This window comes from Solanum dulcamara, chromosome 6, assembly GCF_947179165.1.
Source record: "Solanum dulcamara chromosome 6, daSolDulc1.2, whole genome shotgun sequence".
Taxonomy (NCBI): Eukaryota; Viridiplantae; Streptophyta; class Magnoliopsida; order Solanales; family Solanaceae; genus Solanum; species Solanum dulcamara.
The window spans coordinates 468-56724 of NC_077242.1; the positions used below are offsets into that span (position 1 = coordinate 468).

The following is a 56257-nucleotide window of genomic DNA, read 5'->3' on the forward strand; positions in this document are numbered from 1 at the left end:
TAATAATAATAATAATAATAATAATAATAATAATAATAATAATAATAATAATAATAATAATAATAATAATAATAATAATAATAATAATAATAATAATAATAATAATAATAATAATAATAATAATAATAATAATAATAATAATAATAATAATAATAATAATAATAATAATAATAATAATAATAATAATAATAATAATAATAATAATAATAATAATAATAATAATAATAATAATAATAATAATAATAATAATAATAATAATAATAATAATAATAATAATAATAATAATAATAATAATAATAATAATAATAATAATAATAATAATAATAATAATAATAATAATAATAATAATAATAATAATAATAATAATAATAATAATAATAATAATAATAATAATAATAATAATAATAATAATAATAATAATAATAATAATAATAATAATAATAATAATAATAATAATAATAATAATAATAATAATAATAATAATAATAATAACCAACATTATGTCATATATCATATCTTTTCAACTGCGCTTGGGTCACACTTCTTTTTAACCATTATGTCATTTAATTGGTAAAATTATTATCGAGTGATTATGAGGTTATAAGTTTGAATAGTAAAAATTAGATTTGCGTATTTGATCGGTCAGATTTATAGACATGTTAATTTATTATAAAATTATTAAAATATCAATTCATCTGTTAAGTTATCGATTTAACCGTTAAGATTTTATACACAAGAAAATCATTAAAAATCACTTAGAAACAAGGTGACAAACCAAATGAATCATGCACAAGATTAGTTGACAGTTTGTATCTTGCTCAAAAATAAACAATTCAATGACACCTTGTAGGATAATCGAAAGTTTGAGACAGTCAGAAATGAAATTATGAAACTAAACATTAAGTGAAGGACTTTATATATCGAATAATATAAATATAATTTATGAATTTACTATAAGGTTATCGGTTGATCCATTGAGAAAAATCTCACACCATTAACAACAGATCATCCGATACAAAAAAAAAATCAAAACAACTACCGATATCACTAAATCATTATCGATGCATCAATAAAAAATTTTCAACTCGAGTTATTGATTTCGATTCGATTTTGAACTACACTAGTAAAATACAGTCTCTTGCAAAAATGCTTTAACTTTATGGAAAGATAAAGGTATAATGCATAAATATGACCCTTAACTAACTTAGATTTAACTGACAACTATGACATTTAACTTTATTAGTGAACAAGTTGGCACTTTAGCTATCTAAAATGTGAACAAATAGACACATTCAGTCCTACATGACATTTTATGACAATTTTGTGTCCTAAGTGGCATCGTACGTGTATTATGCCACTTAGGACATATATGTCTACTTGTTTAATTTTATACAAATTTAAGTATTTACTTGTGTATAACCAAAATTAAATGGCATAGAGGACAACCGAAATCAAGTTAAAGATAATATATTTATGTATTATGCCAAAAGATAAAATATTTATTTGGCAAAAACATATCATCCACGTGTTGGTCCAATTGATTGTCTTTGCTCCACCTTTCCTAATATGAATATGAATATCAGTTCCATCAACACTGACTATTCAGCTATAACTGTTATACCCTCTCCCATTTCATGACCGGAGCCGTGCGAGAAGAATAAAAAAGCACCATGTCTATGTTGTTACGCAAGGTATGGGAATCGATGTTAACTCGCAACTCGAATTCGAGTTCAAGTCCTAACTCGGTCTATCGGTTCGACCAGATGATGATGTATATACAGACGGCGTCGACCGGAGAATTTGATCGGATACCGTTGGATATTTTCATTCAAATTTTGAAGATTTTAGGGCCAAAAGAGTCGGCGAAGTTGAGTTCTGTGTGTAAATCGTGGAAATTCATTGTTTCTGATAATCGGTTGTGGATTTATTTTCTTCAGAATCAGCATGAACCTTGGGATTCTACTTTTTTCGCTGAAACTCATTTGAGATCTGGTCCTCTTCGGTAAATTCCTTTTTACAATTGTTACTTAATCGAAAATTGTACTCCCTACTTCCCAAATTAGTTGTGCTTCTGAAAGTCAAACTAGGTGAACTTTGATCAATCACTTTGAAATGTATTTTTTTTCATCAAATTGACATGAGGAAAGTTGCAATTGATTTAATCTAATTTAGCTTCGAAAGTTAAACTATGGAGAACTGAAATATGACAACTAATTTGGGACGTATGACATAAAAGAGTGAATTATAGATAAGGAAATCAGTGATAAGGAAGTTAGTGAGGGTTCTGTTTGTAGCTGGTTTGATAAGCTGTATGATTGTAGGACATTTCCAAATTCAGTACCGGAATTGTCATTCATGAGTATTTATGGTCAACGTGCTCAAGTACCCGGTGCTATTATCATCGACGGTGCGTGCCTTTCTATGTGTTACAGTACAGTCAATCTTCTAGTTGGCACAATGCTCTAGTTGTTTTTAGATAAATTCTAATTTAACAGTGTATTATGTGGAACATGACAAAGAGAAATGATTTCTTGGAGCTTATTTGTCTTTTTTATTTTTCTCATTAAAAGGTGGGTCAGGCTATTGCAAATTTGGTTGGAGTAAATATAGTGCTCCATCAGGGAGATCAGCGACATTCTTGGTTAGCTTTCTTACGAGTTAACAGTTGGTTGTTAATTTGTGAAAATCATTCTCACATTCGATTTGAGGCCTTGTTTTTCAAACTATTTGTTGTGTTCCATGTGCTCGACAAATTCTCGACTTAATTCTTCCTGAAAACTTGTCTCGTTGACAGGAGTTTGGTAACATTGAATCTCCAATGTATTCTAGATTGAGACACTTCTTTTCAACAATATATACCAGGTTTGTGTTCCATTCATTTTTGTTGTCATTTTACATTGGTCCCATCTGGCAATGTACCTTTTGTCTTTAAGGTGCTTGACCGTCTAAACCAACATCCATGGTTGAGCAATCTAAATAGGTTTTTGGTTCTCAAACATAATTTGCTCTTCATAAAATGCTTTTTAACACCATAATAACAGACACTCTATGATATTTTTTTACATTATTAATTGATTGTAATATGGACATCTGGTTGCCAAAGAAGAATCTGTGTCAAAATTTTATCTATGAAAGGACTCTCTTTATCATTATGTTGCCAAAGTGGCACATATCCTGATTGAATATCATATAATTCACTAACAAGGTTTCCTGTATTTATATTATAAATCACCAGTTTTACCCACTAAGAGAGCAAAAGGTATAAGAGGCTGGATTCACGATGACTTCCAGAATTTGACTAAACCACCTTGATTGTAATATGGACATCTGGTTGCCAAAGAAGAATCTGTGTCAAAACTTTATCTATGAAAGGACTCTCTTTATCATTATGTTGCCAAAGTGGCACATATCCTGATTGAATATCATATAATTCACTAACAAGGTTTCCTCTATTTATATTATAAATCACCAGTTTTACCCACTAAGAGAGCAAAAGGTATAAGAGGCTGGATTAACGATGACCTCCAGAATTTGACTAAACCACCTTGCATCTTTTTTAGAGTATTACATAGAGGTCCCTACAAGCCGGAATTAGAAGATAAGATATGAGCTTGTTACTGAGACCCAAGGTTGCTGGAATCCTTTTCTAAATTTTTTTCTTTTGCTGTTATGGATTCTAAGCAGGATGCAGGTGAAAACTTCAACACAACCAATCATTGTGTCCATTCCAATTTGCCATTATGATGGTCAGTTGCTATTTCGGCGTTCCTGAAAAATCCAGTCAAATTTCTATTCTAACCTATCAATGACTCAATTTTCTGTTTAGAGGACGAATACCATTTCACAATATATGCATATATGTCCATTTATACTTGATGAATCAGCTCATGCAGCTCTATTGCTGAACATTCTTTCATTTGACTTTTGAGGGAGAGAGTAAGGTGCTATATAGGTTTGAATTGTATATCTCACTCAATTGAATCTTTAACTACTAAAAAGTGATGCTTAGAGCATAGTAAGAAATTTTCAGTGGCTCTTGGTGCACGTACCAGGGTGTAGTTGGGTTCTCAAAGTTCATCGCTATGTTTGATCTATTATTTTTCTTTCTAACTTTTCTTTACCTATACAGATACTGAATCTGATAAAGCAGCTAGAACGCAGTTAAAAGACGCGATCCATTCTGCATTATTTGACATGAATGTTCCTGCTGTTTGTGCTGTCAACCAGGTAGAACTTACTCATTTCCTTCAACTTCTGTTGGATTTCCGGAGGCGATTAAAGTTGTTATTTTTTTATAATCTTGGTTGTACTTTTAAAAGTTTTAAACTCTTAGCAAAATTTTGTTAGATCGAGGAAGTAAGAAGAAAACATTTATGTCGTTGTTGAGCAACATTTATCAACAAGATTTATATAAAGCAGAATCTGTTCCTTTCATAAGCAAGTGTACGATGCTGTAATATCTGCAGATAAGCTTCTTTTTTTCACAGTTACCGTGTGCCCCTTTCCTTAGCCGGGCATTCGCCTGCTTGCTGTTGTGGCATGTCCTGGTCCTTAAAGAAAAGATGCAGCCCTTATTTTTCTAAAGAGAATTGTCCCCCCCCCCCCCAAAAAAAAAAGCATTTTTAATTTCACTAATGGTTTTGTCTATACGAAGGGGAGCCTTGGAGTAATTGGTAAAATTGCCTCCATGTGACCAGGAGGTCACGGGTTCAAGCCTTGAAAACAGCCTCTGGCAGAAATGCAAGGTATGGCTGCGTAAAATAGACCCTTGTGGTCAGGCCCGTCCCCGGACCCTGCCCATAGCGGGAGCCTTAGTGCACCGGGCTGCCCTTTTTTTTTTAATGGTTTTTTCTATACCCAGAGGACAGTTATTGTTTTATCTTTTCACTTGGAAGAGGGAATAAAAGAACTAGACAAATTTATTGGATTTAATCTTTCGTGCTAAGGCATTGGGCTACTGGGCACTACTACCACCAATTTAGTACATACCCATGTAGTCTCATTCAAATATACTTAATTACTTTTGCTAATTACAGTAGTTTTCCATCCCTGAAAATTTTAATTAACATAAAATAACAGTACATATTTCTCTTATTTTTGCTGTTATGGACTTTGTTCAGTCAAATAGCCCCACTTCTTGCTTTTCACTTATCATATCTGATACATATTTGACTAACTAATGAAGTACTTGATGCTTTCTATTCAGTGGCGGACCCAGGAATTTTATGAAGGGTTCAAAAAAAATTAAATACGCTAATCAGAAAAAAAATGTGCTTATTCGGATTCGAACCCACAAGTTGAGACAAGCTAAGGCGAAATATTGAACCTCATTTGCCACTGAGCTAGTCCTTTGGCTTATGCTCAGGGGGTTCAATCTTAAATATATACACATAAATTAAAAATTTTATCTTATATATACTGTGTAATTTTTTAACGAAGGGGGTTCGGATGAACCCCCTCAACTACACGTGGGTCCGCCCCTGTTTCTATTGTTAACGGAAAAAACTAAATAGAATTAACATGGGGCGAGAAAATGATCAGAATGTCAGGAGAAACTTGGCAAACTTCTCCTGTTCTCTTTCTTAGATTGTATTACACACTACCAAAGATTTCTTCCGAATTTTTGGTGATAATCTGGTTTTGGATTTTTAATAGTATCATAATGTCTTTCTTTCAAAAATTATAGGCTGTTTTAGCTTTATTTGCTGCAAGGAAAGTTTCAGGAATAGTAGTCAACATTGGGTTTAATCAGACATCTATTGTTCCAAGTAAGATTTTTATTCATGTACCGGACTTATTTGGTTGTTCTTTGACTTTATTATAAACTCGTCTTTGTAGAACTCGTATTCATTTATAATTCTTTGAACTGTGATATACTTTTTTTGTTTTCTAAGTCGTTAGTAGGATATTTTAGAAAGTAAGTTTGTATTCGCCAGCTTTCTGAGTTAATCAGCGGCGACCAGACAACTGCTGAGATGAATCACAGATGGGTTCCAATGTTTCTTGTCTATTAATTTCATCTCACATTTGCTTTACTCCTTTTGAATTAACTTATCAAAAAGAAAGTTTGTGTTCTCTAATTGTTTATTCTCTCTGATGATTTAATTTAATCTTAAATTCCTTCATGAACAACTTACATGGATTGCATGTTTTTATTTCTCTCTATGTCTGCAATTTGATTGCATTGTTTCAATAATTTATGTGTAGCCACTTTGTTGGTCTTTTACAGTTCTTCACGGTAAAGTCATGCACCAAATGGGTGTAGAAGTTGTGGGAATTGGAGCGTTGAAGCTTACAGGATTCCTTAAGGAGCAGATGCAACAAAAGAATATTTATTTTGGGTCACTTTACACTGTGCGGACACTGAAAGAGGTATCGACTTTCTGGCCATAGAACATTTAGGGTGGAAGGGAGGTTGTTTCCCCTAGACATGATTCATTGCACTGTTTCTACCTCGCAAGTTAACAGTTATCAATTTAAAAAAGATGTCTTGGTAACATTTTTGTTACTGGAAACCATTTTGTTGTGCATAAACTTTTGAACTGTCATGTCCCTCTAAATACCACATCCTTGTGAAGTGCTTCGGGTAGTCATAGATTTTCACCTGTTAAATGGTAGCTGCAGCACTATTTCATATGGACTAGCTGCTGATAACCTCAATAAACCATGTTAAATGCAAATCTTAGTTGAGTGAGTTCTTTGTGACTTTCTTCTTTACTACATATGGTCCAATTACAATAATCAATGTAAGGATTTCAAAGTAATCCAAGTTTAAGTTTTCCAAAACCATGTTAAATGCAAATCTTAGTTGTGTATGCTACACTTTTTCACTTTTTCTTCACCGTATTTTGTTCATTCAAAAATAAAGAAGCTACTAGTGTACAAGTTACTCTGTTCTTTTTAGCTTAATAACACAAATCATGATAGATTCAATTATTATTGACCCTGTGATCAAACATAGACTTGACAAGCCTAGCTGCATGAGAGTTATGGTTATTTTTTATTTCATAGTGAGGTTTTCAAGTATATTTTCTGAGGTCCATTTGGTTGGAATTGCAGAACCTTTGTTATGTTGCACTCGATTATGAAGCTGAGCTATCCAAAGATACCAACGCATCTTTTCAGATCGCGTCTGAAGGTTGCTTTACACTTTCAGAAGAGCGCTTTAAAACAGGAGAGATTCTGTTCCAGCCTCGCATTGCAGGAATGTACGTCCATATTACCTTATTCTGGGAACTTTAGTAAGAATTATTGAACAACTCCCATTTTCAACTACTTCTCTAGGGTATAAAGGTCTTGAAAAGACTGGAGTCGATCCTGCACATGACAAAGTGGATTTAGTCTATTTAGTCAAGTGGAACCCTGTTGCATCAGGTCTTTCCTGAAACTTATTTTCTTAATTGAGAATGGAGAGAGGGATTTGTACTCTAGATGGGTGGGGGCAGTTCTAGACATAGTATTATCATTTTGAGGTTTCACTCTACTGTGGTTGACTGATAACGCCAATTTCTTGGCTCCTATTGTTTAGACGAAGTGGTGCTTTTGTGGATATAAATGGTGAAACAAAATTGATCCCCACCACCATCCAATTGCCCCCCCAAAAGAACAAGGATCTGTCGTATGGAAAATTAGTAGATCTGTGGTCTTGTTTCAGGCGTGCTATGGGTTTGCAAAATGCTGTGGCGCTGTGCATGGAGCACTGCCAGGACGCTGAATTAATGGCTGATGATAGCTGGTACAAAACAGTAGTTTTGGCTGGGGGAAGTGCATGTTTGCCTGGATTAGCAGGTGAATTGCAACTTATGCTCCTTTTCCCTATACAATGTATCTGATGGAATCATATGTTTGTCTGTGTTCTTCTAATTTAGGGAAGTGTTAACAGACGAAATAAAGATGAAATTCAATCTTCAAGGAAACTACTATTTTTTCTTATTATGAACTTTATTGCAGAAAGATTAGAGAAGGAGTTGTGTGGACTTCTTCCCCCATGCATGAGTAATGGAATGAGAGTACTTCCTCCCCCATATGGCGTAGATTCTGCTTGGTATGGGGCTAAGCTGATTGGCAATGTAAGATACCCTTTCTGAACATAATTTGATGATATAGTTTTGCTCATGCTTATTGACAAACTTAACTTTGACATGATGCCTTGAATTGAGAAATTAATTAATGTTTTACTTCCGGTAGAAATCGTATTCAATTTGCATTATAAAATGTAGAAGTCACTCTACCTGCTTAGGTGAAGAATGTTTCGCTTGCCTCTTGGTTGGTTGTTCTTTTTGTTTTAAAAAAAATTCCCTACTTCTGATTTGCCTATGATCTCTTCTTTTGAGGGGAGTTGGTGTAGGAAAAAATGTGCAATTATCATCAAACTGACAATTAACCTGTACTTGATTATGAATATTTTGTTCTTGCCGTCATTGAACTAATTTTTATCATATACCTGATTATGATACAAATTCTTTTGTCTGTGTACTACAGCTGAGCACCTTCCCCACTTCCTGGTGTGTGATGAGAAAGCAATTTCGTCATAGGTCAAGACGCAAGTTTATGTGGTGATTAATATGTCAGCGGTACTACAGATGGTATTGCCAAAGATTAAGAGTTTTGTTGTGCCTCATGGCTGAAGATCAACTATTGTATCAATGATTAGATCATTGTTAAAGATACAAATATAAGGCTATCTATACATCATGTGTAATGTCATTCAGTCGTGCAGATTTGCTAAGCATATAATGTATGAAATCTTAGATTGTTGAGGTAGTTCCAAATAGATTGAATAATTGTAAGTTAGACATATAGACAATAATAAAGGAGCACCTTTTTCAGGTTATGTGTTGATATAATTGCTTGTCATTGGTTAGACACTTGTAGAACTGACTGGGTTTTCGTTGCTTCATATCCTGTTGGATCTGAAGTTGAATGATGTCGTGTAAACATCAATGAGGAATTCTTATTGGTATCACCAAATCGCTTCGACTATATGAATATGAGATTGCTCTTACATTAGGTTGTGCTTCTTTTGAGGTACTTAACTACTTATCCAGTCTATTTTAGGGTGCAGATCCATCCAACTGTGATTATGTTCTTAAGCCACGTGTTGTAATCATGTGGTCCTTTTAATATTTCCTGCAGGTACTTTGATTACATTCTGCTGCACTGCGCACACTCTAACTGCAGTTACTGTGATTACATTCTGCTGCACCATGCGCACACTCTGTTCTATTCTGCTTAAAGGATGCCCTTTCTCCTTCAATGTCGAACTCTCATCTCTGTGGGGGGTTAGCAGCTGTGGAAGAGTGTAATTTTACTACATTGGGGTCACTTGTCAGGGTCAATCAGCAGCAGCTATCTTTTCGCTCAGCTACGTTTTTTCACAGTCAACGTATCAAGCAAGCTGGTAATATTTGCATTTGCACTAGCTTTTGCGCATTTTGTTGTGCTTAAATTTAATCTGGTAGATTATTGTATCTTCAAAGGATGTATAGTCTTCTCCAGCAACAGATTTTTACTTTTTATTGAACTTTAAAATCTTAACAGAAGCCTCCACACATCAAATGAGTTCACCAGCTTTGTTGATCTGCTATCCTCCTAATGTCTCATAGACATCTTGAGCTCTGTTGTTCGCGATATCACTGACCATGAACTCATGATCAACCCCATCAACCTGGATATTGCTCAAGCCACATCTAGTTTCGAAAATTTTATCCTTGAGCAACTTTCTGATCTCATAATCTTCTCCATTATTAGCAAACAGAGACACTGCTAGTTTATATCGATCAGGTGAGGGTTCCAAACTGATTAGCCGCTTGAATAGGGGCCTCCCCCTTTCAACATCGTTATGGATTCTACAAGCATTAAACAATGCACCCAATATGACCGAGTTAGGTTCTTCTGGCATCGATAAAATGAGCTGTTCTGCTTCTGCAAGCCTCCCAGCTCGGCCAAGAAGATCCACCATGCATCCAAAATGCTCAATGGATGGTCTAATTCCGAACTGATGTACCATTTGATCGAAATAGTGACATCCCAGTTCGACGAGCCCAGCATGAGAACAGGCAGAGAGTATAGCTACAAATACAACTCCATTTGGCTCAACTCTGGACTCGATCATCTCATCAAACAATTGGAAACATACCTTGGCTTGTCCATGTGTTGCAAAACTCGAAATGATCACTCCCCAAGTTACAACATCTCTCTGAGGCATTTGCTCGAACAGCTGGTAACTAAACTCAATGCACCCACACTTAGCATACATGTCAACTAAAGCAGTACCAAGATTAACACTCATTACAATTTCCCTCTTGTTTATGATATATTTGTGTATCCACCTTCCTTGATCCAAAGCTCCCAACTCTCCACAGGCTGATAGAGTGCACACAAGTGAAGATTCATTCAATGGAACATTACAACTCATCATTTTCTGAAAGGTTACAAGCACGTCTTCGTGCATACCATTCTTAACATACCCTGATAACATCGCGCTCCAAGTTACTGTATCCTTATTTCCCATTGTATCGAAGATCTCAATTGCCTCTTCTACCAGACCTTCGTTCATATAACCAGTTATCATGGAGTTAAAGGGGCAAATGCCATTTTTGTGCTCTGAGAATTCATCAAGAATTTGTTTTGCAGATACCATATTACCAGCATAGGAGTACATAGAGATTAAAGAGCTACAGATGTGGGTGTTTGGTTCCATTCCATTCTTGATTATCTGTGCATGTACTGCTTTACCTTCAAGAACAGCTTTCAACTGGGAACAAGCTTTGAGAACAAAAGTATACGTATGACTATCCGGTAATAGGCCATCTGTTACTAATCGTTCATACAAAAACAGCGACTCCATAGGGCGTTTGCTAAGAATCAACCCTCTGATCATAACATTATAAGCAAATGTATCAGGTGATTGAATTGATGACTTGAAGACTAACAATGCATCATCAGTTTCAGACACTCCAACATAGGATTCTACAAGCTTTGCTGCGTTTGGAAAACGATGAATTAATCCATTGAGAATAAGTTGGCCATGCAATTGCTTGACTTCCTTGTTTTCGCGACACATCTGGAGTAACAGAACACTGCTTGGGATTTTATTCCTCTTTCCGCGTTGCAATTCTGGAAAGTTTTGCACTGGTACACGAGCGCTTGTTGAAGCAGCAGCCATTTATTGTAACTTGTTAGAACTTTCCGCTTGTGTTTTATCCTTTTTCATTTCCAGAGGAATAGAATTATACTTGGCTGATGAAAGTGAATTTTGTCCAATGCTCCTTGAACTGGCTTATATGTTCTATCGTGTATCCTCAACCACAAAAGTCTTATCCAAACAAACAAACATGATAGCAAATATGAAATACATGATGTATACAAGATATACTATTTTAACTAAATATAATAGACCAAGATAGGAGTAAGGCATGCGTAAACACTATCCGGTTAGAAAGCAGGACTGTGATGCAGATACTCATTTGTCAAAGCTCATCATGCTGGACAAACTATTATCTGGAAGCAGAAATGTCAATAATCAACACTACAACATATCCTAATCGTCCCCGGTTCACAGGGGTTTGAACAAGAAATGGGAAAAGGAAGAACAAGAAAAGCATTTACGATGGCTCATACTGAAAATACAACAAAATTAAATAATATTGAACAAATGATATTTAACAAATCCCTGGGTTACCAAGGAGAGTCATTTTCAATACACAAATATCAGCAGTAACTGCTGTTGTAATATAACAAGAATTACAAGAGGAGGCTCAAAGGAGTTGCTTGTTCATCGTTAATCAGTGGTAACGTGGTAGAAGAAAATCCGGAGTCCAAACAATATTTGACAATAAAGAATACAGAGAAACTACGCCAAAAAACTTTAAAGAGATCTTCAGAGAAGCAACAATAACAAGCCCGTAAAGGCTGTTGCAATCATCAGGATCGGTGATAGTTTACAGCTCATCCGACTATTATTAGCATTGGCAGATTCTGATGGTCCTAAGTCAGGACAGGGTAGACCACTTTTGTCACCTTTGCACTCGCTGGCGAAAAGACCGGGTGGGTACTTCCCGTGAAGATTAATGTAGCTGAACATGGTAGAGGCGCAATCAGTTGTCAAATCATTCACATAGTCTGAATACGGACAGGCAAACTGTGTAAGGGCCTCACAACATTGTTTGGCTGGGTATTGCGGTCCTCTGCATTGGCTAGTGATGACAGTGTAGTTTTGAAACTCGAAGCTGATAGGACAAGCTGCATAATATTGAAGCAAAACATTCTTCAGCAAGCATTTCAAGCTCATGAGGTAAAAGTTTTAAGCAAACAGAAATCTTCCGAGTCACTGTAAAGTAATCATCAGCAAGTCACAAACATGCAAAAACTATGTGCGTCGTACGAGCAAATAAACAAGTTATCAAGCAACTCAGGGTGTCAAATTACACTGGTTAACAAAATTGTTGAACTTCCCTGTTTCAGGTACATCAATATTTTTAAGTTGCTTGATGGAGGAAAACAAGATTAAATTGCTTCTAAGTCACCAACAAGATAGCGATTTCTAAATATCCTAGCTGGAAGGACGACTTAGTTGAACACCACATGTGGAAACATATATTTTGTGAGAGATCAGCAAAACTTTACGAACTACCATCATTCATGTTTTCCTTGATTTGACTCATCTCAAGTTAATTTTTGGTTTTCCTTCTTGCCCTCTAGCCATCAAATTTATATTTTGATTGACAGATGCTATGAATTATAGTTCCCACCACCAAGGTATTATCTACCATGACACGTTTGCTGTCATTCTTAAAAGTTATTATACCTTTTAACAGTTTGCCATTTTTGACCTAAGAAATATCCAGTACCACCATAAACATTATCCTTATCAACGAGCTCTCTTTACATACTTCAACTCAAATAATAAGCAGTCCTAGATGCCATTTCCATCACATGGTAGTTGGATACACACCTAAGCTGCAATACCAGATAATATACTTCACATTTATACCATCTGGCATGTCGTTCCCTTTCCATTTTCCATCACCGTGGATGAACGAAGCATACAAGAAGATCCACATCCCACAAAACAGAGTGTCATTGAACACAAGCACGACCTATAGGTTCGTACGTAGCTTAGTATCATCAAACAGACACTCCTGGCACAGTATCAAAAAAAAAATGGAAAAAATATCTCTATTGAACCCATGTGGTGCTATGCAGAACTTCAGAGAGCAAGAATACGCAAGAGATTGCAGCACATCCTACTGTTTATTGAACTTTGCACAGAGCAATAAAAATGACATAGCGAACTATTACATGATATCAACTACAAAATCATATGGAAATGTCACACGTTGCTCAAATTGAGCATTCACAATCCTAAAAAGTTTGGTTTTGTCCTTATATTTGCAATAACCTACTTAACATAATTACAGGATAACGCAATCGTCGCATGTTGCTAAAATTTTCTTCCTTACTAGGAAGGCATTCAAGCATGTTAAAACAAAACCTGACTGTAAGAACATAACAGAGACAAAACAACAACAAACGGTCTGGGGAGGGTAGAGTGTACGCAGACCTTACCCCTACCCCTACCCCTACTTTGAGAAGGTAGAGAGGCTGTTTTCGGATAGACCTCGGCTCAAAGAACTATCAAAAAGAGGCACCAGAAACAACAAGAAGATAGTAACATAACCGAGGCTAAAAGAACAACATGTAGAAATAGAAATCGAAAAATAATTAAAAACAAGAATAATACTAATGCATAGAGATGGACCAAAAAGAACATTATCCATCTTCAACTACAAAAGGGTTCCTCTCACCCCACCTCAAACATAAGGGAAAATGACACATCTGGATCTCAAAAAACATAAACAGAAGAAAATAAGCTGAAATACAAGAACACCCAACAGCTATTTCACAAATTTAGTTTCAATTTCAGCAATAATTATACCTGAAGAACAAACCCCACTTAACAGATCTTTAGTCAAACTAATTAGATGATACAAAATTTAACAAAATACCCATAAATCTAGCTCCTAAGACTACAAAATAAAAGCAATAATGCTGATCAAGAGCTTACGTTTCTTGGCCTGAAGTAGATTCCTCCCAGTTAAACCTTGATTAACAAAAATCCCATCTGTATAATAAAATATGTAAGAACATTCATAGCAGAAACCAAATTGGAAAAAAAAACAGTAACAAAAAACACAAACCTGATAAAGAAGCTGAAGCTGAAGCTGAAATGAAGTAAGAAAAAAGTAGAAAAATACAAGAAAAACAATGCCTCCACTCCATTATTATAAAATGAGCTAAACCCTCAAAATATAAAAGTGAAAAGATGAGTTCTTGGAAGAAAATCTCAATAAAAACCCAGAAAAAAGTGATCTTTGAGAGAAACTTAGAAATAGAAATAGAAAGAGATCTCTCTGTTCTCTTTCCTTTTTAACAAAAGTTATCTATGTTCTTGCCAGCTAATTGTTCACAGTAAGTTTGAGTTCATTGTGGAATTATTTATATTCATATATTATTTTAAAAAAAAAATTGGGTTTAATAACGACATAAAATTAAGAAGAAAAAAAGTTAGGAGTGGGTACAGCACCTACAGCTAGCGCAGTTCTACGCGTAAATTGGTTTTCTTATGACCGCGTCTTCTTAAATTTGGATGAAAATATTTAGAGTCGATAATAAATTATTTGAGATTGAGACTTATTTTTATTTTTTATTATTTGAGTTATTCTTTCACCTGTCAATGGTGAAAAGAGGAAAATAGAAAAGGTAAAGGTTAAAGATTTAAACTTGTATGCAATGATAGAATTGAAAGGTTTAGTTAGAATTTTGAGTAAATATCTTTTTACTATTTATAGAGAGATAGTTGTTGAATTAGTTATTCATTAAGAAGTGTGTGATCAAGGGAGTTCTTATATGCTATCTCAAATTCTCAATTACTGCATACTATTTATTGGTTGTCATTTTGTTTAATACTAATTCCATAATTAGCTTGAAATTATTATAGAGAAAGATTCAAGACTTAAAAATAGCATCGAATTTTGACATTGTTCTTTTTCTAGATTTCCAATTCTCAAAAGAAAATAAAAAAGTAAAGAAGAGGGAAAGTTTTAACAATTACAATATATATATATAACTTGCCAATAATAAGTACGTCCATAAGGCCCAAGGGTGCTTTAAAAACTCATTAGAATAAATATAGTAATTACTGTTAATCATAATCTTTCGAAAATCCGTGAGTTATCGTTTACCTTGTACCCATTATATTTGTTTCGTATAGTTTTTCGTGTTCTTTCAAAGTGGACTTGCTATTCAAAAAATAAGATAGAAAAATCTATTTCGTATAAGGGATTAAATTATGTTTGATTATTTTAAGTTATGTACTTAGATACACAATGGATAATGAAAATCGTGATTTGACCAACAACGTGTTGGCCACTTGCCTTGACTAATTAATTAATTAATTAGCAGGAAATTAATTTTTTATGAGCTGTGCAAATTGAATTACACAACTAAAACCAACAGACATCCACTTGAAGTTTCCTTAACGACGACTGATGTTTTTTTAGAAAGGCTTGTCTTTTAACCCTTTGTCCATGTCTGCAATAACACTTTTTCCGAACCATCCGATAACTCGATATCAATAAACCAATAACATTCTATTCAATTTATCGGTTAATAGAAACTTAAACCTATGATAAGGGAAAAGTAACAACCAAATGGGATGGAGGAATAGAAATAAGATGGTATACATATTGCTTCTAAACCCTCAAAAAGGCTTTCTTTTAAGCTTTTCCTTTAAGATGTTTAACAGTACAGTATAATCAACATCATCTTGCAGTACCATAACTGCAAGTTCTGAATGGCATTGTACAAAAAAAGAAAAAAGAAAAAAAGGAAAACTTTGTCACCACTGCTGGAGGTGCATAAGCTAACATCTCCTTTTGCAGCATAGTTAGCAGTTATAACTTCTCAACTTCTCATCGCATTGTCAGGTACTCGAATCTCCAGCCTTTCAATATTCAACAGCACAACCTCCGCCTCTGCAACAAAACATCACCAGATCTCAGATTTTTGTCCGCGAAGGATTAATTGAAACAATATACTTCCAGAAAGAAAGATAATATAAGTTGCAAGAGTAAAGAAAATAAGATATGTCATATGTAGCCATATTTATACGAGTCATATTAGAAATACCCACCATTTAGCTTTCATATTTTTGTTATGACTTAAAAATGTGTCCTACCAGTGTCCCTTCAGAAGAAATGTGATTGTACAAAATAAAAGATTCAGGATTTATACTGAATATCTTGCAAATAGCTCAAGAGGATCTCACACATATCAAACCAATATACTGGTAAATGAGGCCATGCTTCCTGGCCTTGTAATAAACTCATCTTTCAATCATCATCTCGGTAGTGGATCAATAGAGATTATCAGATGAACTCCATGAAATGCCATTTTATCAGAACTTCACCGCCTCATCTCACCCGCTCCTTTCCTCTTTTCCCGTTTCCACCATGATGGCAATGTTACCAGCAACAGACGCTCTGGGAGTCTAACTCCCATCTACTTCCCAGGCCTTTGCAGGAAGGATGCTAAAGCATGATAATAGACAATCATAACAGCAAGAAGCCAACATAATGAGTTGCCTTCATTTTAGTTTTCCATTAATAAAAATTTTAAAAAATAGCATACAGATAGACATACTATATCAAGATAGATGCAAACATTATCACATGACAGGACAATAAATCAGCTAAGCACATATATAGTGATTGACTGTAGAGCTGACAAGATAATGATGACCAACAAAATGTTCATATTGTTATGTGATGCTTACATGAAAGCTCGACTCTTTAAGGTTTTCCAATAACTCTGCAATTTCAAGTTGCTTCAACACCGTCGCATGCAATACCTGTTGAACATGTAAAACATAATAAGGGAACACTGCCAAGCTCAAAGTTTTACAAACCTTTCTTTATAAGGAATATTTTATGTGAAAAAAGTCTTACAAGACTCACTGATGAGCCCTTACCCTTTTTGTTTTTTCTAGGTCAACCTCTACTGACTTGATCCTGTTAAGTGATTGATGAAGCATTCGGTCCTTCTCTGCTGGGATCTCAGCAGGCTTTTTGTTTATTTCTTCCAATAAATTTTCCAATTTATGAAGACGCTGCATGCATGGATTGATCTCCCTTACTCTTTGAACTGCTTCATCATTAATGGATGAACTGCTCCCATGCCGTTCTTCCAATGCATTAGTTGGGAAAACATTTGTCTGTTTCCTCCAGTACTCAAAGGGCAGACTACGAATAAATGCAAAGAGTTTAAGTATGAAAGGAATCAGTTTCCTTTCCAAACAACTGAAACAGCTGCTCAGAATCTTCTCTTGGATTCTTTCACACCAATTAATTGTCCAGGTACCTAAACAGAACATGAATAATGGACATGAATCCCACGATGTATAAATTTACCAATCTAGCATGAGTCTTAGCTTGGAAGAACTCAGAACTCAATTGACTTGACTACAAAGATATACATGGCTAAGCACGTCATTGCAGAGTGTGTACACAAATGATGAAAATGAGTAGCAAAAGATGGATAGAGTATAGGTTGTGGAGTTTTCAATAAGGAAAAAACACTAGGTGGACATGCAATGGCCGAAAACAAACCAGGTGAGCACATCCACTAATCAAAGGAGACTTTTAGCGAGGAAAATAAGACTTGAAACAAGAAGTTTCTCATTTCCCAATTCCTTTCACATGCCAAAAGGAAAAAGGGTTTTGAGGCAAGAGAAATCCCACTTCTGAAATTCATCCACATAAGAGTCATTCTTTCCTTTAGCTTTTCTTTTCCTTGGAAGGTGGAGAAGTGTGGCGAGGCAGTATAACTTCCTCTCAAGGTTATTATAACTTCAGACACAACCCATTCGCACTATGGAATTCCACTATCTTTCTTGCTATTATTATCAAGAATTCTTCTTTTCTTTTGGGACAGAACTGAGGCTAATAGTGTTCTCTAATTAGTCCGCTATGATTTCTACTGTTGTTTAACATTTTGTACTGGAGTGGAGTTACAATCCAGAGGAAAACTTGTATGTGCCTACAATCATACATTATTTTATCAGTTGATTTGAAAAATGTAAAACTAAGAATGTAGACTATCAAAATTTAGAAGGAATGTTCACATGAATTTAATAAGAGAAGTTAATATCCTAGAAATAAGTTCAGTGACTTGGTTCATAAATTTTAGATAAAGCGACTCTGGTCCACTAATTGGAAGTCTAGCCCAAATGTTTACAACTAACTAGAAAGAAATTCCACGTTTAATGTTTGAAAGGGAAAGATAATGTAATTGTCAAGGCATACAAAATACTCCATTTGTCTTCTTATTTTAACAAGTTGATAAAGCCAAGGACCATGGTAAGCTCAAACCCTTTAATGAAGGACCTTCGTGTAATTTCAATAAGTGAAGCTCTAAAGTTATAAGAAACATTGAAGGGGTAAGTGAAATTATCTCAAAGGATTAGAAGTTGAAAATTTTGAAACACAAATTTTACATAAATTTCACAGCATGACTGACGATCACCTATAAAAGGTAAAAGGGAAGTATCAGATAGCAACTTTTAGCATTAAAACAAGAGGAAAGTAAGATCTGAGAAAAATCTGGATAACATGGTCAGAGGAGATATGCTGATTTTGAATGATGAAGTATGATTAGCCCTAGGTGATCATGAAAACAGATGATCATATATGAAAACAGAGGATCATATCATGGAATTGAGAATTGATTTTATAATTCTCGTGGTGTCTTTATAAACCAAGCCACGTCTTACAGCACACTAGTGAGTAGTGAAGGTAGCTATCGTTTAAAGGTTCTTTTAATAACAAATACCTCCAGAATTAGGCAATGTATTAGTGGACCAACTCATTGGATTGCTCACAGGAGACTGCTCTTGCCAACGCAACGATCCATGCTCATTAGTGACACTTCGATCACCTAGGCTGAATTCATCATCACAGCTACAATAGGCTGTTGAATCTGATGACCTAGCCTACGAAACCAATGATTATAAGTCAAAAAAAGGAGTGATATATAAAGAAGCGCAAGTGCACATGTGTGCACTGCAACTACATATTAGCAGAGGAGCATTACGGGAGTTGGATGAAACAAACAAAAGTACACTATGTTTTGCAAAACTCACTTCTTCATCAACCGGGGTCAGCCTCAAAATTGAGCTACTACTTCCTCTAATTGGTGAAAACGAGTCATCAGCATCCGATACTGAATCACTTGTGGATGTGTCGCTACTCCTTCCCTGAACACAATTAAATTGTGTCATACAGAGGAAGAGACAAATAAAAAAGAAAAAAGGATCATGCCAAAGTAAAAATTTACCTTTGAAGGGCGCATCTGTATATAGGATTCAATCTTCGTTTGGTCGCCAATTTTTCTAGAGATTTCCTTCACAGTTGTTGCCTCTACGTTATACAAAAGCTAAAGAAGAGAAAATAACAGGTTATTACAAACTAATTCTCACCTCCAGGATTAGTTAAAGCTTACCAAGATGAAGAATATGTCATTGAAGAAAAATAGAATCGAACTAGCATAGCACACCTTCATTACTTCAGGATCACTCCATGGACCCTTGTTAGACCTGAGGCAGCCACCCTCATCAGAACAGGTACAAGAGCCACCTAAAAAGTCGGGCAATTGACTTTTGAGAGAGAGAGAGAGAGAAAGAGAGAACCAATCAGATAAACGGTTGAATGATTTTATTCTTCAAAGGGAAAACATTGAACAAAACAAACAATGAACCTCGGGTCAATAACTTCAAGTAGTTTACCCAAAGATTTGGAATCGAGCACCTACAAAAGTAAAGATTGGAACACAGAAATTCAGTCGATTGTAGTTAGAGAGAGTGCAAAAAAAAACATGATTTCCTCTACTACCTGTATCTTGGCAATAGTCTTTGCATCCAGAAATTTTTGAGCTGCTGGCCAGAGCATCTTCTTGAAGCCAGGGCCAGCATTGACAATGAACATCCGATGCAGTGTCTACAAAGAAATGTTGGATATTATTAAAGGTATGCCATGACAATAGAGTCTGGATAAATTGCTTGGACAGTCTCATTTATAGATGTTCACAGTTAACAGCTATACCTCAGGATAATAGCTATTATCAATTTTTGCCATGGCCGCCAAAAGACTAGCAGCTGTCCTTGTGAAATTCTTTATCCCCTGCATCGATAGCATACCATATTAAAAGTTGAACTTGAATAATAACCAATCGTAGTAATAAAACAGGAGGTACAAAACTCTAAAAAACTTGACACAGAAAAATTTCTCGATTGACAGTGATTGGTAATGGAAACGGCGAACACAAAATTGTATTAATGCAAAAAAAATACTCATAATATCTTCACTGCTGTATAAGGGCACCACTAACACAAGTTGGAAGAAAAAGAGATCTGATTTCTTTTGTCTATGATCAAGTTGGAAAAATGATGAAAATAATTGATCCAGACCCAAGTAAAACCACCCATGGGCAAGCTAGCTATTTGTAATACCACTCGGATGCTTCATGCATGTCAATACGACCTTGTAATTTTAAAAATAGGTCCCTAGTCAATGCAGTTAAGTCCGTAAGTGTTCAAAATGGTTCAGACCATGTAGATTAGAAAGCCATACAAGTTAGAAACAACATCAATTTAGTAAATTAGCCAATGATAGAATTAACATACTAAGCCTTGCACATCCAAAATTGTAGTTGTTGAGCAGATTCTTTTCTTTGCGGCAATAGAACACGCAGGGAACTTCTCATGTAGTGCCCTTTCAAATTCTCGGACATGATATTTCAAGTAGCGATCAATTGTGGTTATCCGCATTAGTTTGTTCGGATTAGCGTGTCCAAGCCTTTCGATATAAACAGGCCTTCCCTCCCTATCAACTCCATGATATCCTTGTGGGTAAAACTGCAATACTTTCTCCAACTCTTCAAAGTCAAAATCCTGAGTGGTCACAAGTTTCAATTAGAATCTACAAATGCACAGAACAATAGTGAAATTAGTGTTGTGGTAATGGTATTAACTATTAAATACCTGCAATATTGTGTCTGCTCCAAACTCTTTCCTCCAGTTAAGCATTTCTTCCCACATCGGAATACTTTTCTCAACATTGAGATCTCTTGCCTTTAAGAATCTACACAAAATTAATGTTGATAAAATTAGGTTAAAATTCTGGCCGCAAGATATAAGGAATATGCAGGTGCAGAAAACAAACAGCAATGTAACTGTAAGCAAACTCTCAAGAGAGTTAGTAGGGAAAATCAAAAGATGTTTAAGAATGCATCTTCATCAAATAATACTGCTTCTTCATCCATATTTCTAATGAAACAACTGCCATTGCTAGCTAGGTATTCACACGCATGGAAAATTAGCTGAATAAATTTTCAGAAAAAAATGTACCTCAACAACGTATGGTAGTCATCATGTCTGGGTGGCAACAAATTCAGCTCAAGGAGCCTTTGACGCAATTCACAGACAGCATTCTCCTCTTTTGCATCACGTACATCCTCTATCGAAACTGAAGGGAACCTGTAGTCCACTTTCCTTTTTCCTCTTTTCTTCAGAGAGTGAGTAAACTTGTTTGAAGCATTTAATGCCTTTTTCTTGAAAACACCAATTCTTGAACGTCGCCTTTCGTCCTCTGAAACCTCAAAGTCTGATCTTCTTTCTCTTGCGTCATCATAAGCATCCAACCATTCTAGAATACAAGATATTAAGCAGAATGTGTGTACGTGAGTATAAAGATAAAATGTACAAACCAGATTATCCATAACAGTTTTTACAGTCAATTATTAAATGGGAAGCACAAACCTGACATCCTTGCGACAAACAGGATGTAAGAATGATGAAGGAAATGTGGCTCTTAATGTTTAAGGCAATCTAAGCTGTTTGCAGGAAAACCATCCGAGCTCAAGTTGCACTACTACATATGGAACAAGAAGAGTAACTCCAATCAAAATCTCAACTTTGCACGGAGCAGAAAGAAATGAAAAATGACACATTAACTAATGTCTGGAAGATTAGAAGAATATTAATTGATGAAAGTGGCATGTATCTTCCTATAAATTTGAAACACATTCTTCCTACATTTACTAGAGGTCCTTATATTTCAATGGAAGTGCCCGTACAACATCGCGCAATGACTAGAACAGCATATACATTATAATGAAGTAGTGATGTCATGAGGACGAGAACCAATAGAAGTTGGGAAAATGAAAATTCATTTCCTGTCAGTTTTCTCCCTATAAATTAAATTGCCTTCACAGATCTGAAGTCCAAAATGCATAACGGCATAGTTGATTTCTCAGATGGTCACTAAAACAGCATATACATTTTCTTTGTTCGAGAAAATTGGAATGAAAAAAGATGACTTTCTGAGATGATAACTTTTACTCGAGTGACAATCTAAGAAATCAACCCCACAACCACACAATGTGTGCATTGTCAAACACTCCACACCTACATATCCAATTAATCAATCAACTATGCCTCAAATCACAAACTAGCTGAGATTTACTACATCACATAACCCAAATTGCATTGAGCACCATGAACATTTCTTAAACTGATTACTACATTCACTGAAATGCTAAGTTTTCATCCATCAAAACTAATTTAGGTCCCAAAAAAGGGGCAAAAAATCACTAATTTTGAGAATACAAATTCAGCAAATTGATGATCACAAGGAAAAAAAGAAACTCAACCAACTGTTTCAAACCAGTAAATTTAGTTCAGATCTCACAACCCCACATCAAGATTAATCCCAATTAATAATAAAAATCATCTAAGCCATCAAAACACACAATAAAAAAACAGAACTTTTTAGTTTTTAACTCATATAAACAAAAACCCACAAAAAAAAACTCACCTGAACCCTAACATAACCCAAGCTAAATCGGCAATTAAACGAAGCTTTTGCATTGATTTTTTTTCATGAAATCAAGCAATTGAACGAAACCTCAATAAAACTCCAGAAGCTTTAACTGCTGAACATCATAAATTTCTTGAAAAATTTGTGCTCTTCAGCTGAGAGAATGAATGAATAATATGGAAGAACGAAAAAGAGATTTTCTTTCACTGTAATCTAAATAGAATATATATACATACACACAATTACACATGGCTTTTTCTCTCTCTTCACTTTCTCTCTCTATATATATAGATTCTCTCTCTATATGTATAGATGCGGAGAGAGTATCTTTTTCTCTCTCTCACTCAACCAATTTGCTGAAGTTTCCAGCGCCACTTTTTTATATTCTGATTTGCTTTTTCTTTATTTTTTTTAATCTTTACGTGTTGCTTTTTAAGCATAAAAATCAAAATAAGAGAAAAAGTAAACAGCGTGCTTAAAAAACTTTTATTTAAATATTACTTTCATCTTCTATTTATTTTTTATTTTGTTTCCCATATAAGGTATATTAAAACTCGACTAATTCATATTATATAGAGTCCACTCGAAATAGGTACACTCTATATAGTGGTGGAATTAAAATTTTAATTAAGAAGTGTCAATATATAAAAAAGTAAAATTGTTAGAAGCAAAGAAGTGTCAATATATAATATATATATATATACAAAATTATTTTTACTTAGCTATACACTGTAATTTTCTGACGAAACGATGCCCCTCAAGTTATATGGCTACCCCACTGTCTCTATCAAAGATTTTTCGAACTCGAAATTGAATTTTCTAATTAGAAAGTAGCAACCTCATCCGATGCATATTATATATCTTATCGTATCTTGTTAGTTACTTTCTCCAAAAATTACATTAAAATGCTAATTATAATTTTTTTTTTGAAATAATACTTTATGTTTCAATTAATGTGATTATTTTACAAGCTTAAACAAGTTATTCATTATAGTTTTTTTTTTCAAAATATAAAGCAATATCATTCTTTAAAAAAAATGTGTCACATTATTGAAACAGAGGAAGAGAAGACTAATCAAGTAAAACATTGCTTATATATTTGAATTTTAAAAATATTAATTCATCTGAAAATAGACTTCTTTATAAAAACGTTATAGAAGAGGCAGAGTCCAAAATCATTCAGTGATGAAATATTTATATAATAGAAGGTCATTTAATTTTCTATGTCAATATTTAATTGAGCATTAATTTTTAAAAAAAATTATAACCTTAAATATGACATGTTAGTATAAATATATATTAATATTCTCAAGGACAATTTGATGTAAGCGATAAACATAAATAGTTCTATGATAAAAAAATAATGTAGAGATAAAACTTTAATGTCTTGTTTGGTTGATAAATTTGGGATAATTTATCCCGTTATTTATATTATAGTAATGAAATAAATAACTTGTTTCCAATCAAACAAACGACACCGAATGTTTACTTTTTGTAGGTCAAAGTCAAAAGGGTATAATTTTTTGTATCTAAAGTAAAACAAATTTTACTTTTTTTATTTCTATTATTATTTTTATTTTTAAAAAATGAAGTAAAAGGGAGAACAGTTCTTTTCTGTTGAGCTACTGTTGCCGCTATTTTCTGAATCTCCTCGTTTGACTCGCTTTAATTTGTTTTACTCTATTTAAGCCTAAAAAAAACGATACTGGAAAAGAAAATTAAATTTTTCTAATTTTTTTAACTTATAAATTAAATGTTTTACTAATTTTTTCATTCGGAAATTAAAAATATAAGATAATGTTTTCCTTGTTATGATAATTAAGTCTAGATTACGTTATCCGAAAACTTTGCCAGATTGGAAATGAAAATAAAAAATTGTTATTTGAGGCTCTTAAATATATTCACATTATTTCCTTTCAATTCAATAATTGTTGGTATTTTTTTTTTATCTTTGATTAAGCAAGTTTTAATATACAACTCACATATTTGATCATTTTAATTTGATGTATTTTGGAGTCACTTCTATAAATTTATTTATACTACTTTTAGAATAAACGGAAATGAAATTAAAAAACTGTTACATTTGGATATGATGTATAAGAGGGAAGTCATTAATGAAAGAGGCTCTTAAATATATTCACATTATTTGAGCTGTGAATTTATTATATCCAATTTAATATACATGTATTTTGGTTAAGATTTTAATTTTTATGTATTATAATTATTATATAAAGAGTTTTTATTTAAGTCGATTTAGTTAAACGCTTATATCAAAAGTGCATGAGTAAGTAAATTATCATAATCAAATTAGTACTTCTTCTAGTTTCATTTTACTTCGATTCAAGATTTTTTTAAAAAAAATCAAATATCAAATCAACATGTATCGAGTAAAATAAAACGAAAAGTGTATTAGATTATGTATAATTATTGAAAACTATTAGGATTATGGCAACTAATTTGTTACGTTACCTAATAAACTCATTTGACCTTTGACTTATGACTGTTTTTTTTTTTTTTTTTTTTTTTGTGAAAAGTCTATTATAGTATTATTGTAGATCCAGGGATGAAAGGGAGGAGAAGATAAAAGTATACATAAAAATAACGGAGAAAACAATAGGTCAAACATATATCGTAAATTTTTTTATAATAATGTTGTTTATTCAGATATTTTTGAAATACAAATAAGAAAAATAGTAGAAAAAACGATAGGTCAAACATATACCGTCAAAATTTGTTGAAGCACTGTTATTTGTCCAAATATTTTTGGGTTATTATAGGAAATGTTATTATAGAAAATATATAATATAATATAATATAATATAAAAAATTAATTTTAAATAAACTTGATCGTTATAGTGAAATGTTCATTAGCTTTGAGTTCATTATTGTTCTTTTAATTTTCTTTTAATTTAGTAAAAAGATATATTCAACGTGCTCGTCCTCATTTAATAGATTAATTTTTTTGTTACGGTTATTGTTATAAAGAGGTCCGATTGCACCTATTTACATTTCATTTGAATTAAAAAGTCTAAATTTACTAAAATATTTTAGGTCTTTAGGAAATATATTAGTTTTATCCTCTATTAAATCTTAGGGGTATCATATAGTTATTGTTAGCAAATCATCTCATATTAACGGAGAATAAATTAAAATACTATCATATAATAAAATATATTAACCCTTTTAATCATGCAATTTATGTTGTTCTACTTCATTCTTATGTGTGATTATACTCGAATGAAGCGCACAAAATAGCCATTATTATTTGTATTTGTACTATGTAAACGTGTTAACTTTGTTAACTGTTATAACATACAAAACATAAAAATAGATTGATTTAATGATGTTGGTGGGCTGAAACCCATCTAGTTGAATTTATTTTGGTGAAATTAGTTGGTTGTTACACCTTATTATAGACAAAAAGATTTTGTATAATTTTAGGAATCATATAGTGTAGGGAAGCAAATTATATTTTATTCCTATCCTTTATTAATTTATAAAAAAAAATTCAAATTTATTCCATTCAGATACATAACAGTCACCCAAATACATAAATGTTGATACATTATAGAACTTGTCTGTTGAGCTTCAATAGAAAATAAAAGGTAAAATTAAATGTCAATTCCACAAATCATTCAAAACAAATTGTTATCAATCTCTCTCAAAACTTTAAAAACTTCAAACAATTCAAATTTCAAATTTTCTTCTTCTTTTTCTTCCTCATCATCCATTTTTTTCTTTCTAGTCATCTTTCTTTTAAAAAAAAAAAATCGGAACAGGACGTCTTATAAATGCATAGATCAAAAAACACAATGATCACTCAGCAAATCTTATGGCTATGATGTACTCTATCATTTTTTTAATTTTTTTTTAGCTTTCTCATCTACAAATTTCTGATATATATGGATGATACTCTATCTTTTAGTAGTGTGATTATCCAATTAATTAGAGAAGGATGCATCTTCAACTTTTAAAATCGACTGCGAAAAATTATACAAAAAGAAAGAAAAAAGGTCGAGTGGTCGGTGGTTTAGGTAAGGACTTTGAGTCAAGATCCATGAATGACCATTGTTGAAAGTGTAAAAAAATTACAGGCGTTGGTACAGAGCAAAGAAGAAAGTGTAGAAGAATTTTGTCATCACGTTGTTTTGCTTTCAACAAATCAAATTGTTAAAAAATAAAATAAAATTTGTTGTTCATCTTTTTGTGATATATATAGGTTCAGATTTTTTATGTGTCTAGTTGTCTTTCTTTCTTAGATTAATGTATCATGCCTTTATTTCAATATTATAATACATTACATTTTTATCATGCACAATGTATTGTGTTCAAATATTAAATTTGATACATAACCTTAATTTATTAAAACACAAATTAGTATATATCATGTTCATAGTTATATATTTGATACATAACTATTACAATTTTTTTTTATTTTTTACTATCAGATACATACACCTTAACTTATTCAACTAGAAGGTTATGTATCTGTAGACATTATCAAATATAATTGTAGATATATAAACACTAATATTTTTATAACAATATCAGTTTGTATCGTATTCATTGTTATGTATATGACACAACATTGATAGAACAACTGGTTGATTTTTTATTATTAATCTTTTTATGATACATATGAGTTCTGGACATGATGCATAAATTTAAATTTATAATAAATGTGTTTAATTTTTTATATTTTTTGAAACGATAGAGAAAATAAAAAAATTTGGTAAAAAAAAAGTGTGTAGGTAAATATTTTTTCCAAAGATTTTATGACAACCTCCTCAAGGAAAATGTTAATTCTTTATAATATTTAATTTTGATATTCAAAATTTAGAATCCACTTGAGGAGAACACTCTTTATAAAAGGTTATTTCTATTTTTTGGGTTTGAATAAAAAATCTGTAATTAAAAGTAAAGAAATTCAATTAATTTAATTGCATCTTATGTTAATAAATATAAGATATATTATCATTTAACATTTAAAATAATTATTTTTTCGGGATTAAAAATTCATCGATCCGATATTATCTGTAGAATCATGCTGATCTAGAATTTATTTGAGGAAAAACACTCTTTATAAAAAGTTATTTCTATATTCTTAATTTGAACTCGATATCTATAATTAAAAATAAAAGAAATTTCGTCCATCTATCCAACCGCATCTCATTATCATATAACCTTCAAAAAAATATTATTTAATATTTTTATTTAATCATTCAATATTCAAAATTTATTTATCCTCATAATATAAGGGAACATTCGTTAATTATTATAAAATTTTCTCATTTTCAGAGTTTGAACTCAACTGAGGAATTAGATCTCCATCCATTCGTTTATCAATATGTCAATTAATATCATAGATCCATCTTTGCGATAAAATAAATCCTTTTTTTTTGTGGATAAAAGAAAAACAATAATATTTTAAGGATATTGGGATGACATGTAATCACAAAAAATGTGATTTATTAGTGGCACAAATCATCAGTAGCCAAGTGGTTGAATAAAAGAGCACAATGAAAAAAGGCAAAATTTCATTAGGGGATCAAATCTTTTGAAATAATGTCATAACCATATCTATCCATAAAGAAAAGTCACCACTAATTCTTCTTTATATTTATGAAAAGAGAAAGAAGAAAGAAACAAAACTCCAATAACTTTTAAAGTTCAAAAAAAAAACATTTAAATTGTTTGGAGGAAAAGAAAGAGATGCAATAATGTACTTACAATTTCACAAAAGTAATTGAGACATCATAGAAGACAACAACATGTGAGAATCTGAAACCTTTTCTGAAGTATAATATCCCTAGAAGATTTCGTTACCCCATTTTCCCTCTAAATCTAAACACCATTTTTACCTTCATAAAATCTAACCTAATCTAAAATGGCAGTCTTTTATACATAAAATATCTCGTATTAACAGAATGTTCGAAAGGATACAATACAAAAAAAAATTAAAGAATCATTCATTCTAATATTATTTTCACCTGAGCGACTGTATACTTAACTTCGAAATTCTGATGAAATTCGATGTTTTGTTTAGCTAATAAATTAACAAGGAAGTAAAAATCTACCATACTACTTGGAAAGTTGGAAGTATTATTTAGTAGTATAATTTTCTTAGCTTGTACTATGTTGTCAAGAATTTTTATTTTTTTGTTTGTTTTTTTTATTCATGTCTGACATTTGTTTTAGCTCCTCATTAATTTGAATTCACGCTACTAAGGGTTTCTTTTTTAACTTCCAACTCTTTACAATAACTTTTCAAATTATTTTGTATCTTGTTATTTTGCTGTTATTCTTTTCTTATAACCTTCTTTCGTAAATTTCTCTTTTGAGCCGAGCGTTTATCAAAAATAATTTTTCTATGCATCCCACAAAAGTCATGCAACTCTGTGTATATCGTATCCTTCTTAGAGCCCATTTGGATTAGCTTATAAGTTGTTTTTAGTTTTTTTGAGTGTTTAACTGACCAGCTTAAAGTCAATTTGTGCTTAAAATAAGCCAAAAAAATAAGTTGGCTTATCCCACCTTTTTTTTAAGCTTATAATAAACATTTTTTTAGCTTATAAACAATTTAAAAAATATTTATCCAAACAGACTCTTAGACTAATTTATTTATAAAATTATACTAAATATATTATTATTATTATTATTGCCGAAGAATAGTAGTTTCAAGTACCTTGGGTCTATCATGCAAGGCAGCGGGGAGATTGACTATGATGTCACACATCGTATTGGGGCAGGGTGGATGAAATGAAGGCTCGTTTCCGGTGTGCTAGAAGGTGCCACCACAACTTAAGGGCAAGTTCTACAAAGTGGTGATTAGACCGGCTATGTTATATAGGGCGGAGTGTTGGCCAGTTAAGGTCTCTCACGTTCAAAAGATGAAAGTAGCCGAGATGAGAATGTTGAGATGGATGTGTGGGCATACCAGGAGCGATAGGATTAGAAATGAGGTTATTCGGAACAAGGTAGGAGTGGCCTCGACGGAAGACAAGATGCGAAAAATGCGACTAAGATGGTTTGGACATGTGAAGAGGAGAGACACAGATGCCCTAGTGCGGAGGTGTGAGAGGTTGGCCATGAATGGTTTCAGAAGAGGTAGGGGTAGGCCGAAGAAATATTGAGGAGAGGTGATTAAACAGGACATGACGTAGTTACAGCTTACCGATGACGTGACCTTAGATAGGAGGGTGTGGAGGACCCATATTAGGGTAGAAGACTAGTACATAGTCTTGTTATTCCTCCATATTAGTAGGAGCATTAACGCAATATAATTTCTTGTGCTCTGACTTCTATTATTATCTTTGTATTACTTTCTGTACTTTGATTACTCTATTTTATCTGTGTCGCTTTCGTTATTTGCGTTATTCATTATTTTCTTTCTCATATCGCTTTGAACTTCTTAGTATTATCTGACCAGGGGCGGAACTACAGGGGTGCGAGGGGTGGCCACCGAACCCCCTTCGTCGAAAAATTGCACTATATATATATACTGTGAATTTTTTTATTCATGTACAAATATTATTTTTGCATCCCCTTAACAAATGGAGATTGTGGATTAGTGGATAAGGTGCATGTGATTAAGCCTGCGGTCGTGGGTTTGATTCTCAACAATGACACATTTTTTTACTTTTTTCATCCAGTCCCTTATTTTTTAATTTTCTTGAACCCCCTTATCAAATATTCTGATTCCACCCCTGTATCTGACCTCTTTTTATGCTTTTTTTGAGTCAAAAATCTCTCGAAAACAGTCATCATACCATGATAGAAATAAAGTCTGTATTGACTCACGTTGTGAAATTTTACTCGATTGTTATTGTTGTATTGCCAAAGAAATTAAAGAGTATCTAATGAGTGCAGTAGTGTAGTGATATATGAGGCGCAATAACCAAGACAAAGAGGTTAAAAAGGAAAGAAAGTCAGAGAATTGAGAGAAAATGGAAAGAGATAGACAAGTCACAATCAAAACATTACAGTAAAAGACAAAGACCACTGTAAAAGAACAACCCTATCTGTCTTCTTTTACAGTTTTACAACTAGTCTCCATCAAAATTTCTGCACAATTCCCCTTTTTTTACTTGGATATTCTTTTTAATTTAATGTCAAACATAAATTAGTTTATTTGCTACACCTACCCTAAAGATTACTTTTGCACTTGAATACATGATCGCAATTTCACCTTATTGAGAATCTAAATATACAAATTATAAGGTAGAAAATTAATAGGTAATTTGTAGTCTAATTTTGAATATTGTTTTATTTATCCTTCTATAATAGTGAGTGTAGTTACTCTTGATTCTCATAAAATTTATATATACTCTATTATTTTTAAATTTCACTTACAAACAACAACAATAATATATTTAATGAAATCTTATTAAATAGGATCTGAAAAGAATAAAGTGTACACAAATTTTATCACTATCTTACAAAAAAAAACAACTATTTTTAAATAAATTTCACTTACGAAATTATATGAAATATGTTGCTATATATAGTAGGACAGGGTTTAGATGGACACCCCCACATGTTAGCAATAAATAAAATAAGAGGACAAAACACAGATCTTTTGAGCTATCTTTTTCACAAGGGGTACGGTACGGTTTTGTTTACAGCTTATTACAATAATTTAATGTTGTGTCACTATTATATAACATTTGCAATTCTTTTAGCATATAGTTTCTCTTCTGACACAATATTAATTAAAGGTACCTTGGTAAACTTTTTTCGAAAAAATTCTCTATTGATTGACTCTGCTTTAATCACTTTCCTTTTTCTGTTTTTCTTTTTAAAGGGTGTTGGTTATTATAAGGTTGGTGAACTTATTTTTGGTATTAAATATTTTTTTGTCCTCTAATATTCGCTAGTCGAAATCTCGATTAATTTGAATTTATCGTGTAAAATTTGTTAATGGAACACATTTTATATGATGATTTTATTTTATTTTTAGAAATTGAATCTGAAATATATAATTAAGAATGAGAGACTCTATTCATCATACTAAAATCTCACGTGATAACGAAAAATAACAAATATCTAGTAGAAAAATTGAGGTTCTAGCTGCGTAAGACCCATTAAAAGAACAAACACTCCACATCAACATATTTCTCATTCTTAGAACTCAAATCTAAGACATTTAGTTAAGTTTGAAGAAATCTTATCAGTCCCACTACACTATTGTATTTAGGGGTGTTCATCGGTCGCTTCAGTTCGGTTTTATGTATTATCGGTTCGGTTTTATTGGTTCGGTTTATTAGTTTTCCATTTTTAAATATGCCAAACCAATAAGATATTTTTTATCAGTTTTTGATTTATCGATTTTTGATTTACCCAATAAGAAAATGCTCATAAAATAAATATATGTATTCACACTTCTCTAATAGTTTTTCGGTAAGCCTATAAATGCTTTGATATACTAAAATAAAAAAGATAATGAGAAATTGCATCAATAAAAGCATATATAGTACAAAGGCTACAATTATATGTTACAACCAAAACATAATATGAAATTTTTGATGTTAACCAAATTATATACGTTTACGAACTTGCAAAAGCTACAATTACAAAGTAAAACTAAAACTAAAACCAAGCAGTCAAACAAGACAATCTTGAATAATCTTAATTCTTATTTTAATCTTTAAGTTTTGTGTAAATACTAAAGCGGCCTAGTGTGAAGTAGAAATACTGTGAAGACTAGCATACTGTTATGTTAAATTATTACTCATATTTAATATTTATGAAGAGTAAAGTAGTATAATACTACTGTCTTAATGAGTTATCCATTTACCTAATAATTCAATACTAAAAATCGATAATGAACCGATAATTCGATAAATTTTTTATAAAACCAATAAGAACCCATTAACCCAATAACATTTTTTTTGGTTCGATTTATTGGTAGGTTCGATTTTTGTACACCCTTAGTTGTATTGGCCGAATATAACAAATATATATCTAATAAAACAATCGAGTTCGCACCTTTTAAAACCCATTGAAGGAACAAACATTCCCAATCAAAATTTTGTTTTCATATATACAACTCCTATCCCTGACATCTAGTTTAAGTTCAAAGAATTTTTTTTATCTTACTATAATCTTTATATCAACCAAAAAAATAAATTGAGGTTCACGTAAGCTGGCATGAATAAGATTTTCTTATAACAGTTTTTTTTTTTGAAAGGGTAATTAATTTTTGTAGTCCATATTGATGTACCTTTTCAACTGGGGCAAGCCAACATGCCATTTCTTCCTACATCTGACCACCCATCACAGGTCTTGTTTCTTTGTGACTATTTTTTTTTTAAAATCATATTCTTCATACTTTTACTCCCAAAGTCACTTTCTAAAATTTCCTGCAAGGTTTACGACAAGTTATATCTTTAATTCATCAACAATGATATATGGAAGATTATTCTACTAATTAATTAAACCTTTCACTAACATATTGTCACTTAACTTTGGTTTCGTGTAATATTAAAATTCAAATGCAAAGAAAATATCATGCCGACAAGGCAAAGACACGTGTCTTCATATCTTTCACTAAGCGCTGAACATTTTTTTGTTTGATCATTCGATGCTCAAAATTCACTGATCTTACTAATTTATAATCGTGCAATAAAAAAATTACTATGGATAGCTTTAGTACTTTTATTTTTAAAATTCAAACTCAAACCTCGAGTTAAAGGTAATTTTTTTTTTACCATATTTGAAAATTGAAATAGCATTTTCAATAGTACAATAACAACATACTCAATATAAATTGATAAATAAAGTTTGAGGAGAGAAATATATACACATCTTACGTGTATTTTTGTGGGATAAAAAGACTATTTCTAATACAACCTGTCTCAATTCAAAAGAATAGTTGTAGAAATTTGGAAGTACATGAAAAGACATTTTGAAAAGAAAAAAAACAAATGTATGAAGTGAATTTGATTAGTTTTTTAATGATTTTACTCCAATAGAGACTTCTACTTTACTTCTGTCCTCCCATATGCCAATTTTATGCCGACATCTTTGTAATCTTGTTAGTTTTTTTTACTCATATATAGCTGGCTAAACTTAAAAATATGTCAACACTCTGATACAGTAGAGAAGATGGAGAGGACCACTTTACCTATTTGTATACATCTAAATAGTATATTTACATATTCTTTTTGCTTTGTGCTAACCAGAGAAAGAAGCTTAAAGATTTTCAAATTCTTTCTCCATACTTAGTACATAAGAACAAGAAATTTGAAAGATGAAGGTGACATTTCCTTTGTGGTCCAATTCATAGGATATTGTAAAATTCCTTTCGTCTTCTGTAATATAATGTTACCAAGTTTGTTCTTACTGGACTCTTTGTTTTACATGCCAACTTTTCCACCTTACCTTTGTGTAGCTGGATAAAGTTTCTTCTCTTTTTCTGCCTAAAAAGCAAAAACTACCAAACTATATTTGACCAAATTTGGCCCATTAGCCAAACAGCCAACAACGTTACCCCATTCTTTGGCGAACGTTAACCAACTCTGAACAAATAGTCACTTGTTCAATCCCTGTAATTGAAAACTAACCACTATCATCGAGTTTCGACATTAAACAACAAAGTCCTCGAATGATTGTACAAGAATGCAGAAGATCATTATATAAAACACATGAAATCTTTTTCGAATCCTATTTTGATCAAAGTGTAACTGATCACAAGAGATGATTCCTTCTCAGAGCAAGCCATAGTTAAGGCTTTCAACCAATTAGTTGAGCAGTTGAGAAGCAGACCAAGCCCAAAACAAAGGCTGAGAATGGACACAGGCTGATGGGGAGATTTTTGGGCTGGTACTTGTGCATAAAATCCTCATACAAGTTATAAAAAAAATATTGCAACGCAAAGAGATGTATCCATATGTCAACAAAAACATATCTGAACTTTACCAAATGATAAATCTTTAACCAGTCAAACACTAAAGGGCCAAAATACCAGAAAACCAAAAACACCAATATCAGAAAATTGTGCACCATGTCTATTTTTATTTACTACAATAGAATAAAGGTCCGATGATATTCATGGAAGTAGAACCAAACGTGTTCAACCCATGGCGTATTTCTGGGTCCATGATCTGGCAGTGCTCTCATACTTCACTCTGTCTGTCTTGTACATGTGAGCAATCTCTGGCACTAAAGGATCATCTGGATTTGGATCAGTAAGCAAGGAGCAAATGGAAAGCAGCACCTGCGATTTACCAGTATAATCGTCACCAAAATGTATAAATGATGCAGAAACTTTAGAGATGAGCCAAGTATGATATACTTTACCTTGGATACAGTAAGGGCAGGGCTCCATTGTTCCTTTAGGATATCAAGACAAATACTACCATTACTGTTGATGTTCGGGTGGAAGACTTTAGTTTTGAAGGAGACCTACAATATTCATAGCCAAAAGAAAGTAGACATTGAAAATCCAATCACTAAAAGCAGGACCTTGCAACAAATTAAGAATTGTGAAATACAAGGAAACTGGCTTTTGCTGGTATTTACATGTAACAAGCAAAAACAATAGCACTTCTTTTCGTGAATAAAACAAAAACAATAGCGCTTTCACATACCTGTCCTTGGATATTCCAAGGAAGCAGAAAAGTCTTATTTAGTGAAACTCGAGTATAAATCATTAAAGCAAGGACTACAGAAAACACATCAAGGGCAAATAAAAGTATGGCCAACATCCATACTTAAATCAACAAGACAAAAATGAACAACACCAATGGTTGTCTAGGAATGTAGATGCAGCCTGCAGGATTCTGCGTCTCCTGAACAATCCTAGGTGGCTTGAAGTACTCCATTTCCGTGTTCCTTGGTTTAATATTTTTTACCAGTGTAGCCCTCCATCTCAAAGTTTGTGGATGGATATCATGGTGCAGGATCATTTCCTACTGCTTACTGGACTGTGATATGATGAGAACTCTTACAGGAAAGCTACCAAAAAACATAATTTAAACTTTATTAGGGAATATGAGTGAAGCTTACTTGGTTACCATCACAGCAAATATTGGAACATTAAGTTAGCATACAACAACAAAAACAACAAAAATCCAGTGTAATCCCACTAGTGAGGTTTGGAGAGGGTGGTGCGCGCACAGCCTTACCACTACCTTGTGAAGGTAGAGAGATTATTTCCAATAAGACCCTCAGCTCAAATAAAGCATATCAAATAACAAATATGTAAAACAAATACATTGGAGATCAGATTTAATCGACTGGAAACTCTTGCAGTAAATAGTTTTAGTCCATTGGAGAGACAGAATTGCTAAGGTAAGGAATGTTGGAAATAGGAGCAAGAGAACTTTTACAAAAAAAGAAAAAGAGAGAGACAATATTTGGCAAGACTTTAAAACTACCTTTGGGGGCTTGAATGGATAATCTGGGGGAAAATGGATGGACACAAGGAAAACACCTCCAGAAAACGGACTGTCAGATGGACCCATTATGGTAGCTTGCCAATGGAACATATCCTCACCAACAGGACCTGCAAGAAGCAAAACATTATTTCATTCTAAAACAACATCCAAGTTAAAATTATCCAATTTTCACAAATTCCAGCGCAAGTGCAGACATGTCCAACAAAATATTAACAGTCAAAAGAATTGTCACCTGTTACTCTGTCAATCCTACCCCAACCCACAGCAAAAATAAGGGGGAAAAGGGAAACAAAGAAGAAGAGGACCCAAATGAACAGAAAGTAATGACTACCCATCAGAGGGTGAGGGGAAGATATCAGATTATTTCCAGCACATATCTGATGTATCTTAAATATATTCCAACATAATCCAAGCTGCAGACGTGGAGAAAAGACAAGTTCTTAAGGAACAGCAATCGTAGAGGGGATACCTGCAACATGGAAATAAAGAGACATTAAGCAGCACAAGTAACATTCATATATACCTGCACTGCAAGAAGCAGGGGGGTCTTTCTGCAAGTCCTTCAATTCCTTCTGAATCCTCTTTGAAGCCATAACGAATTTGAAATCGACTTCTCACTGCAAATAGAAACCTAAATTGTTAATGCCAAAGGAAGGTCAAATCAGTAATTATAACAAGATATTAGCAAAATTTTGCAAAAAGATGATTACACTTCAAAATAATTTCACAGAAGCTGTAACTATTACACCTTTTTGGGGTAAAAGTATTGTATTAAGGAGAAGCAAACTACTGCAAAGTATTTAAATAGGAGTTGTAAATATATATACTTGGTGCTGCTCCTGGAAGTGCAGAGGGAGAGCAGGCAAGAACTATGATACATTATTTGGCAATCTCAGGTAAGAGGACAGGCAATGAAGTTCCAAACCAATGTAAAACACTTTCCCCACCTTAAAAAAGGATTTTTACCATAATCAATGGCCTCAAAATAATACAAAACATCAATAACAACAGAAACAATCACATCCTAGTCTCTATCTAAGAGATAATGATCCGAAGTTTATACTTGGAACAGGAAATGAAATAAATTAGTAAACTACTATAACTAATGGCATCAAATTACTACCATTAACACCAACAACAAGGGCAACTATTACATCCTAGTTTTTATAACACATATAATGATCAGAGACGTTCCCCACAACCTCTTCATCCCAAAATCTCTAGACAGTCAACACAACTAATGCTGGCATAGCCAAAACAACGTCTTCCTCCCATAATCTCTTAGATAGTTAACACAACTAATGCTGGCATAGCCAAAATTTCATTAAGAGGATCCAAAAATTCGAAAAGCAAATATACAAAAAAGCCAACGGATTCAACATCTACTATATATACATAAAAAAATAATTTTTAACCATGCACATACAAGAAAGGGGGTTCGTATTAACCCCTTCACCCTACCTAACTCCGCTCCTGCAGTAATGCATACTAACCCAAAACAAGAATCTCCAAAAAAAAAAAAAAAAAAAAAAACTCCTTTTTTTTCTTTTTTGTGTTGAAGAAAGTGAAAACTTAAAAAATTAACTTTTTTTTATTCAGTACATCAATTCCTCAAAATTAACAATCAACTAACTACTACTACTATATCTCTATACAAAAACTAAACGCAAACAGCTTTATGAATACTCTTTTCATCACGCCGCTCTATCCATTAAAAATTAACAAAACAGAGAACATCGACTACTTTATTCACATGAAAAAACAAAAACAAAACTTGGGCAAACCATCATATAAATCCACAAAAATTACAGCAAAAAGATTAACAAAAAAATAACAAACATCAAATTAAAACAACATGGTATAACAGTAATGATCGATTTGAAAAGAAAGCAGAGAAATCGATAGGGTTAAAAAATTCTTAAGGGTTACGAACCTTTTTTTGAGAGAGAATAGTTTTTCGTAGGAGACTGCTAAGAATAAGAATTTTACGACCTCAATATAAATAAGTAGGCAATTTTGACTCAGAAATATAATTATTATTATTATTATAATATATAGAAGGTAGAATTTTTTTTTTTTTTTTTTAAAAAAAAGAATTATATTTGGAAAAGGAAGAGTTTCCTCTAGGCGGTGGACACCTCATGCCATGCACGTGTTTTTACGACGCTTTTTTGCCTTTTCATTTTGCCTCTTTATTTTATTTTATTTTCGTATATTAGAAAAAGAAAGGGCTTTTCTATCTTATTAGGAATTTTGGTCCTTTGTAATATATGGGACAAGCTTGATGGTTTATTAGTAGTACTATTTTTGTAGTTTCTGATTTTTCAATTTTGATTATTATTGATGTTTTTATTTTCTTTTTAAAATTATTTGGCATGTTTTATTTAAATTGGAGTCTATAAAAACACTCTCTAAATACTACAAAGTAAAAGTAAAATTTGCGTAAACTTTATCTTCTCATATTAAATATGTTGGTGTTTGCGTATTGTATTTTTTTATTAATTGACGTGTTTCGAGTGGTTCTTTCAAAAAAGTCTTTTTACCATCACAATTAAAGATAAAATTTGTGTACATTCTATATTTTCAAGAATCCACTTATGAAATTGCACTAAATATTTGTGTTATTATTTTATATTTGTAGATAATATATTTTGAAAATAATTTAAATGTTATTTCGTGTCTAAATAAAAGAACCAACATAACAACATACCCAGTAAAATCCTATAAGTAGAATCTGAAAAGGATAAAATGTACTCAAACCATAGTCATACCTCGTGGAGGTAACGAGGTAAGGAGATTGTTTCTAAAGTACCTCAGATCGAGTATAACATATCAAAAATAATGAAATATGAAAACGACACTGGCGAAACAAAATTGCTTGAACTACAGTTAAAAGGAAATATTTTAAACTTACTCCAAATACAACCAACAAGGTATACAAACAGAAACTGAACTCAAACCATAAATAAATGGTGTCAAGTGCTTTGATGTTCACAAGATTTAGAAGAATGCTCTCCTAAAATAATACATAATGTTCCAAAGGAGAGCAGAAAAGGAACCAACTGCAGAGACACTATAAACATAGATCTTCACCTCACCTTCTCTCTCTCTCTTTTTTTTTCTTTTCTTTTTCAGTACAGACACGCCTCGCTAGCAATACAGGCATTCCCACACCTTCAAATCACAAACTAGAAATTAATGGAATAATACAATGGCGTTGGTAAGACAGCGCTCTGGCGACATCAAGCAAACCCCTAAGCGGTCCACAACTATGGCTTTTACTGTTACTAAATCTTCCCCAACCAGAACATAAACACACTTCATATCATTATAGAGACAAGTTAGAACTGGCACAGAACAGCACCAGTGCCCCGATGGCAGTGCGAGGCATCTGACGTTATAGCAACATCTGTTGCATAGGACCTGCTGGTTAGTGGTGTGTATCAATGCACAAGCTCCAAATCCCACTAGATAAAGGTATTGATCACACTCTGGTTTTAGCCCTCTTCATCCCAAGACTGTTGTGGAAGGGGGAAACAGAACCAGACATTTGAGAACCTTCTTCACGAAGAGTGCCATTGAGCATTGCAAGTTCGCGCAACTGCTGTTTTTTGTAGAAATCCTGTGACTCATCCTGCATTTGGAGGAAAGTGGAGAAATAATAATGAACATCTCTCAATTTTGAAAATGTGTAATACTAGACAAAAAATGACAACTTGCAATCTACGTTGAATTTACCATAGGCTTTAGCAGATCTTCCAATATCTCACGTGCTTGCAATAGCCGAGCATCAATGATCTCCACTGGCAGTTCAGCTTCCACAATAACATGAAGAGGCTCATTCAGGTGCTCATACCCTGGTTTGCCTCTCATCATTTCTTCCTTCAATTGACAAAAGTAAATTCTTACATTACATGTTTGAGAAAGATGATTCCAGATGGCAAAATTTTACAAATTACAACCTGAGTACCACCTCAGACTATCCAATGCCACTAACAAGAGTTACCAACAATTCTAATGACTGGATTCAAAATTTGACCTCTACCAAAAATACTTTTGATACATCAACTTTGTACCAACCTATGGAGGTAAGTGTCAACCTTCATATCACAGATGAATCAACTAAATAAGCCAGAAAAACGGAAACTTTCAATTTATTAAGAACTTCAAAAGCATCATCAACCAATAGGAACAGACTGGAATAGAGACCTACATAAGAAATAAGAACATACTACAAGGAGCTTCAGCCTATTAATTAATGGCCAAAAAAAGTGAACAGGTGGCTTCATTTTATTACCACAGCTACTGGCTGGCAAAAAAATCAACCGGGAATGCATCTTGGGTGGGTGGGGGTATAGAAGTGAGGAGAGGTTGACTCTCGTGATTATTTCATGGGCTCTCAAATACTACATCAATTCATATTATTACCTTTACTGGATCTTTGATGCTTCCACGTCCTCTTATCAGAACCCGGCATTCAGTAGTAGCTTCAACTCGCTTTAGAGAGTTCCCTCTAGGGCCCAGGAGTCGGCCCACGAAATTGTACTGCAAATGTAACTAAAACACACCCTCAACATGATGTAGCCAAAGCATGAATAACAGAATGAGATAATAGATAATAGTCCATACACTAGGATATTGATCCACAGGTATATCAATTCTGAGTGTTCGCTTCACTATGAGGCCTGATGAGTTACTTTGAGTATTAAGCCAGTTTTGAGTCGACGGGGACTGCATTAAACCTGATATCTGGATATGATAACCACAAAATTGGTTAAACAGGGAAATCAACACCTTTTGCTCTCTCTTTTGCACTACACGATAGATAAACCCGGCAGCCTCCTTTTTGTGAGATAACTAACCCTGAACCTCCTTATGATTCAGAACATTTAAGACATTCCAAATCCAAGAATACAAGAGGAATAAGAGAGCACACACTAGCTCTACGCAAGTTAAAACAAATAAAGACAATAAGCTACTAATCACAAATGCAACATTAACAGAGAGAAGATAGACATCTACTACAAGAGGAATAAGAAAGCACACCCTTGAAAACATAACAGATCGTGATGACTCAAATAAATTGGAAATAACGAGCTTATGATTTTCAATTTCCAGTGTTTCAGAATGGAAGCATCTGATAAGTGTTAGCAGAATTGAAGGTAAGGATATGCTCCTGTGGAGTCATGGACATCTAGATCGCATCTCATATGTGTTAGCAGAATTCTGTGGAACAAGCCCCTCACATTCTACTGAGATAACTATTTGAATCAACATAGAAGGAGATGCTTTTGTTGTGTCATAGACATCTAGATCTCATCGGAAAATTTAGCTGGCTGTCAGTACTCCTAGTAACTAAAAGCAAAATTCTAAATCAGATGCTCAGCTTAAACTATTTATCAATCTTGCGGTTGTTAGCTTCAACTACCTGTCACGAGACCAGTGGAGATTAAAGTTAAAACACTTAAAAAGAAATCAAGTTAGCATGGAAATTAGAACTTTTGTCAGAAAAGCTTTTCAAACATAAAAAACTAGATCTAAAAGAGGTTATGTTAATAGTTAGTATCCATACTTCTGATTGAAATGGTGATGCCCATCTGTCCACATTAGCTCCTCCGTTTGAAAACATTCCTCCTGAAGCCAGGGGGCTAGCATGTTCAAGCCCATTTTGATCTAAAACTGATGCATTCCCCAACAGTGTAGTAACACGCAAAAGTTCTGCTTCAAAAAGGTCAATTTCCAAGAATAAGACGTACCAGTTAGCAGTGGTTAATAAATCAGTTAGCAGCCACCACAATATGGACAACAAGACGGATCCTTCATTGGTTAGTTATCTCACGGATTTTATAGAAAAAAATGATTTGTTAAAGCAATCAGTTAAATGTTATGGACAGAAGAGACTCCTAAGATTACTAATTCGTGGATGAATGGTTAAAACATGGGGAACAGTAGGGATGGGAAGCATGGGGCAGAAAATCTACGACGCAAAGGTACAATTAGAGGGGAAAGAAGACCCATCGCATTAATACAGGCAATTTAAGGCACCTTTTTTCCAGGTGAAGATGCCAAACTTTGATATCAAGGTATATACAATCTTCTCTATAACAAATAAAAAAAAACTGCCATTTAAGTGATTCAGTGTGATACTAGACAGCAACTAGGAGCAACATTGTTTTTATAAAAAGAAGTCCCGAAGATGACGACCAGACGGAGGAAGGAGGAGGATGTCTAACCTAATTGAAGGAGAGAATTTAGGCAGACAACAGTTAAAAAATCACATATAAGTTAGGACAGTTTTGGTTTGTTAGTCGTTATTAAAAAAGAAAGTTACTCCTTAAATGTCCAACTTGTCTTTGGACATATCCTCCGCCTTTCCAAGATATATTTAGAAATTGTATGAAAAGAAAAAGAATTTCCTTAGAAGTCTAACATGTCCTTGACCATGCAATCCACCATTTCCAAACACATTTACAAGAGAAATAACATGCCCAGTATGACCTCTTACTATGATAAGATATCCCAAAATGCAGGTCCATCGCTCAAACTTGAATGTTATTTCTTATCACACAACGATTCAACCCTCCCCTTAATACTAAACAAGCTTCACACAATGCACATCACGAGCTTCTTATACTTCAAGGACCAATTTCGAAGTCCTCATCTTAATCTTGTATACTACTAGTGTTGGGCAGTCAGTCATATTAAAGAATCCATTTTCCTTTTCATCAACACCTCTATACAATAAGTGGAGCTCCTTCTATTCCAGATCCATTACAGGTTACAACACTAAATAGTACTTGAAAACTTCCCGATACGGCTAAGAATATATATGGCAGGCTGCTGGTGAAATAAGCTGGGATTTTTGCATTGAAGACTATTGGCAAACTTTCTACGATCTGGCCAAGAGATAATTTCAATAACACCTTCCATCTAAAACTTACGAGGCTCGCAAGGATATATGTGTGTTTACACAGTTTAAATCGTAATGAAGCATATCATAAATGTGAAGAAACAAACCTATAGGATACTGGGGGGATAAAAAAAATGGATAATGAAGTTCTTTTTTTCAAAAACTGGAATGGGACAATGTAACGTTTATTTCCAGCATATAGGAAATAAACATGGATTCAATACCATGACTCTCTCAAACTCTTCTCCTTCTTGCTAGTGGGTGGTTTCAACATTATTTATAAACAAATTTGTGACAAGCTCCCCGATTAAATTAAATGTAAACCCCTTGATCTCACACCTATTACATGTAGGTCTTTAATACACTCTCGGTAAGCAGAAAATCCACAGCTGACCATAGAAAAAGGAATTCTTTATTTTTATTTTAAACTGCATAGAACAAGGAATTAGAGATACTAATACCCGTTTTATGGGCCAAATATATAGTTAAACATGAATAACAAAAAGACAATCATGGAATATACAAATAGAGATGGGAATTGTCCAGAAAAAAAGTGCTCACCAACTTTACAAAAAAGACTCAAACTTGACCTAAACTTCCACCCAATTAACAAAAACAGAAGCATACAATGGATTTATCATCTTTATTGTGCTGAAAAGGATGTACCCATTAACTTAAAATATTATTCAACCTCAATCTCTAATCTTTGACTTCTCTCTTGTTGAGCAATAAAAATTACTTTTGATATCAGAAGCACAAGTGGCTGAACTAATCAAATTTCAACTTCCTACTCACCCTGATTCAGCAATCGATAGCAATGAGGAAGAACGGGCACAAATGGGCCGAGTTTGTGACGTTCCGCAAGTAACTCTGAGAGATACCTGTTAACACACATTGACAAATTAAATACTCGCAGCAATTTATGGTATAGGTACACACAATAAGAAAACCAGCAGTATTTCTATCAAACAACAGTTATTCCAAGTTTGATAGTCCAATGAATTGGTTTATGCTATTGTAAATTTTCTGAAGATCGAAAAAAACAGTGCACATAGTGCAACGAGATCTCCTTGTTAGGTCTAGTACATAAAGATGCACTAGAATAAGCAAAAATAAGCTGTTATTTTCTGTGAGATAGAACCAAAATGCAAATCGAAAGGACAGAGTTGCAGTATTTGGTCAGTGGGTGCAACAGCTTGAATCATATACAAAAAGTTGCATCGACCACCACAAAGTAGTAGTGGGTGCAGAGGTACTCCACACCTGCCAACTTAAAATCCCAGATCCACTTCTATCAATCAGTATAGTAGGGGAAAAGGGATCTTAGAATAAATGCAATTGTAAGATGGGAGTACTAAAGTTTTTTGGGGGTTATCAATGCCCGAGTAGTTCAAGCAAGGAAGTGAATCTTTTCTTTACAACTGCTACTCTAAATTTCTTAGGAGAAGATTGGACAAAATCCTAACATCCCATGGAAGCAAAGAAACCAACTTTTCTGAAGCAACAGACCAAATAAAAAAGTATTTGAATTGACAAAATGATCTGAAGGAAGAGGAAACAGTAACAATCAACATCCGGTAGAAGCAAAGAAATGAACTTTTCGAAGCAACCCACCGAATAAAAGTATTTGAATAAGACAAAATGTTCTGAAGGAAGAAGAAACAGTAACAATCAACTTCCGATAAGAGCAAAGAAACCAACTTAATCAAAGTATTCGAATTGATACAAGGAATTCATATAGCCAATACTGACTGTTTGGAATTACAGCAAAGTATATTGAACCTAAAACTACTGCTTTGAACTAAGCAAGATGACAGCTAAACCAGATCTTTCATATTGGAGAAATCAACTTTCAAATCATTCAACCAAAAGAAGGTAAATCAAGTCACAATTCACAACCACAGAGTTAAATTAAAGCAACAGATTAAGGGAGACAAAAATTGAAGATCGAATTTAGGCTTAGCCAATTTCAGTACGATCCACTGAATCAACAAAGACGAAGACTTCAAACAAAAAAAAAAAAAAAAGTTGTTAGAGAAAAGGGAAAAACGCACTTCTCTTGCTCGGCGATGGCAGAGGAAGCAGAGCGAAGTCCGGCGATATGAGGTGACTGCGGAGCAGATGGAGATGGTGAGTAAGCCATGTACCTTCCGGACGACATCTTCACCGGCGGCGGTAGAATCCGATGACGACGAGATTCACCTACTTTTCACTTTCCAAAAGGAGCCCCTCTGTTTTCCCCTCTTTTGGACTGGCAATGACCTGGTATACTACTACATTTAATATAATCGTCGGTGGATAGATAGAGAGAGTGAAATTTTTGTGTTTTCCCCCACAAAATTTTACTTTTAAATTTTCGATATTATTTTTTAAATTCAATTAATTTAAATTTACATATAAAAGTTTCATATTATTTATTTAAAAGATATTTTCTTCAATTATTCATCATTCAAGAAAAAAGAAGAAGAGATTACACATAATGCTAAATGAAGAAAGATGGAAAAAGTTTACAACCTTTTACTGTAGAACCAATCGTCCTTGTACTTCACGCCTTGGTGGATTTTGTGGTAGGTGGCTTCTGGTCCTTTTTTAAAAAATAAAAAGGAATTTTATTCGGTGTGTTTAATGTATATATTTAATTTTAATTAATTTAAAGAAAAGTAAAAATTATATTCAAAACTTAAATCTTTAATTATGAGTAAAAAAAATTTATCCATCCGAACACAATTTTTATTGGTTGGCTTCTGGTCCTAGCTCTCTAATGCTCCTTTCTCCCCCATTACTTCTGCTCCTCAATTTTCAACCATTTATGAGCCTGTAGGAATTTTTACTTTTGACCTAAATACCTACTACTTCTTTTATTTTAATTTAGCATCTGATATTTGAGTCAATTTGCGCACATTTAGATTAATTTCACAATGTACCTTGTCACCTTCTTTCTAATTGTAAGTCTTCTGAAATATATGACGAATTATTAAGTGTTAATCATTCAACTATTAATATATTATGTTGATTTTATATTATTACTCCATGTTTGAAGGTAATATAATCTAAATATACATATTTATTTATAGATAGAAAATTATACTTAATTAACTATTATACAGACTAAAATTATCAATAATTGAGAGAATAAAGGTGGAATTATCCCTAATAGTACTCTTGAATGGATGATATTGGACTTTCTCCACGTTTTTAGGAAGTTGATTGAACCTTTTATTTTAATATATATATATTTTTTAATTCTTTAAATTGCTTTTTTGAAATAGATGGGCAAGCTACTTAGTTTTATTTCTGATCCAATCACATTCATTAGTTTCCAAAAATTTTGGGAAAGGAGAAAATATCACTTGTTCAAACTTTTGAATTGAATTAAAAATCATTGAAAATGTAGTCTTGCTCAAAAGTCATAATTGTACAGTTTTATCAATTATTTGATAGGTGCTGGTATTTTGGCATATTTCAATCAATAGAATAAATAAATAAATAAAGGGTATTATTTTGAAGAACATTTGACTTAGGACTTATGGAAAAATATAGTTATTTTTTTTTTAGAAAAGTAAAACACAATGACTCGATAACAAATGTTAGTGCACGCAAAAATTCCAAATAAAATCACCTTTGACCAACTTAAAAAATGTACAATTAAATATTTATATGATTAATGTTCTTCGCAATTATTGGACAAAAAATTATCAAGGATGGATTTTTTTTTTTAAAAAAAAACAAAGTTAGAATATAATTTGATTTTGACCTTTTTTCAAATATAAATAATTAATTATTTGCTACATAATATAAGAATTATAATTATGGTAAATCAATGAATCTTAAATGCGGAAATTGATAAAAATGATCCCTTGTGTCATGGGCAGGTTTAAAATGATCATTAGATATACACCTAAATAATTTGAAGGGGAGCCTTGGAGTAACTGGTAAAGTTGTTGTCATGTGATTAGGAGGTCACAGATTCAAGCCTTGGAAACAGACTCTAGTAGAAATGCGTGTACGAACTTTAAGAGGAGCAAAAACACACTGACTGATCTGTTCTACTCAATGGCCAAATCCTACAGAAATGAAGACTTTGAAAAATTGATGGCTAAGGTAGAAAATATTGATTACAGGGTTAAGGAGTACCTTGAGGTAGCTGGAGATGAAAAATGGTCAAGAATTCATGCAACAATAAGCAGAGGAAGAATAATGACTTCAAACATCGCCGAATGTATCAATGGGTGTCTTGTTGAGGCACGACAACTACCTATATTGGAGTTCTTAAAGATGGCTAAAATTCTATTTGGTTCTTGGCACTTCAAAAATAGAGAAATTTCCTCATACACAAAGGAAACATTAGGGAGAAATAATAAAAGAGAAATTTTTGATATATTTATAATTGATAGGAAAAAATAGTAAATATAAATATATTAGGTGTATAGTTAAATAATTTTTTTCATAATATTATCTATGATAAATTTAACTTGTGAAACATGCAAGTCATTTAAATCAAGAGAAAATCATTGGAACAATCTTTTATAGATTCAATTCTCTAAATTCATACGTTAACAAAAATGTCACACAAATCAATTGAATTCTCTGTTTACCTCATTCAACCATCAATTATATAAAATAAAAAATAAATTAATACTTTTTTTCATATTTCATTTAAAACATCAATATCATGTTTCATCGATAAGATCTCAGGGATATAATGTTTTTAAAAAGGTTCAAGTTGGAAAAATAAATCGTGAAAAAACGCTTTAGTTAAAAAAAAAAAAAATCAGTTTAAAGGCTCACGTACTTCTCACGAGCTAGTTTCATAAACATAACTAGTGGCTACCGTCGTGTATCGAAATCAAAAGTGCTCAATTTCGACAGTATAAAGGACTATTTTGCACAAATTCTCAAACATAAGGGACTAGTCTATCATTTTCTCGACCTTAAAACATTGAATGAACATGAAACGACTACATTGGGTGTCGTTTAGTTCGTCTTCTAAACAAGGAAAAAAAATATTGAGGGAAGTGAAGGGAGCAACAAGCAGAGAGCAATGGCGGAAACAATACCCTTCAAAAACCTCCATAGCAGAGAATACCAGGGACACAAGAAGAAGGTTTTTTTCTCTCTAAAATATTCCTTCATTTCACTGTTAACAACAACAACCCTAACTTCGCTTTTCCCTTTTATGAACACTGTGATTAGATGAATTGACTATGTGATATACTTTATCTTCTATGTTATCTGTGTTGGAATGGAATAAAGGTGCATTCGGTGGCATGGAACTGCAGTGGCACAAAATTAGCCTCAGGTTCTGTGGATCAAACAGCTCGTATTTGGCAAATTGAGCCTCATGGTCATGTAAGCTTCCTCAGCTTATCTTTTTGTTTTCAGTTAACTTTTGATGCTGGAAAAAGGCTAGATTTTGTTATTGTTGCCTTTTTCTGTCCACCTTCTATGATTTCTGATGGTTCTACTGAAGTGGGAAACTGGATGTTGTAAATAAACTAGATAAATTCGTTGAAATGAGATTTTTCTGATATATGCATGAACTTAGGCACCTAAATTTTCTCCAGAGTTAAGAAGCTGTTGTCTCACTTTAGTTGATTCTACCAACGTCTCGTTCTATGTGGTATGAGTTGAGGAAGCTATGCTAGTACTGCTTGTTGCAGTTAGGTTTTAAAAAGGGGGTTTTGTTACTTATCAAAGGTAGGGGTAAGGTCTGCGCTATGCGACCCTCCCTAGACCTCGCTCACTGTGGTTTTTTTATGACAAGGGAAACCACAGTTGCTACCCTTTTAGGTGCGTACAGGGTAAACCTTTCTTCGTGCAATAGCTCACAAACCACATAGGCGAGGTAGTAAACCAGATTAGGCAAACTCCGTGCAGCGAGCTCGACCCAGAAGGCCAATCCCTATTGTCGCAAGCCAGAGGTTTCAAACTTGAGACTTCCATTATGGATGTCCCAAGCCAAATCATCCGATGCTTTGAGTTTAGAGTTGGGGAATAAAAAAGTGTTCTCTATTAAGTCCTTCTATGAAAAGCTTCTAGCTCGGGGGGAAGTTTGTTTTCTGTATGACTCCGTATGGATACCTAAGGTGCCGAGGAAGGTGTATTTCTTCTCGTGGTTAACTACTAGACAGGTGATATTGACGGTGGAGAATCTTAAGAAACGAAAGGGGGTGTGCTTAAGCTGTCATTTCCTGTGTAAGGAGGCAGGAGAGGATGTCGATCATATCTTGCTACATTGCAAAAAAACATGAGGTTATGGTGCGTTATCTTTAGATGGTTTGGTGTTTCTTGGGCAATGACAAGATCCGTGAATGAGTTGATGTTCAATTGGAAGAGTGGTATTAGGATAAGAAGACACAAGGTGTGGATTGTTACTCCTCTTGCAGTAATGTGGGTCATTTGGAAAGAGAGAAATAGGATAGCTTTTGAAAGGGTGGATATGAGCTTTGCTCAATTGAGGAGTAGTCTCCGATCACTTATTTTCTTTTGGTGTACCCATGTAATTCTTGTTTGTATAGAGGATTGAGTGTCTTTTGGAGAATCATATTTTGTAGGTTTCTCCTTTTTTGGTATACTCCTTTTATATGACCAAGATGGTCTTGTTGTTATCAATTAAGTCTTTTACTTGGTCCTAGAAAAAAAGGATGGGTTTGTCACTTGCAAATGGGAGGCTTGTTCTTCACGAGAGGGAGAAAGAGAGGGGGAGGGGGTGGTGGTGTCTGAAGTGTCTTTGCAGGACCCGATAAATTTATACTTTGTTAGTGGATCGTGTGCTTCATAACTCTATCATGTCTCATTTCTCGTTATCAAGGCTAACATACTTTTATCTTGTTTCATATCACAAATCCTAAGTTCCTCAGCTTTGGAATTTGTATGAAGATTGAAGGATATTTTGCCTTTGCTGCTACGTGCTCTATAACTCTAATGATAACATGTCTCATTTCTCTGTATCAAGGCTATAAACGTACTTTTATCTTGTTTCCTAGTCAGAAATCCTAAGTTCCTCAACTTTGGAACTTGCATGAAGATTTTTGTATATTTTGCTTTGCTTGCAAAACCCTGGACCGTTAATAGCTTGCCACCATACACACGACTACTCTAAAAGGATTACGCCCTATCTATGTTTGATTTCAATATTCCAGTCTTTCTCATTCTTGAGAGGTGGAGTATGAAACCTCTTATGTCTGTGTACACTCCAAGTCTCTGATAGCTCTTTTGCAGGGGAAGGTGAAAGATGTTGAATTAAAGGGTCACACCGACAGTGTTGACCAGTTATGTTGGGATCCCAAACATGCAGAATTGATAGCTACGGCATCTGGTGACAAGACAGTTCGATTATGGGATGCTCGTAGTAAGTTTATATTATTTTGCCAGCAATAAGCTGCCAAAGTACTGTATGGAATAATGAGTTGGAATTTAAAGAATGCAATGCTATAAGAGCCTATGTCTATTGGTTACTTGAGGACTTATACTATATTTATTCCCATAAAGTAACCATTCCAAGAACAATATTATTCCTGTTTCGAAAAGAATTGAAGGGGTCTAGAGTACATGGGTCAAACCTTCTAATTTTCGGTCTAATTTATCCATCAGTTTCTTATTTTTAGAACAATTTTATATTATCAGAAACTAGAAAAGAATATTACAAATTACACCTTTTAATAATTAATTTTTTTAAAGTAGTAGTATATGAAAATATTTTTGGTCAAAAAAAAGTTATTTGACTGCTTAGAAACGTGTCATGTAAAGTGGAACGCGTGGGATTGGGGTTGGGGTTGGGTATGAGTTGAGTAACTCTACATGCACTTTCTTCTTTATAACTACACTTTCAGTGCCTAGTTTCCAGTCAAATTGCCAGGGAGTTGCAGATATTTTATTTTTTTATTGGTCAGGATGTTGCAGATGCTAAAACATTTGGTCTCCAATTGGCAGGTGGGAAATGCTCACAACAAGTTGAACTCAGTGGGGAAAATATTAATATCACTTACAAGCCTGATGGGACACATGTAGCTGTTGGGAACAGGGTACTCATTATTTCCTTTTATCATTTATTAATTCCTAAAATCAGCACTTCTATCTTCTATCATCTTAGCTGCTTCTAGATATGTATGTAGTCAAAATGAGTGCAGACACAAAAATGCTACATATGTATTACTCTTCTTCTCTTTTTTGAAACTGGTAACTTATTACTCTTCATCTCTTTTAATTGATGGTGAACTTTGTTGGTGATATTCTGTGGAGTTCCCTACTATCTGCCTATCATGGAAATTAATTCGGTGCACATTCTTATTCAGTTATTATATGGTGCAGGATGATGAGCTAACAATATTGGATGTTCGCAAGTTTAAGCCTATTCATAAGCGCAAATTTAATTATGAGGTAGTCTCTCCCCCAGCTAAGTTTAAGGCGATTCATAAGCCCATGTAGCAGGTTATCAAAAGTTATGTAAACTTGAATTGTGATGTACTGGGTTTAAGCCTACTGCATTGTTCCGTCTCTTTCTCCTACTGCTGGCCCTTGCTTTTGTGTTGCAAGTGTTTCAATGTGAATCAAGTGTTGCAAGTGTCTCAGATGTGTTGCTGCAAGTTTTGACCTTTATCTACTGTGGTGTAACTAATTGTCAAAGTAGCTATCTGTTTAACATTCCGAAAAAGAACTTGAAATCACAAAACATCAGTTCTTCTTCCTCTTAGGTTTGATCTTTTCTCCCCCTCCAAGGGTGTAGAGACAATTACTTGTTAATGCAGAAAAATCATGTGTGATGCATGTATTTCTCTCCTAACTTGCTGTTCTTGTGGTATGACTAAATAACAATTTCCTCTTAAACTTAGAGATGCTCTTCAAGCATGGGTGAATGCTGCTGCTTCTCAGCACAAGTCTTTTAAATCTAATTTACCGAAGCTCTTCATATCTGTTCATTTCATCTGTATTCTTGACCATGCATGTAACCAGCCTCTTGTTTCTGGAATTAGTTGCAAAGTGTTTACCTGTTAAGAAAAGTAATTAGTTGCTCAATGCATTGAGTCATATTCCTACTTCGGCATTCAGCATGATGGGTTCCATACTGTTAACACTTTTGTACTCCCCCAATTTCCCATTGTTACACTTTTGCCTCATCAGGTAAATGAGATTGCATGGAACACGAGTGGCGATATGTTCTTTCTTACAACTGGAAATGGTGAGTACCAATTAGTGAGTTGGCTTTGCTGGCATTCAGAAAGAGAAGGTATCCAATATGAACTCTTCTCAGTGTCAAAGTTTTTCTGCTTGTCATATAGGAACTGTGGAAGTCTTAGCTTATCCATCTCTACAAGCCGTTAACACGCTTAATGCTCACACTGCTGGTTGTTACTGCATTGCAATTGATCCACTAGGAAGGTGAGCTGCTTGATATTTTGCTGCAAGTGTGCTACTTTTGTGCTATGGTTTAAATGAGACTTAAAGAGGTCTCAGATAGCTCTAGAATATCCGACATTCCCTTCTATTAATGGGAGAATTCTTTGGCGGTGGTTCCAAGTATCCAGTAGCTTCTGTAGCACTATGATATCAATAAGGCTTTTGTCAAAGGACCATGCATAGGGCTTACTCTATGATGTCATTATGAGTCTTAGCATGAGTTGGGGTTTTCATCTATACTAATAATAATACCTTATTTTGATTTAATATTACTCAAGATATTTTGCTGTTGGAAGTGCTGATTCATTGGTCAGCCTTTGGAGCATTAAGGAGATGCTATGTCTTCGAACATTTACAAAGCTTGAGTAAGTTCTCAAGTATGTTTGCGTCCATCTTATTATTTACACAAGTTTCCTGGGACAGGCGTCTGATTTTTAAATTTTTTTTTTTTTGCTACTCAGGTGGCCAGTTCGAACAATTAGTTTCAATCACACAGGAGACTACATTGCCTCTGCTAGTGAAGATTTGTTTGTTGATATTGTATGTAATCGAGAACCTGTATTCTACAGAGAGAATCTCTTTAACCTTTCAACAACTTAGCCATTATTTTCCACAGGCTAATGTCCAAACTGGACGGTCAGTTCACCAGATTCCATGTCGTGCTGCTATGAACAGTGTTGAATGGAATCCAAAACACAACTTGCTTGCCTTTGCTGGGGATGATAAGAACAAGTACCAGGCTGATGAAGGTGCCTTTCTGACCTAAGAAAGAACTGACACCCCCTTTCCTTTTCTCTACGAGGGCTAATAATTTTTTTACTTCTATAACTGACACCCCCTTTCCTTTTCTCTACGAGGGCTAATAATTTTTTTACTTCTATGTAGGCGTGTTTCGCATATTTGGCCTTGAGAGTGCATAAGGCCCCAAAAGGTCACTTTTTATCAAAAAAGGTCTTTGTATAATCTGAAAAGAGAGAGCAAATTTTTCAGATGAACAACTTGTTTACATTTATTCTGTAACATTCCGCACATGGTAATCCAGACTCAAATAGTACTGTACTGCATTTTTGAAAAAGTCCGTACACATTATGAAAGATACGTTACAACTCGGGTAGTGTTTTCAGCATTACTTCATAGCTGTATTTCCCAAATCTGCAAACTTGAAAAGTGTCGACTCTGGAAACTCTAGATCTCTGCTCTTAAGCTTGTGCAGTGAGCCTGATATTCCAAGGACTAGGATTATAAATTCAGCAGAGTCGAGAGGCCCCAAGAAGATGGTGAGCAAACCTCCAATACTGATGTCATTGCAGCAGGATCAAATACAAGTAAAAAGGGAGCCTTGGACTGTGAATGCGGAATACTTCGTGCATTGAGACTGAGCTGCCCTTTTTATCTCCACTGGCTTGCACCTTCCTTGTACTACCATGATGTCCTTGGGGCCACTATTTCCCTTCTCCATCTCCGATAATGTGGGCCAATTCCTTCTTGCCTTGTCTTGCTTAACATCAATTTTGAGACTTCTCAAAGCTTGTATGTGCTAAAAACTTGCTTGGGGAGTGGAGAGTATGCAGCTATATATCCCCTGAAATGGTAACAAAAGGTAAGAAACAAATGAGATCACAATTTGCATACTGAAGAAGGTACACTATAAGGTGAATGAATCAATCTAAAAATAACCATTTACCATCTTTTTCGCATACAAATTCCACGCGACTTTGATGTCTGTATGCTGTTTGGATCAAAGTGCAAACTTCCCAGATTCCAAATTGCTGGTTTGTGTATGAACAGGGACTGAAGACGAAGAAGATCAAGCGCAAAGGACGAGCCTTGAAGCAGGGAAGACCAATCCTGTAAAACAAAGAAGACAAATAGTTACTGCATACTGAGACAACCAAGTTAATGGCTTCCATTTGATCTCCACACTAGAGCTCTTCATCTTCTTCCCAATCTGTGGCTCTTTCGACAGATCAAAACTCGCCCCTTTCATCCTCAATTCCGAAATGCACCTCGTCAGTGCTCTACCATTCCCCCTCTCCCTCTGCAACTGCTTCGACACCTTCCAAAACCTGTAAAGTTTCACCTGCACCAAAAACACAATACAAAACGAAGTACAAACTGACAGAATCGACGGAATCCACCATTTTTGACAAACAACATCATCATCACGGTGGTTCTCCGAAACAGAGGTGAACAGAATCGTAAAAAACAGAGCATGAAAGATAAAGAAAAAACAACAGATCTGAAATATTTCTCTCCTAATACTGTCCATTCGTGTCTCTTTGGCCGCAATTCTGCGGCCAGAGAGATCCTCTTCTCTTTGCCAAAGCTTGAGAAGCAAAAGATGACCTGGACTTTTTGAGATTTCCATTAATGGGTGGTTTTGAATTGCAGTTATGGTAGTAATGGCTGAAGAAAGTTTTTGCTGATGCTCTTCGTCGACCGGGATTTCGACAATGACATGGCAATCCTTTGATTCTGCCATTGATGGAAACTTTCTTGAAAAATTGAAAACTGAAATGAAGTACTAATAGAACAGCAAAACAAAAACACTAACAATAAGATGAATTAAGAAAGCTTCAAAGAGATAAATTAGATAGCTTTAGGCGAAATTGCAGTTAGTATAAGAGATGATTGTGATAGCTTTTGATGTCCGAAATAGAGGGGATAACCAGATATTTAAACTGAGTGTTACAACGGTCACTTTTTCTTCCTCCATTGGTGGCAACCCCAACGGTCGGATTGCCTTGTACATGAATGCTCTCCTCCATTGAGTTTTACTTAAAAGAAACTTTTGAAAAAATAATAAATAGAATGACAATTAATGTACAAGTAAAAATAAATGAAGAGAGAATTATATTAATTCCTTAATTTAGGTGTATTTTAATAAATAATTAGTGAAAGTTCAACTAGAAAAAATGAACACGTGATAATACATGTGAAAAACCTATAAAAAAGATGATACTTACGTGTGTGTTTAACTATTATCCCTTGTTGTTACAAAGAAAAATTAAGGTTAGATTTGTCTTTGTTGACTAATGTCTACTTGAATACATAGTTGAGAGGTAAGTTTGAATCATTTTGCATAGTTTAGCCTATTTTGTAAGAAATTATAAAAAATGACACGCCTCGATATGAACCTAGTCTAGAGTAATTTTTGAATATTCTTTGCCACTTTATTTTTTGAAGAAGGGTATTTAATTAAACTCCTTTATCACAACCTAGGTTCACCTCTACGCTAAGCTTGTAGAAAAATTAAGATCCACCCCTAAAATGTTGCACATCTTATGATGAAAAGTAACTTAAAATGACTCTAGGTATCATATATTCCAATTTTTTTTTAAAAAAATGGAGTTGTGTTTGATTTACTATTTATTAAAAGAAATCGAAATAACATTCATGCTCTAATGTACTCAAACACTATTGTTAAAAGTAAAAAGTGAATCGAAAACACATGTTATAAGTTGTTTTTCAAATTTGTAATACAACATCAAATTTAATTTAAATTTTTTCAGACCAACAATAATTTTCTAAAAAAACTAAAAAAATTAAATAATTTTTATGATCAAACTTGTCCCAATTCACGGTTTGAGTACATAGACATTGCAACTTGGGGGAGA

The 56257-nt window shown here is 33.6% G+C and overlaps 8 protein-coding genes and 1 non-coding gene across 16 annotated transcripts; 3 read left to right on the forward strand and 6 right to left on the reverse strand.

Moving 5' to 3' along the window:
• The first annotated feature begins 1526 nt into the window (after window positions 1-1526).
• Window positions 1527-8833, forward strand: LOC129893412 (actin-related protein 8). 4 transcript variants are annotated; one of them, XM_055968936.1, is made up of 12 exons: window positions 1527-2002; window positions 2322-2407; window positions 2580-2641; window positions 2795-2862; window positions 3682-3746; window positions 4130-4227; window positions 5687-5768; window positions 6230-6372; window positions 7060-7208; window positions 7655-7788; window positions 7951-8069; window positions 8482-8833. In XM_055968936.1, exons 1-12 carry the CDS (start codon window positions 1671-1673, stop codon window positions 8557-8559), a joined length of 1416 nt encoding a protein of 471 aa, XP_055824911.1. In that variant the 5' UTR covers window positions 1527-1670; the 3' UTR covers window positions 8560-8833. The 4 variants fall into 4 exon arrangements, with proteins under 4 accessions (XP_055824911.1, XP_055824909.1, XP_055824912.1 ...); XM_055968934.1 differs by having other exon boundaries at window positions 1528-2002; window positions 2571-2641; XM_055968937.1 differs by having other exon boundaries at window positions 1528-2002; window positions 3685-3746.
• LOC129893695 (small nucleolar RNA snoR143) lies at window positions 5867-6029 on the forward strand. Its single transcript, XR_008767574.1, has one exon. It is a non-coding gene; the product is annotated as a small nucleolar RNA snoR143 (small nucleolar RNA).
• A 750-nt stretch (window positions 8834-9583) lies between the features above and the next one.
• On the reverse strand, window positions 9584-11167 carry LOC129893513 (pentatricopeptide repeat-containing protein At5g66520-like). The gene has a single exon (XM_055969061.1). The coding sequence runs from the start codon at window positions 11165-11167 to the stop codon at window positions 9584-9586; it is 1584 nt and encodes a 527-aa protein (XP_055825036.1).
• Window positions 11168-11628: 461 nt separating this feature from the next.
• On the reverse strand, window positions 11629-14493 carry LOC129893063 (GPI-anchored protein LLG1). The gene is made up of 3 exons (XM_055968556.1): window positions 14202-14493; window positions 14069-14125; window positions 11629-12243 (listed from the first exon to the last, which is right to left on the reverse strand). Exons 1-3 carry the CDS (start codon window positions 14281-14283, stop codon window positions 11882-11884), a joined length of 501 nt encoding a protein of 166 aa, XP_055824531.1. The 5' UTR covers window positions 14284-14493; the 3' UTR covers window positions 11629-11881.
• Window positions 14494-15749: 1256 nt separating this feature from the next.
• Window positions 15750-23278, reverse strand: LOC129891894 (phosphatidylinositol/phosphatidylcholine transfer protein SFH13). Of its 3 annotated transcripts, none has more exons than XM_055967370.1 (15): window positions 22932-23278; window positions 21875-21986; window positions 21464-21761; window positions 21098-21197; window positions 20741-21007; window positions 20160-20237; window positions 19950-20054; window positions 19816-19865; window positions 19615-19714; window positions 19396-19494; window positions 19202-19315; window positions 18892-19051; window positions 17033-17421; window positions 16838-16912; window positions 15750-16037 (listed from the first exon to the last, which is right to left on the reverse strand). In XM_055967370.1, the coding sequence occupies exons 2-15, from the start codon at window positions 21879-21881 to the stop codon at window positions 16017-16019; spliced, it is 1863 nt and encodes a 620-aa protein (XP_055823345.1). In that variant the 5' UTR covers window positions 21882-21986; window positions 22932-23278; the 3' UTR covers window positions 15750-16016. The 3 variants fall into 3 exon arrangements, with proteins under 3 accessions (XP_055823345.1, XP_055823343.1, XP_055823344.1); XM_055967368.1 differs by lacking the exon at window positions 15750-16037 and adding an exon at window positions 16047-16592; XM_055967369.1 differs by lacking the exon at window positions 15750-16037 and adding an exon at window positions 16047-16592 and having other exon boundaries at window positions 21875-21983; window positions 22932-23273.
• Window positions 23279-34825: 11547 nt separating this feature from the next.
• Window positions 34826-38349, reverse strand: LOC129892486 (ubiquitin-conjugating enzyme E2 28). Of its 2 annotated transcripts, XM_055968060.1 has the most exons (5): window positions 38268-38349; window positions 36858-36951; window positions 36314-36441; window positions 35235-35339; window positions 34826-35151 (listed from the first exon to the last, which is right to left on the reverse strand). In XM_055968060.1, exons 2-5 carry the CDS (start codon window positions 36925-36927, stop codon window positions 35008-35010), a joined length of 447 nt encoding a protein of 148 aa, XP_055824035.1. In that variant the 5' UTR covers window positions 36928-36951; window positions 38268-38349; the 3' UTR covers window positions 34826-35007. The 2 variants fall into 2 exon arrangements, with proteins under 2 accessions (XP_055824035.1, XP_055824037.1); XM_055968062.1 differs by lacking the exon at window positions 38268-38349 and having other exon boundaries at window positions 36858-36966.
• Window positions 38350-39268: 919 nt separating this feature from the next.
• LOC129891268 (KH domain-containing protein At5g56140) lies at window positions 39269-45565 on the reverse strand. Of its 2 annotated transcripts, none has more exons than XM_055966565.1 (7): window positions 45299-45565; window positions 44040-44125; window positions 41907-42052; window positions 40964-41083; window positions 40763-40879; window positions 40073-40216; window positions 39269-39968 (listed from the first exon to the last, which is right to left on the reverse strand). In XM_055966565.1, the coding sequence occupies exons 1-7, from the start codon at window positions 45403-45405 to the stop codon at window positions 39819-39821; spliced, it is 870 nt and encodes a 289-aa protein (XP_055822540.1). In that variant the 5' UTR covers window positions 45406-45565; the 3' UTR covers window positions 39269-39818. The 2 variants fall into 2 exon arrangements, with proteins under 2 accessions (XP_055822540.1, XP_055822541.1); XM_055966566.1 differs by having other exon boundaries at window positions 40763-40891; window positions 45299-45545.
• Window positions 45566-48208: 2643 nt separating this feature from the next.
• On the forward strand, window positions 48209-53736 carry LOC129892142 (THO complex subunit 3). The gene is made up of 11 exons (XM_055967693.1): window positions 48209-48348; window positions 48498-48593; window positions 50466-50595; window positions 51177-51268; window positions 51555-51623; window positions 52365-52422; window positions 52523-52622; window positions 52919-53005; window positions 53102-53180; window positions 53257-53389; window positions 53526-53736. The coding sequence occupies exons 1-11, from the start codon at window positions 48286-48288 to the stop codon at window positions 53558-53560; spliced, it is 942 nt and encodes a 313-aa protein (XP_055823668.1). The 5' UTR covers window positions 48209-48285; the 3' UTR covers window positions 53561-53736.
• LOC129892143 (uncharacterized) lies at window positions 53623-55273 on the reverse strand. The gene is made up of 2 exons (XM_055967694.1): window positions 54325-55273; window positions 53623-54222 (listed from the first exon to the last, which is right to left on the reverse strand). Exon 1 carries the CDS (start codon window positions 55120-55122, stop codon window positions 54448-54450), a length of 675 nt encoding a protein of 224 aa, XP_055823669.1. The 5' UTR covers window positions 55123-55273; the 3' UTR covers window positions 53623-54222; window positions 54325-54447.
• Between the last annotated feature and the right edge of the window lie 984 nt (window positions 55274-56257).

Bases quoted from the DNA above. Each gene is read 5' to 3' on its own strand.
- LOC129893412 (XM_055968934.1), top strand. From the start codon at position 1,671: ATGTCTATGTTGTTACGCAAGGTATGGGAATCGATGTTAACTCGCAAC. The intron at 7,209-7,654 runs GTACGTCCATAT...GTCTTGTTTCAG, and splicing joins CAGCCTCGCATTGCAGGAAT to GCGTGCTATGGGTTTGCAAA. The intron at 8,070-8,481 runs GTAAGATACCCT...TGTGTACTACAG, and splicing joins GGGCTAAGCTGATTGGCAAT to CTGAGCACCTTCCCCACTTC.
- LOC129893513 (XM_055969061.1), bottom strand. From the start codon at position 11,167: ATGGCTGCTGCTTCAACAAGCGCTCGTGTACCAGTGCAAAACTTTCCA.
- LOC129893063 (XM_055968556.1), bottom strand. From the start codon at position 14,283: ATGGAGTGGAGGCATTGTTTTTCTTGTATTTTTCTACTTTTTTCTTAC. The intron at 14,126-14,201 runs GTTTGTGTTTTT...TTTATTATACAG, and splicing joins AGCTTCAGCTTCTTTATCAG to ATGGGATTTTTGTTAATCAA. The intron at 12,244-14,068 runs GTAAGCTCTTGA...AATATTATGCAG, and splicing joins TCTACTTCAGGCCAAGAAAC to CTTGTCCTATCAGCTTCGAG.
- LOC129891894 (XM_055967368.1), bottom strand. The intron at 20,238-20,740 runs GTATGTTAATTC...CTATCGATGCAG, and splicing joins TTTTGGATGTGCAAGGCTTA to GGGATAAAGAATTTCACAAG. The intron at 19,052-19,201 runs GTGAGTTTTGCA...TTGGTTTCGTAG, and splicing joins TGACCCCGGTTGATGAAGAA to GCTAGGTCATCAGATTCAAC.
- LOC129892486 (XM_055968060.1), bottom strand. From the start codon at position 36,927: ATGGCTTCAAAGAGGATTCAGAAGGAATTGAAGGACTTGCAGAAAGAC. The intron at 36,442-36,857 runs GTATATATGAAT...TGCTTCTTGCAG, and splicing joins CCCTGCTTCTTGCAGTGCAG to GTCCTGTTGGTGAGGATATG. The intron at 35,152-35,234 runs GTAAAGTATATC...GGTAAATCGCAG, and splicing joins CTGCCCTTACTGTATCCAAG to GTGCTGCTTTCCATTTGCTC.
- LOC129891268 (XM_055966566.1), bottom strand. From the start codon at position 45,405: ATGTCGTCCGGAAGGTACATGGCTTACTCACCATCTCCATCTGCTCCG. The intron at 44,126-45,298 runs GTGCGTTTTTCC...GTGTGTTAACAG, and splicing joins GCCATCGCCGAGCAAGAGAA to GTATCTCTCAGAGTTACTTG. The intron at 39,969-40,072 runs GTAAATTCAACG...CTCCAAATGCAG, and splicing joins AAGATCTGCTAAAGCCTATG to GATGAGTCACAGGATTTCTA.
- LOC129892142 (XM_055967693.1), top strand. From the start codon at position 48,286: ATGGCGGAAACAATACCCTTCAAAAACCTCCATAGCAGAGAATACCAG. The intron at 52,623-52,918 runs GTGAGCTGCTTG...ATATTACTCAAG, and splicing joins GCAATTGATCCACTAGGAAG to ATATTTTGCTGTTGGAAGTG. The intron at 53,181-53,256 runs GTATGTAATCGA...TATTTTCCACAG, and splicing joins AAGATTTGTTTGTTGATATT to GCTAATGTCCAAACTGGACG.
- LOC129892143 (XM_055967694.1), bottom strand. From the start codon at position 55,122: ATGGCAGAATCAAAGGATTGCCATGTCATTGTCGAAATCCCGGTCGAC.